This window comes from Papaver somniferum, chromosome 5, assembly GCF_003573695.1.
Source record: "Papaver somniferum cultivar HN1 chromosome 5, ASM357369v1, whole genome shotgun sequence".
In the NCBI taxonomy this organism is placed as follows: domain Eukaryota; kingdom Viridiplantae; phylum Streptophyta; class Magnoliopsida; order Ranunculales; family Papaveraceae; genus Papaver; species Papaver somniferum.
In genome coordinates, this window is record NC_039362.1 from 157,233,007 (window position 1) to 157,305,095 (window position 72,089).

At 35.3% G+C, this 72,089-nt stretch overlaps 2 protein-coding genes and 1 pseudogene across 2 annotated transcripts in view; 2 read left to right on the top strand and 1 right to left on the bottom strand.

Moving 5' to 3' along the window:
- LOC113283337 (pentatricopeptide repeat-containing protein At1g28690, mitochondrial) overlaps positions 1-462 on the top strand; it is a 2,230-nt gene extending 1,768 nt beyond the window's left edge. Inside the window, exon 1 of the mRNA XM_026532561.1 lies at positions 1-462. This exon is cut by the window's left edge and continues 1,768 nt beyond it. The gene's annotated coding sequence lies outside the window, so the exon portion shown is untranslated.
- A 28,420-nt stretch (positions 463-28,882) lies between these two features.
- LOC113283340 lies at positions 28,883-32,791 on the top strand (annotated as a pseudogene).
- A 456-nt stretch (positions 32,792-33,247) lies between these two features.
- On the bottom strand, positions 33,248-41,377 carry LOC113283339 (regulator of nonsense transcripts UPF3-like). The gene is made up of 12 exons (XM_026532564.1): positions 40,948-41,377; positions 40,357-40,463; positions 39,153-39,248; positions 38,938-39,036; positions 38,719-38,798; positions 38,501-38,611; positions 37,283-37,397; positions 36,129-36,220; positions 35,209-35,947; positions 34,980-35,104; positions 34,812-34,864; positions 33,248-33,994 (listed from the first exon to the last, which is right to left on the bottom strand). Exons 1-11 carry the CDS (start codon positions 41,085-41,087, stop codon positions 34,826-34,828), a joined length of 1,743 nt encoding a protein of 580 aa, XP_026388349.1. The 5' UTR covers positions 41,088-41,377; the 3' UTR covers positions 33,248-33,994; positions 34,812-34,825.
- Positions 41,378-72,089: the final 30,712 nt, after the last annotated feature.

Below are 72,089 nucleotides of genomic sequence, written 5' to 3' on the forward strand. Positions count from 1 at the left end.
GGTTGCTAGTTGGAGGCTTGGGTCGCTCAAACTAACTTAATCATCTAACTTAAATGGCTGGGAGACCCTGTCTATAGGGTGATAAAGAGCAGCAAAACAATTTCAACGGAGACTAATAGTTAAACTTGGGCTGAATCAGTTGATGATCATCAGGAGTTCACTGTTCACTCCTTTAAAACTCGAAAGCCAGCGAGTTTAGAGCGCTATCGTTGCTTGGAGAAACTGTGAACGGGGAAGGTGCAGCAGGGATTGCCTTCCTCGGAAAGAGCCAAAGAGGCATTCACTTCTCTAGTTAAAGAGCGTTCAAGCCAAGCCCATGAACAAGATTTTGGTATTTGGAGCTTCTATGACCAATTTTAGGATGGGAAACCACTCGGTCTTTGCATTGTATTCAACTTAACTTTAACATTAAATAAGTAGTTAGTGACACATGCATGATGCATGCTCATTAAACATTTGGTATTAAAATTCAACAAGCAACCCAAATTAAGAGTTATGGTCCTCTGAAGGAGTTTTCAGTTACAGGTGAGGTGCCATGATGAGTTGATGACCGATGAGACAAAGACCCTATTAGAACCCCTTTATATTCAACCGACAATATCCATGAATCATGATAATGATGATGATATCTTTAAAAGATTAGCTTAGGACTAGATAAACCTAACCTCTAATACTTTCTAACTGCAACTAAAAGGTTCATATTTTTATTTTAGTAATTGCTTAATTGCAACTAAAAGGAGAGCACATAAAGTTTTTAGAACTCTCCGTATGAACTTGCTTAGCACAAAGTGACTCAAGCATGGCGCCCCCATGCTGCTAGTAAGAGAAAACAAGCCTGCCTGCTTGCTCTCGGCTGTGGCGCATGCCTTTTTGCTGCTAGTTATCTTCTTTTTTTCTACTCAAATTAATGAGAATTTTTGTGCATGATTTATAAGGGCTGATACCAGTTCATATAGGACAAAAAGATCCTGACAATCCTGATTACTGGATCGATGCATTGGTATCAGCCCCTGGGTATCAGCCCATATAATTCATGTTTTTGCGGGCCAAAACGCAATAATCATGTCATTACAAGCTAATAACTTTTGTAAGGCCACTAGATCATGGATGGAGCCAGAAATTTCATATAAGGGGGGCAAATTTGAAATAAAATTTATTTAAAGGGGCTTATTAAGGAATTTTTTTTTAATTAGTAAGAATTATAAGAAATCACCCATGAATTAATCAAAAATAGGGGGGCGGGGACCACTCCTGAGCTCTACGTAGCTCCGTCCCTGCACTAGACTAGACTAGCTTTTCATCGAGTAATGATGAAAGAAGCTTTGAGAGATTCTTTAATACAAAATTTGCAGATTTGTGTGTGGAAAACCGTCGGGCTCACTACAATTTTATCCGTTTATAAAGTTCCATTTGCTTTTCGGTTTTAGCTTCATAATGAAATTTGCTGATGAAAGGATTATCGCAACTTCTTCTTTTCTTTTAAGTTTTAAATTATACTACATTTCTTTTTCGAAAAGGCGACAAATGGAACAAATACTTTTTTGATTCTGTATGTGCATGCAATTTGGCCCCTAGTTAGCAATTTGGTCCCTAATTAGCAATTCGGGGTACGGGTAGTAGTTCGGGACGGTTTACGTAAGAGAATTATATGGATTCGATCAGAAATTCGGTCAACGGTTCGTTGTTCGGACAGTAGTTCGGAACGACATACGTACGTGCATATTCGTTTTATAAATGTGAGTTCGCCACTTAAAATTCAGTTTACATATATGATAAATTGATAAGTATTATGATCTTATTACGAGACTAATTTTATTTGTATATGATTTATAAGATGGAAAAAAACATTTTAGCGTGATTACTTAACAAGAAGTAAACAATTTAATCGCATAAATGTATTAAAAAACTAGTTTATAGATTTTTAAACAAAAATCAACACATAAACACTGGTTAAACAACTACTGATATAAAATTTTAAATGATATTTCTAATTCGAAAAACATCATTCGAATTCGGTCAATTCGGATACGTTCACGAATCATTTATGGGATCCATATAATCCGGGAACCATATTAGGAGTTCAAACAGTTCGTTCGTAAGTATCATTCAGATACGTTCGCGAATCATTCCTAGGACTTGGCCCGCACACATATAAATCCAGTTATTGAGCTAAATTTACATAGACAGAGTTGCCTTACTAAAGTAATTAATGATCTACAATCTACACACTCACAATAATTGAGGTAATTATACTTTTGTGAGCGAATGAATGGACGAACGTTGCTGGTTGAATGAACATCACTCTTTTAGTTAAACAAATACTAAAGACATTAGACCAACACTTTCGATACAGGGAAATAATGGCAGTTTTAAATCTAATAAATTAAAAAGTTGATAAGAGACTGGACAATTTTGCGTCTCCTCCAAGTAAATATTACAGTTAAGTTATACTCTCCTGCGGGTTAATAATTTAGTATAACAAGCTCCCAATTAATTTTTAATTTCATTATTTTGGGTAAGTGATTCTCCTATTTGGTTGAAAACTCTCGTTCTGGGTTGCACGGACGCTGCATTTTTTGAATCGTGTTCGCGTCCGCGTCCGACACGGGACGTGCATTCGACACTGACACAACACGTGTCCGACACATAAATGTGTGCGTCCTACGCGCGTCTTGTTTGGACGCACTGATGACTCGAATTTGAAGCATTTTTTTTTCATTTTCATTTAAACTTCTTCCATTATTTTTATTATTATTAACTAAATGAAGAAAGACGAACACTTAGATCAATCATTTAGGTATTTATTAAGGCTTTGTAATATGACATCACGTATACCCTTAGTTAGGCATGTGTTGTTTTAAGAATGCATTTTGATTGTTCCATGTATTTAATAATGATTGATTGCTTGATCTTTGGTGTGTATAAACAAACAATCTCTTCTTTCTTTTTCGAAATTTATACACATATAGCATCATTTTCTAATTTTAAAGATGAAAACACTTAACTTTGCTGCATAAATACATGATTGTATATATAAATAGTATATAAATAAAATATGTATATACGTGTCCACGTCCTAGTTTTCCGAGAATTTTGTAGTGTCCGTGTTCGCGCCGTATCGTGTCCACGTCTGTCCAACCCAGCTCTCATTGGAGAGAAATTGTTTGTATCACAATTTTAAGTTTATTGAATTATCTTTTCCTATTAAAAAAATAATCTTTTAATCCTTCCACCAACGACCATCTACTCCTTTGAATATCAGCCGCTCAAAATTAACGATTGAAATTAAGATCGGTAGATGGTGTTTTTTTTCTGATCATAAATTCAACTCCGTGTAACTGTTTTCTTCCTTAAATGGTGAGGTTTGCTATCTCGAATTGCGTTCATTTTTTTTGTAGGAATGTGGAGTCGTATAATAGGAACATATCATCAAATTATTACACTTAAATTCATTATCGTTTGGGTTTTGCAGAGAAGATGGCGCAAATCATGTCTGACCTTGTCCATGTAAAAGTGTCCATGAATCCTCCCTCTTTTTCATGCATGATCTAATCGAAAAAGAAAATAACTAATATGCGGTCAAGATATTTGATAAATTTCCCAAACGAACACCATAAGCAAAAACAGTTTGTCAGTGTTATACCAAACACCTTCTTTAGTTTAAACGAAAAAGAAAACAAGATAAAAAGGGAAAGTTTTGAAAACTATTAAAATTGAATTTAGAAAATTGTTTTTGAAAACTATACCAAACACGACCGTAATGTTTATTTCTTTTTACCCATATCGAAAGCAAGGATAGAAAACAAAACTTCTCGTGTGGTAATTTGATATGTAACATGCATCTGGAAATAGCTTTACCAAAATTTGTTTTTCTTTTCTCACCGGTATTTTTCTTTCATCACCGCACTAATTTTTCTGGTGGTTTAAAACAAACAAATCATAGTTATTATATGAGTTAAATTTTCGTAGTTATCTACAATTAATTTTTAAAAAAAAGTCCTACTACAAGGAAACTAAATGTCATCATTATGGAAAACTAAAGACAATCTTCAACTAAATATTTTCAGTTTAATCTAAAGCTAATTCAAACGAGAAAATAACAAAAATTCATATCAAAACTTTATACAATGGAAGAGAAAAAATCTAATTAACAGAGCTTGATGAATCGTTTATTATTGTTGAAATTTTTTTCATGAACAAATAAAAGAGGGGGATGAAAAAAAATAATCCAACATTTAGCCACCAACTTAAATATTGTCTCGTCCATAGATATTCTGTAGCATAGAAGGCTAAAAATAATTTCTTCCCGAGAGAAAAATATAAAATAGGCTTATCAAAACTTTAGGCCCTAAAAGTTTGGTTAGTGTACATGAGAGGTTGATCCGGGATTACCTCAATTAGCCTTCACTAGATCCGTCACTAGTTGTGTATAGATGCAAAGCCTCAAAACTTCAAAACATCAAAATAAATTTCAAGATAATTAAAATTAAATAACTTCCTCTCATTGCATCAATACTTGAGATGCTGAGTAGTTTGTGAAGATCGTGGATGTTTCTTACAACGAGCCCTAAAGAAGAATTGAATCCTTAGTTGTGTCCAGAATTATCACTTCATTGGACCAGATATGAGCAAAAGAGTCTCAATTAATTCTATCAATTTCTTAATTTTTTTTATTTGCTTTGACCTTTATTGTTTTCTTTATACTTGGGTTTGATCTTCTAATTTCATCCTTAAGAGAAAAAATCAACAATAAGTTTAAGGAAACAGAACAAAAGTAAAATTGAATACTGATAGATTCAAACCCAAATCTAAACAAAAACGGTAAAACTCAAAGCAAATAAAGAAGATTAAGAAGAGAGTGGAATTGGGTTGGGATTCTTTTTCTCATATATATGCTCTAAAGCATAAAAAGGCTCAAGCAGCTAGGGATTCAGTGGGTTTCTAGGAAGAAAGTTTCTTAGAGATTTTTTTTTTCAGTTTGATTTTATTAACTTTGTTTTCAATTTCCGTTATTCTAGCACTGGGTTATTATTGTTGATCTTCACTCTATTGAGGAGTTGTGGAAGACAATGTTTATCTATGGAGAAAAATCACCATTAACAATATTAATAATAACAACTCAAGCTATGGAAGCAAAGACAACAACATCTCGATCAATATCATCGTCAAGTTTTGATCCAAACATTTCAAGACCGATTCAGATTACCACTGCTTCCATGGATACTTTCTTGTTATTGTTATTGTTATTATTACTGCTAGTTGCGTTGCTATTACCATAATTTCCTTAATCAATCTAAACTTAAAAACTCGTAATTTCCTTGAGTTGGATATGATTCAGTCATTCTTTTGTGAGATGAACAATACTGGTTTTGCTTCAAAACCAGTTTGCCCTTTTGATGATTGGTGCTCTTTCTTCACATGGAACAAAGGGAGAGAGATTCCTATGAAATTGTTATTAGGTATGAAGAGATAGTATTGTCAAAAAAGACTTGGTAGAAATGGCAATAGATTATGTAATTGTTAGGCAAGATTTCTTTGCAATTTATCAATTATGTTAAAGCCATACGACATTGTCTCAGTCGATATAATGGTAGAATTAATGAGTAAGTAGCTAGGATAGTCAGTCTTCACATACCTTTGTTAATGAAGTTCTCGCAGATGTGTTCATTGTCCTTAAGTCTTCAATCTTCAAGGGCTATTCGATGAATTCTGATACTCAACTACCATGCTCTAATTATAGTATGCGAGTGACTTTAGTAGACTATAAATCAAAATATATTTATGTTCATCTAACATTGAAAACAAGCTTGACATACCAAAACTTGTGAGTTTGACTGAGCGACGCTTCAACACATTATCAATTGTAGCAATACATTTTACTTTTCAAGATAGATCAGTAGCAGCTGATTCATTTCCTTGTTGATTTTTTTGTTTATATACAAAATAACACAACCAGATAAATCTTATAAAACACAACTATGTACAAATGATAGAAAAAACACTTCAAAAGTAGGAAACTACCAACATTACCTGCATTGTGCGGCTGAGGAGGTAGCAAATAATCAACAAAATGAGTATCCTTGAAGTAGTGCTTCATAAATTATATAATACTCAACTCTATTATCATTAACTTCATAGCATATTAGACTTTTGTCATCATCATGAGGATGGCACATATCTTCCTAATCATAGTCAAGTTGAATGTTTTCATATTATTTCTCAACAACAAATAAATTATACACATTCATCCAGATTTAATTGTGTGTCACCTTGACCAACTTCATAACCATCATCTAAATTTACAGACAACCTGTAGTTTCTTTTATTGTCCCTAGTTGAAAGGAAACTACAATGTGGAGATCAGTAACCTGTTTTCTGTAGATGAAAATGTTCTTGAGGGTTTCAGATCTGATATGGGGTATCTAATTCAGAGATCTGAATCTGATATGGAAGGATTCTCAAAGCATTGGTATGCTCCCTCACTCCCTGAAAGTCATATCAAGAATATTTCTCTGAATCTATACTTGAACGTCAAATTATCAGCTGCAGTTGATGAGATTTTTATCTGAAAAGGAATTTTCTCAAGTGATCACTTTAGTTAATCGTATTCAAAATCAGTATTATCTTCTTCGTCTTTTTAAAAGTAGTATTTATTCAACTAGCATCACAATAGTCCTCTTCATCATCTTTCATCATCACCATCATATCATCTTCTTCATCATCATCATCTCCATCATTCTCATCGCCATCATCAACACATGTTCTAAGTTGGGCAGAATCATAAAGTATCAAGTTGTCTCTCTGGAAATGTAACAAGGGTTTGATAGTACTACTTTTGTATTAATGGATTGTTAGGGCTTGTTTGGTTCTCTCGGCAGGAAGATCAATTGAGATCCAATCAAGATTATGAAACTGAGATTTAGTAGAAGTGGGAGGATGTGGTTAATTTACGGTTGTCTTTAATTGTGTTGGATGATTTCGGTTTTAATTTGGTCCAGTGGATGAATATGAATCAGTAATCGTCAAAATAAATAAATAATAATAATAATAATTTATTGTCCCTAGTTGAAGATCTGGTCCAAGTTTCTCCATCCCTAAATTTTATTATGGTGTTGCAGTGGACAGCTTCGGTTTGCAACTATAATCCAGTTGTTGTTCGATTACAAGGATCCCCTATTTGTTAGTCAGTATAGAGGATACATGAAAAGTATGTGGTTTGATGCGTTATATGGTAATAAGGAAGGTGTATGAACATATTAGTGGTGCAAGCATGAGAATTGTTCTAGTTTTCCGAAACCCTTGGAGTATTTTAAAAAAAAGATAACTTTTTGTCTATTCCGGAGAGAGAAAAGAACCGTTAAATAGTTATTCTACATGTGTAGGATTACATATGTTTCAAAGTTACATTTCTACCCTTATCATTTGAATGATAATACAACAGAACTTCATTAAATTAATAACTTCGCTAAAAAAAATATTTTTCACCATTCCCGGTTTGGGCCAGTGTGCTAAGTTAATAATCCCGTTAAATTTATAAGATAAAAAGAAATCAAATAGGGCCAACTAATATATAAATCGATAAACAGTGTGATATTATTATATTATGATGACTTATTAAATAGGAAAATAAACTTGTATATTTCTTGTTCATGTTTATATAATGTTGGTCTTCATCTCTAGTTGTTTTTTTTTCCTGTTGTTGTTGTTGTTGTAGTAGTATGTTGAGAAGTTATAGAGTGATCTTGTTGTTTTGTTCATGTTATTTTTAATTTTAACATCATACATAGTATTCACTATAATATGCCATAATGTATTTAAAAATAAAATCTCTAGATACTTGTTATTGTAGGAAAATGATCTATGCACTTATTTTCCAAACTAAAGTTTAAGTTTGGCATGTTTCGATATATTAATAACTTATTAATTCATCGATAAATTAATACTTTCCTAAATTGATAGAATTTAGCAGTTCCGAACTATTAGTTTACCGAAATTTTAGTGTCTCCCTGATTTGTGATTCAATAAACCTAGTTACGAGCATAAGACTTTTCCTGATCATGATGATTTTTTTAGAAGATTTACTAATCCTCTTGTTTATTTGCGTTGAAAACCAAGTGTACATGATATTGCTAGGATTAATGTGATTGACTTCTATACTCTTTCTCTTCGAAGGTGGTGACCTTGGGTCAGTAACACCCCACCTTTCATTAGTTTATGTCACTAAAATTCATGTATAGATGCATATATCCATTATCTTCAATATAACCATGCGCCACATCTCAAAAAAGGAAAATCATTACCATTAATTAGTAATATAAGTTAGATCTTGTCTTTCACTAAACCAAATGAACTCAAACCTTTCAGATGACTGATACTTAAATGTAAAATGAACTCTATCCGAAAATGATAACAACAAACCCCCACATTTAACATCAACATCAGTAAAATACTTAACCTTATTATTTTAGTTGAGTACAGTTTAAATCCAAAATCTCTAGATAGATTGTTAAGTGCTTGATCTACATGTTTTTAATGTCAATTTCATTCTTGTTTTAGCTACGTTTATTGCATATTACCTTCTATCAATCTTGTTTTTTTTTCTTTAGGTGAATCATCCAAAATCAATGGATATGGCGTCGGAAGGAGCTAAGAATGGGAATAAAGTTCAGTTCAACACGAAAAAGAGAGAACTGTGGATCAAACTTGTTCTTATTTCTATACTTTTATCTGTAATTGTGACATGAAAAAACTACCAACATGAAAACAAATATTGCCTAATAATTTTATCTCTTCTTTTGTGGCTTTAGGTATATAATGCCCCAAAGGTTAATGCTAAAATAGCCAATGGTTATGGGGTTGTCAACATGCTTTTTTTGTTCTAAAGATGTGAACATTTGTTTGATAAAACACACGGTATTATTGAATATCTTCTAGGAGTAAAAGTAAAAACAAAATCAATCGGGCATAAACAAAGGATTATCAAGTGTTCATCACCCATGGCGTGAAGAATATGGTGGGTTAAAAATTATATGGGAATTTTAAGAAAATGCCACACTTCCAATTTCCGGTTTAATAAAATGCCACCGATATTTTCAAAATATATAAAATGCCACACACGTTAACTATTCTGTCAGGGCCCATTAAATCAGTTATTTAGCATTGAAAAAGTCCAATGAATATGGTATCATTACCTAATTACCCCTCTAACAACTTATGCTTCCCAAGAAAAAAAATCTCGATCTCATCCCTGTCAATTTTCAAACCATTCTCTCTTTTTGTTCTTCTGTATACACAAGTTGTCTCTCTTTCTATCCTTGTGTATGCTCAAATACTCTTCTTATTTATTTGGAATTAGAGATCAGGTATAGATCAGGTAGATGATTTAATGAAATGATGGATTTAAAATACAGACGTATGAGGAGGAGAATAATGGTTCAATACAGACAAACATGACCATGGCAGCATCATAACTTTGAAACTATTATCTGTAAATCCTTTCGATTTGAGATTATGTTGCTGTTAATTTATGTATTTGATGTATTTCAATACCAATCGATCATTTAGGGTTCTGTCAATTTATGGAGAGCTATTATCGTTAGTTTTGTGAGATGAATGATATGGTTTGGTGATATTATTGAATTTGTGTATGTTCAGGTTGTTGGACATATATCCTATTTGTATTTTCAGGGTAAAATAAGTCTTAAAGCATGAACAAGAGTATATATCTTGCTCACCATTAAACATGAAGAAGATGAACTGAACTAGAGTTATGATTTTTTGTATTAAGTTCACAACCAATTAAATTTTGAGTTTAATTAGGGAAGAAGATAAATTGCACTAGAGTCATGATTTAGCTCAACACTTATTCGCAATCGGTAATGACTCACACTACTTAGCCGATTTGAATCAGTCCTTCATTGATGATTGGGGATTAAATGTATTTTTACTAGGGTGATTTACTTCCACGTGGGCACTAACGGCAGTTAACTGGTTTCTCAAAGAAATGAGATGGAAAGGGTCAAAAGTGTGGCATTTTATAAATATTTAAGAAAACGGTGGCACTTTTTGAAACATGAAATTCAAAGTGTGATACTTTATTAAAATTCCCAAATTTTATTCCTTTATTCAAGATCGCCTGTGGTATTATAACTATAAGTTTTTTTCTTCTGCTTAATTGTTTTGTTATTCGCGTTTTCTCGAAGATGGGGAGAAAATAGAATGACACTATGGAATTCAAGATCTTAGAGGCTAATAAGCTTGATATTTTCAGTTGGCTTATAAGTAAATAAAAACAGGTGATATAAGGGGGTTGTTGAAGCTGCTGGTTTCAAAAAGCCATTTCAAGTTGTAGATGATAAAGGTTTTACTGCTTAGTATTCCTTAATAGTAGTAGGAACTGCTGTCATAATAAGGGGATTATTTTGGTGGTTATTATGCTTCGAGTATAGGAAGATATAACTCTTTGATCGTCAAATAAACTGTAATAAAGAAAACAAAGGAGGTTAGTTTAATAAAGATAGAGATTTCTAAAAGAAAATTCAACAAAATGGAAATGAATAAGAATTAGAATGATAACAAGAAGGAAAAACCTTTATATTTTTTGTAGTGATTTTGGATGATTTCTAGTTACTAAAACTCTATCTGAAAAAGAGGGGTTCAATAACCGCACCCATTATTTCACTTAGAAATCTGTATGGACAAACTCCACTATAATTTCAAGAGAGTCTAATAACAGTCGGACTCAATCTTTAGAAAAGTATATCAAAGTGTTTTTTTTTTCAATTTCTCAATTCAATCTGCAATCAAACAAATAGGAATTTGCGAGCCAGATTGAATAAGAGAAATAACTTGGACGGTATCACAAACCAATATCCAAGTGTCAATCAACTCAATCAACAACCCAAAGGCCGGATTCAATAACTGATTGATCTTAACGCACAACCTGTGATATTTCAATTATATAAACAAATATAATGCGGAAAAGAAATAACACAGACACCAAAAAAATTGTTAACGAGGAAACCGCAAATACAGAAAAACCCCGGGACCTAGTCCAACTTTGAATACCACACTGTATTAAGCCGCTACAAACACTATCCTACTACCAATTAACTTCGGACTGGAATGTAGTTGAGCCCTAATCAATCTCACACTTATCAAGGTACAATTGCGTTCCTTATGTCTCTGAACCCCAGCAGGATTCTACGCACATGATTCCTTTAGCTGATCTCACCCACAACTAAGAGTTGCTACGACCCAAATTCGAAGACTTGATAAACAAATCTCTCTCACATAGAAAAGTCTATTGAGATAGATAAATCTGCTTCCCACAGAAATATATATAAGTTTTGTTCTGTATTTTGATAAATCAAGGTGAACATGAACCAATTGATAAACCGGGTTTATATTCCCGGAGAGTATCCTAGTATTATCATCACCTCACAATAATCTTAATCGTATGGAAGCGAAACAAGATATTGTGGAATCACAAACGATGAGACGAAGATGTTTGCGACTTATTTTTATCTTGCCTATCAGAGATTAAATCTCGAGCAAATATTATAAAAGATAGTACTCAATACGATAGAAACGGGCAAGATCAGAACACGCAACTACAGAGAAAATAGTTGGGTCTGGCTTCACAATCCCAATGAATTCTTCAAGTCGTTAACCTACAGGGTTTTGGAAAAAAACCCTAAGGTTAAAGCATAATCGACTCTAGTCGCAACTAGTATCACACAGGAGAGTGGGGATTAGGTTTCTCAGTTGCTAGAGTTCTCCCTTATATAGTTTTCAAATCAGGTTTGCAATCATGTTACCTTGGTAACAAAGCATTCAATATTCACCGTTAGATGAAAACCTTTCTAGTACCTCAATGAAACTTTTATCTTGGAATGTCCAAGGTATTGGGATTCCAACTACTCATGACCACTTTAACCATCTAAACCATTATTTCAAACCAGACATTGTGTTTTTAGCCGAGACTAAAGCTCCACTGTCTAGAATGGAGTTATTTTTCAAAAAATAAAATAAAATCACTGACTGGTTTATTGTTCCTTCCGTGGGAATTCCAAAAGGTTTACCGATTGCGTGGCATAATAATATATAAATAAATTTAATATCATCAAATTTCGATATGTGCCACTTTGATTCAAAGATTGAAGAGACATAAGTGATAATTACTTGTGTTTATGGTGCAGTTGAATCGGATGCCAAAGTAGAACAATGGTCTTATATTGATAACATTGCTCAACAGGTCAATAAACCATGGCTGCTAATTGGTGATCTAAATGTTATACTTGATCCGGACGAAAAACAAGGCGGAAACAAATCTAGCTCCAGCAGCAAGTCTTTCATAATACAGACAATTGACTTTATGAGCCTTCAATATGCTGGTTATGAGGAAGCACCATTCACGTGGTCAAATAACAAACAAGGTGATGCCAATATATGTGAAAGAATAGACAGAGCTCTAACGTCCTTTCAATGGACGCAGAACTTCCCCGACACAAAGGTAAGTCACCTATCTAGAGTTGGTTCAGATCATACTCCACTTCTCTTAGACTCACATCCAGAAAACAAATAATCAAAAAACCTTTTAGATGTTTAAGATCTTGGCTTTCTCATCCTACACTCTTGATAAACGCATTTATCTGTCAATTTTCTTCTCAATATTCTGTATTGTTAGACTCGATTAAGTACTTATTGTGTTATTTTGTGTTTTTGTAGATGTTTTTAAAGAAATAAGCCTTTGCAGCGAAATGAGCTCGAAAAGTAGTGTTTTACACCCCAGGATAATGTATCGGAGGCACCTCAGAAATGCATCGGAAGCGTCCCAGAAATGTACCGGAGGAACCCAGAAAAATTACTGTTTCCACCCCAAAAATTACTATTTCCACCCCAATTGCTAAAGGGACACCCATACAGGATTAGGGGGAGGACACTTTTCTTCTCATAATTCAAATTTTGGAAAAAGGCGGGAAATTTTTAAACAGTTCTGGCAGAATTTCGATCGTCAAAATGAAGGGGTTATGGGTCGATTCAATGGCTGAAATTTGGTATAGAGATGTGATATAGGTTAAGGAACATAGTATAGGTGACATGGTCGATCAAATTTGGCTGGAATTTTCGGTATGATTCACACACCCAAAACAGAGCACGTGTACTGTAACACGAGCAAAATTGAAGTTCTTGTGTGCATGGGGGAGTTCTGCTGGCGTTGGAAGAGTGTTGAGGCGTGAATAAGTCGAATTGGAGCGTGCTGGACCAGAGAAAACGCGTGAAAAGATAAAACAGAAAAGAAAATATCCGAAAATATTTTCTTTCACTGTCGAGGATTTGTGGAGTTATGGAGGAGATTCGATCCATGCTTCGGGTTTAAATAGAGTCCTTGGAGGTCAGAGAAAGGTTGTCGAGAGTTTGGGGTCGAGAGGAGGTCCAGAGAAGCAGAAATCAAGAGTTGATGAAACTCTGTTGCTGTTGCTGCTGATGATGAAGAACACCAAGAACACGAAGAACGGACCAGCTACATCAGTCGTTTTTCTACAGTAATAACGACTCACACATGTGGGTCGTACATCAGGCAGTCTTATTTTCCACAGCGTTTGCGACACAGCGGCAGTAGTCTAATTTTGTCACTGAGGGTCGTAGTTCTCTGGTTTTATTGTATTTCTCATATTCTCATCATTTGTAAACCATTTTTGAGCCATAATAAATTATTTTGAGAGCATTTTTACTATGATGAGTTAAACCCCAACACTGGGACGACGGAGGAGGCCGAGCTTCATACAATTATTAATTCTTTTTAAGACTTTTGCATTAAAAATTAATCGAAATATGATTTGATTAAATTGGGTGTTATTTGATTAGATGGGTCATGCTTAGCTTAGGTGATTTGATGTTCCATGCTTAACATTTACAATCAATGTTTTGAGAATCTACTTTGGCAAAATAAGAGTCCATATATGTTTTGAGCGATTATTGTTGAGAATAAATCATTGAGCCCTATGTTATGAAGATTGGTCGAATCATTAGTCCCAGTACCTCTCTACCAATTTGTCAATATTTTTGTATATAATTTTTATAAATCTAAAAATCCTTCACCTTCACAAGTCTTAGAGTTCGAACCATCCTTACCACTACTACAACCCCCATTAAATTATTAATCATTTTGGCGCCGCCGACGCGGAATTGTGTTTAGGTAGAATTTTTTTTTTTAGATTTATTTTTCTTTGTTCTTTTTTACGTTCTTTGGGTATTTGTCTATGTGATATAGGTTTTGAGGCTTGGAAAAGAAAAAGAAGAAGAAGAAGAAGTTTTCAAAGATTTTTGGCGATTTCATAAAGACTAGGAGCAAAGCTTAAAGCAAAAAGAACGGAAAGAAGACGAAGGATTTTTTTATTATTATTATTTTTTAGATATTTTTTTTTATTAATTTTTTTTTAGAGACTGTAATTAAAGTTTTTATTTTTTTAATCTTTTATTTTTGGACATTATTTTTTTTTCCGGACATTGAACATTGGACATTATTTTTAAAACCCTACGGAAGGGTTATAAATTAAAAAAAAAATTAAATACAAACTGTTTGCAGGGAAGGACGACGATTACTATATCGTCTCGGCCCCTCGGGTTCGTACATGACATAGGAGTCGTGGCCCGAGTCGACTTCAACGGTTCATCCCCCGTCTGGTACGTGAGGTAAGTCCATCGAAACACTCGCGAATCTCCTGTAAGCGAGTTATTGTATTCCTTAAGGTGATTCATTGATTGAGGACGAATATGGACTGTTTTTAAATTCCTAGTAAAGGGCAAGGCCTGGACAAATTAAGATAAGGACTCGGATTTCATCACCGTTTCCTTCTTGCCCGCTTTAGGAAAACGAAACCAAACGTGAACCTAAGCTTTAAAATTTGGAATAGAACGAGACCGATAGGATAACGAGCTTAATAGGAAATTCGTTCGAAAAATATTGGTTGCTCTTTAAGCACACTTCAAAGTTCATGATGGTTTTTGTGAGTTGAATGCGTACCTGCGCCGCCTTCTAATGCGGTGAGGCCTTGGGTATCAAAGCTCTACTAAGCTTCCCTCGCCTCTATTCAACTTACTTTGACTCGGATTGATTCCAGAGGGGTTTTCTCAAATTGCAACGAATTCCCTTTCGAAAGATAGAAACTGGTCTAGAAACAATCTAAGTGGAGCCATCATGCTTTTTGTTTGCTAGAATTTATAGGTTTGATTTGGTCGAGTCAGCCTTGTTTGTGATTGTGTAGAATTCCTCTGTAGTTTGTGTTTCCTCGGTGATGAATCCTTTTCAGGAGACGCCACCTGAGATGACGTTACGAGAATATATGTCTAGAAATTCTCGTTATCAAGAGACGTCTTTGGAAATGACTCTTGGTGAATATATGCGTGGGCAGCGATATATGGATACTCCAACTTTTATTGAGGAATCACCTCTAACGATCTATGAGAAATATTATAAACATAGACCATGTAGTTGGGAACAAAGCTTGAGAATTCGTGAATATCAAAAATTATATTGTGATAATGATGATGAGGAGCATGGTGATGATGATTATAATGATATTTCTAGTTCAAATCCAATTAATTTTAATAATTATTTACCTATTCAAAAGGACGAGGATTTGACTAGAAATGCCCCCGTTTTAGACGATGATTACGAAACCGATGATGGTTTAGAGGAACCAGTTTATCTTGAGAGTACTGTTTTCGAGTCAAACAATTTAGAAACAATAGTCTTAGATGAACTCGTAGAGATTAGCGGGGATGAACCTGACTTAGAAAAATCAATCGCCCACTTTCAGGAATATGATGACCTAGAAATTAGGGAGATTATGAGCAGTCTACCTAGAGACGCCGAAAAATCTAAGTTTGGGGGTGATTATCATTCTCCATGTTCTTTAACTCTTACAAAAATCCCTCACGTGGGACTTGACATCAATGCCTCAACCATCTTACAAGACTATCTTCGTACTCGTTTTCCCGAACTTAATAATATTCAACACGAGTCTCAACTGTTAGAAACCCATCCTCTGGTTGATGAGGTTAGCCCAGGCAATAATACCAAGATTGACTTTGTTTTCCCACCAAAAACTTTTCTACCAATTGTGGGAACATATAAATTTCATATGTGTCAATTATTAAGTTTTGAGACTAAACCTAATTACTTTAGGAGATTAGGGTCGACACATCTATTTAAGGAAGACCACTACTCTCATTGTGGTCAATTATGTAAGTCAAATCTTATTGACTTAGAGGATCCTCAGTTATTTAGGTTATTATTGTGCGCTTCTAAGATCATATTTGAGTTTTTCCAGACTCTAGGACCTAATGATTCGGATCCCACCTATGAAGAAACGCAGCCAATGAAAATTTTCTATTTAGACCCTTTCATAGAACCTGAACCTGAACCACAATTAGATATAAATTTCTTAATCAGGAAACTAGGTAAGGGGTTGCTAGTCTTGTTCAATTTCTTGGTTTATTGCAGTTTCCTTTGGTCAGCTCTATTTAGTTTTGAAGACCCACAGTTATTTCGACTGTTACTTTATGGTTCGAGTTGACTAATCCTTTCCTAAGTATGGCTGAAGACTTTAAACTTAGCACTTCTTGGGAGGTATCCCATGCTCATGCAACACGGTAATATCTTTCGTTAACTCTTTCGCTTCAAATGGTAACAGTTTCTCCTTATTCATGCTTTTAGTTTCATCTTTAGAACATTGAGGACAATGTTAGATTTAAGTTTGGGGGTATGGGATAAATTTTTTAGTTGCAATTAGTAAACTCCAGAGCCTAGAAATTTATGCCTATTAAGGTTTGCACTAACCAATCTAAGTGGATGGGAACATCTTGGTTGTAGGAGTTGAGGAACCAATCTGATTAGATGGAAACATCTATAGAGTCTATTCATAAAAGCACAGAGCTCAGGTGTTAGAAATAACATGATAGTTGCACCATATCTCGTTGAGTCCTTTTCATTTCTTTTTTTCATTTTATTTTTTCATTTTAAACTATGTTTCTCTAAGTGATTAGGTGGGGCACACGATTCAAGTTGTTACCACTGCTAGGGTGAATTAGAGTGACTGAGTTACTAAAAAAAAAAAGACCGGACCAGTTAGACCAATCGGAAGAAGTATTAACACTTAGATAGCAATATGCGTGTGTTCTCCCTGTTTCCGTCGCCTAAGCAAGCGTGGAATGCAGGACCCGTGGGAACTATCGTGTAATCTGCTGACAAGAAGCATGCGCTTGGATCAAAAAGATCTATTCATGCCGTTAAGTTAAAAAAAATAAAAAAAAAATGGTTATTGTTCTGTGTAGTCAACTGCTGGTTCCCATGTATTTGCCAGTTTGTTGATCTAGATTTAAGTTATTAACCACTGGTTCCCTTGTATATTCCAGTTGTGTTGATATTAGTCAGACCGGTATCTCAGTCCATTAGGATAGGTTCATTCTGGCAGTGGCCTTCAGACAGATATGTGAAACATCGATCATTTGGTTAACATCAAAACCATCTACATTTTTCTATTTCCATCTCCTTTTTCTATCCATATGATTAGTTTGACTCCGAATATGATGTCCATAGTGCAACTATCTGAGTAGAGCTCTGTCACTTTATGAATTTTAGTATGCTTGAGTGCAAACTCGTGTACAACAATTGGAATTTCGCATCGGGGTTCTTCCTCCTATAGTCAATGATTGTATGCCAACCAAGGAGATTTTTTAGTGCCTTCCAAGGTTCGTTGTAGATAGCTAGGGTCTGGAGTAATGGTTTTGTGGGCACACCTCTGGTAAACCCTCCCGAGATTAACTCGGTTTTATTTATTTTTTATTAGTTTTGCTCGAGGAATAGCAAATAATAAGTTTGGGGGTATTTGATAGACGCATTTATGTGTCTATTTTGTTCTCAATATTCTGTATTGTTAGACTCGATTAAGTACTTATTGTGTTATTTTGTGTTTTTGTAGATGTTTTTAGAGAAATAAGCCTTTGCGGAGAAATGAGCTCGAAAAGTAGTGTTTTACACCCCAGGATAATGTATCGGAGGCACCTCAGAAATGCACCGGAAGCGTCCCAGAAATGTACCGTAGGAACCCAGAAAAATTACTATTTCCACCCCAATTGCTAAAGGGACACCCGTACAGGATTAGGGGGAGGACACTTTTCTTCTCATAATTCATATTTTGGAAAAAGGCGGGAAATTTCTAAACAGTTCTGGCAGAATTTCGATCGTCAAAATGAAGGGATTATGGGTCGATTCAATGGCTGAAATTTGGTATAGAGATGTGATATAGGTTAAGGAACATAGTATGGGTGACATGACCGATCAAATTTGGCTGGAATTTTCGGTATGATTCACACACCCAAAACAGAGCACGTGTACTGTAACACGAGCAAAATTGAAGTTCTTGTGTGCATGGGGGAGTTCTGCTGGCGTTGGAAGAGTGTTGAGGCGTAAAATAAGTCGAATTGGAGCATGCTGGACTAGAGAAAACGCGTGAAAAGCTAAAACAGGAAAGAAAATATCCGAAAATATTTGCTTTCACTGCCGAGGATTTGTGGAGTTATGGAGGAGATTTGATGCATGCTTCTGGTTTAAATAGAGTCCTTGGAGGTCAGAGAAAGGTTTTCGAGAGTTTGGGGTCGAGAGGAGGTCCAGAGAAGCAGAAATCAAGAGTTGATGAAACTATGTTGTTGCTGCTGCTGATGATGAAGAACACCAAGAACACGAAGAACGGACCAGCTACAACAGTCGTTTTTCTACAGTAATAACGACTCACACCTGTGGGTCGTACATCAGGCAGTCTTATTTTCCACAGCGTTTGCGACACAGCGGCAGTAGTCTAATTTTGTCACTGAGGGTCGTAGTTCTCTGGTTTTATTGTATTTCTCATATTCTCATCATTTGTAAACCATTTTTGAGCCATAATAAATTATTTTGAGAGCATTTTTACTATGATGAGTTAAACCCCAACACTGGGACGACGGAGGAGGCCGAGCTTCATACAATTATTAATTCTTTTTAAGACTTTTGCATTAAAAATTAATCGAAATATGATTTGATTAAATTGGGTGTTATTTGATTAGATGGGTCATGCTTAGCTTAGGTGATTTGATGTTCCATGCTTAACATTTACAATCAATGTTTTGAGAATCTACTTTGGCAAAATAAGAGTCCATATATGTTTTGAGCGATTATTGTTGAGAATAAATCATTGAGCCCTATGTTATGAAGATTGGTCGAATCATTATTCCCAGTACCTCTCTACCAATTTGTCAATATTTTTGTATATAATTTTTATAAATCTAAAAATCCTTCACCTTCACAAGTCTTAGAGTTCGAACCATCCTTACCACTACTACTACAACCCCCATTAAATTATTAATCAACTCTCCCCAATTGTTGCCAATTATTGGAATCTCCACTCCAATAGTGACAATGATAGAAATTTCTATTCAAAGCTTCAACTTCTATCCGGTGAACTATCTCAGTGAAATTTTGATGTTTTAAAATATCCACAAAAATATAAAATATAGGATTGAAAATATCCAATAGATCTGGAAACTTCTCTGCCAATCTATATAAAATAAAAAACTTCAAGCAGAGTTAGGGGAATGGTAAGTAATCAAAAATGACTATTATCATCAAATTTCGAGGGATAAATTTTTCAAGGAATATGACCAAAACACCGAATATTTCCACGCCACTGCTTCAAATATGAAAAGAATTAATGCAATTCACTCGCTTAGAGAACCGTCAGGTCTTTGGATTTCAGATATAGATCAAATAAACACCCTTCTAGTAAACTATTTTACCCAGATAGGCACATCTCAGAATACCAACCATTTGGAAGACTTGTCCAGTATCATTGACCCATGTATTTCCCAGGAGGAAAACTTTTCTTTATCTGTTATCCCTTTAAAACAAGAGATTTGGTATACATTTTCTAATATGAATCAGTGGGGAGCTCCAAGACCAGATGGCTTTCAACCAGGTTTTTTTAAATCCAATTTGGATACATTGGGTCCGGATATAATTCAGACAGTGTAAGACTTCTTTAAATCGGGAACCCTAGATCCAAATTTAAACCATTCTTTCATAATCCTGATCCCGAAAATAACCACCCCACAAACCCCAGCAGATTCTAGACCCATCAGTTTAAGTAATACTATTTACAAGATCATGTGCAAAATATTAGCAAATTAAACCAATTCTAAATAAGATAGTCTCCCCTAACCAATCAACTTTTCTCCCTAGAAGACCAATCACCGATACCATTATCATTGCCCGTGAACTTATTCACTCAATGAAAAACTCAAAAGCCAAAAAATGACATTTTGCTTTAAAATTAGATCTTTCGAAAGCTTTTGACAGAGTGGGGGTGGAATTTCATTAAATTAGCTCTTATAGCGCTAGGTTTTGGAAATTCCTGGATAAATCTCATAATGCAATGCATCTCGACCACTTGATTTTCAATCCTCCTAAATGGTTCCCTGGGTCCGAGAATCAACACTTCAAGAGGGATAAGACATGGTGATCCCCTTTCCCCATATCTTTTCTTATTTTGCATGGAGGTTCTTTCCAGACTTCTAGAAAAGGCAGTTTTAGAAAAGAAAAACTCGGGGTTTAAAATAAACAAAAATTCCCTAAACATTTCCCACCTATTCTTTGAAGATGATTGATTCTTATTCACAAAAGCTGATCTGGGGGAAGCAAAGAACCTTCTGGATATCCTATCTAGATTCGGTGAGATCATGGGACAAATGGTCAATCTTCAAAAATCAGAAATTTATTTCAGCCCTAGAATTCACCTGAAACATGGGAAAATCATCGTTAGAATCCTAAAAGTCCCTTTAATGACAAAAAATGATAGATATCTTGGAACCCCACTCTTCTTCGATAAAAATAGGAAAGAGAATTTTGAACCTCTCCTACAAAAATACTATGCTACTCTTCAGGGATGGAAATCCAAATTGCTTTCACAAGCTGGAAAAACCGTGCTTATAAATCCATTTTTAAGGTTACCCAACTTATTAGATGCAAATTTTAAACCTTCCTAAAGAAACCCTAGATCAACTGGATATGATTTAAAGAGATTTTTGGTGGAATAAAGATAAACTCAAAAGTATATAAGGATATTTTAAGGCTTGGTTCAGCATTTGTAAACCAATTTCACAAGGAGGTCTTCGAATAAAAAATCCATATCAATTTAATATTTATCTCCTTACTAAACTAGCTAGCAAGCTTATTTCTGAGCACGACCAATTTTGGGCTCAAGTACTAAAAGCTAAATACTTCCCTAATAATCACCACATGGAATCTTCTAGGACTTCAAAGTTATCTTGCATTTGGACTAGTATCCAAAAAGGTTTAAACCTTATTAAAGGTAATTTTGTGTGGCAAGTCAAAAATTGAGCTTCTACAAAAATTTGGGAAGATAAATGGGTTCCTAATGCAGACATAATCCCAAAACCCATAAAATACTCTAGAGCCTCTTCCACAGCGGGTAAATGAACTGATTACTCCAGAAGATAGATGGGATCAAGACAAACTTGATAATCTCTTCACTCCAGATACAAAACAAAAAATTCTAACCATATCTCCAAATAGGCAAGAACAAGACATAATTAGATGGCAACACCACTCCTCGGAAATTTTTTAGTAAAAAATGTTTATAACTTCCTTGTAAATCAAGATCAAGAAGACAACAACTCAAGAGATTTCCCCTAGATAAAGAATTGGAAGATTAAAGTGATTTCGTTGATCAAATTATTTATTTGGAAATTAGCTCAAAAAGCTCTTCCAACTAATGCAAGACTAGGGGCGCATAATAAAGACATAAATACAGAGCGCCCAATGTGCAACTCCCAAGTTCAAGAAACGTAAAAACATCTAATTCAATCAATGCCCCTTTGCTAGAGCTATTTGGTTTGGTTTTTCTCTGGAAGAAGTAAACACAAGAATTAGAGTAGACTCTATAGTAAATTGGATTAAAGAGTGGATTACGGAACCAGACTTCATACAATTTTCGGACAAGATTGCAACCATTTCCTGGTTCATTTGGAAGTATAGATGCTCGGTGGTGTTTGACAAAATCAGTCCAAATCCAAATAACCTAATAGAGCAAATCAAGAAATTCCTACAACAATACCTTGAAGAGAAGATCCAAAAGAGTATGATGATAAAAAGAAGCACTGATTCCAAGGAGAAATGGTCAAAATTATCCTCAGACTAATATTTATTGATGCTGCTTACAAGAAATGAAATTCGTCAATGAGATATGCTTTCATTCTTTATTCAACGGATAATGAGACTTTCATACACATTTCAGCAGGGTCTGATTGGGCTTCCTCAAATTTTCATGCAGAATCAAAAGCTTCTACTTGGCTAAGTGAAAATATTTTTATCAAGTGTTACTGTAGTAACTGACTGCAAAATGTTGGCAGAGACAATCAACAAGACTTGCAAAGTACCTCCTTGGAGTGCAGAAAATACCATACATACGACTCTAGATAAACTCCTCCAAGCTCAGGTTCAGTATATAAATAGGAAATACAATTTTGCAGCAGATTATATTGCAAAGGAAGCTCGTCTAAAGAATCTGCGGCATATGTCAACCCAAATCCAACTAAGAATATCTAAATCAAGTGTTGATTCCAATATCTTGGATAAAAATTCCCTTGTAAATCTAATGTACTATATTTCTTGATTAATACTCCTTCGTTTCTGGAAAAGTGTTACTTTCACTTTTTTAATTTGGTCTATTTTTAGGCTAAAATGAAAAAAATGAAAGTAACACTTTTCCAGAAACGGAGGTATATTACTCTTTATATATATCATTTTTTCTTTTTTTTTTGAAAAATAATACTGTAATTTCCAAAATCCGTTCAATCAATATATTGCATTTCCTGTTCTTCTTTAATCGAAGAAAATATAAAAAATTGGTTACTTCATCAACTAACTTATTATGTCCAGCCGCGTGGGTTCTTTAAGTAAGACATCTTGTTTTACCTGGCTAAATTGGATTATACCCAAATTGGTTGGGGTATACCCAGTTTTAAGTGGACTCTTTTTAAGGGCTAATGGGGAATCCTAATGGGTAAAGTTACAAAACTACCCTTACCTTTTATAATTCTTATTACCCTAAATTAGTTTTCATTTTTTTCATTTCAACTTCTTCTCTTCTTCTTCTCCTCCACCTCTACTTTACCGGTTCTTCCTCCCCCACCATTGAAAACTCTTCGATTAATTTGTCGTAATCGTCGATTCGAAAATTCCGATTAATCTTCAAACATGGAGCCGCCGCGGCCTAGGGCTAGTCGTATGAAAGAAGCAAATAGAAAACGCAATGAATATAACCCTGGAATTACAAAATTAGTTCAACAAAAAGAGAAGAAAAAAGCGGTTGAAGAAGAAGAAATCGAAGCCGCTGAAAAAGGAGAAATGGCGCGATTGAGAAAGTAAGGGCATACTTAAACTCACTCTAGTACTTCGATTTCATGTTTGCATGTCAAATTAGGTCAGAAAAATCGAATGTGTGAATTTGCAATTATTTAGCCGGCAAGGTGTTTGTTTCACAATCTTGCTGACTTTTCATGTTTAGGGTTAGTCGACAAGCTCTTAGGTTGAAGATCTTGTCGGCCGGCTGTTTAGTATCTGTAACTGCTTTTACAGGGTCGGCAAGTTATTCAACCTAGGATCTTGCCGACGATTTTTTTTTTCGTCGGTGGGTTATAATTTTTTACTCTGCCGGCTATTTCAAATTTTTGTGTCTCCTGCTGCCTTAAAGTTATTTGAGTTGTTATAAGCCGGCGGGTTATTTGAGTAAGACCCTGCAGACTATAGTTTAGCCGGCATGTATTTTAGATATAGATCCTTCCGACTATTGTTCCACCGACTTGATTACATTTGTCGACCCTGCCGACTATTGAATTTTTTCTTAATTTTGTTGTTCAGGTTGGCAAAGGGAAAGAAGAAAAATGTTACTCCTCCTTCAAGACCTCCTCGCTTTTGTGACAAACTCTTGACTGCAACACATCGAAGGGCATTTGTTGATCCGGGAACGCTCAAGATCCGTGAACGGAATGATCAACTACCACCGGAACCAAATAATTCAGATGAAACTCCAGATAAGGACCAATCAATTACATCTGGTAGAAGAGATGATGATGATGTTGAAAGAACTCCGGCTGCTGGAGTAGGTAACATTGAAGAGGAAGAAGAAGAAGAATAAGGTGGAGAAGAAACAGGTAATAATCAACAAACCAAAGCTGCAACTACAACTGAAACCGAAAAGAAGAAGAGGGTTATAACTAAACCAACTGATTCCCACATGTCTCCCTCTCACTTGAAGGTTACACTGGAACCAGGTGAGCCTCCACGAGGGAATCCAGAAGATGGTGGAGATGTTCTTTTTGGATACAAAGACTCATGGACATGTAAAATCCAAAATATTGTCGTAAGTAATCTCAATCCGCCTTTGTTTTTTATTTGAGTGTACCTATCTTAAATTTGCTTCAAGTGTTTGTATTTCTTTTCATTTTGTATTTTTGGTATTTAGGATCACAAGCATGCCATCCAAATATTGAGGCGCCAAGCTTCATGTTCAGTGATTAAGAAATGGCCACTTAACAAGGAATGTGACAAGGTGCAAGCGATTGTCAAGAACTCCGGGTTGTGGCCTGCAGTGGAGAGTTCGATTGTTGAGTATGATAGAGTTACCGTATCTGCATTCTGTGAGAGGTTCTACGGAGAGACTGATACAATGTTATTCCCATTCGGTGAGATGGCGATAACTCCCGATGATGCTCATCAAATTCTAGGCCTCGAGGTTGAGGGAAAATAAATCAGTGATGGTTACGATGATGGCATTTCTTGGGACAAGATCTTCGAATTAACCAAAGATTTGTTTGTTTGGAACAAGTTTGAGACGGAGTCTATGCTTGTGATGAATGACGGTTACCTAAGCAAGAAGTTTAATCTGAAGAAGTTGAGGGACACATTCTCTGGAACCAAAGAAATCTATGATAAGGAAGGAAGGGTGGACTTGGTGCGAATCAATGCTACCGCGTCATCTTATTTGCTATGTGCCCTGGGCAAATGTATCTTCCCCGACAGTTCCGGAAGCTTGGTCGACTGCAAGTATATTCAACTATTGCATCCCTTAGATCAGATGCATCAGTATTCTTGGGGTACTGCGGTGGTCGCTTTCTTGAACAATGAGTTGACAAATGCTTCAAGGGCAGTCACTGCGTAAGTCAACGGAAATCTATATCTCTTTCAGGTAATTTTGTTGTCTAAATCATTTATATTTGTAAAATGCTCGTAATGTAAGATTTTTACTAAACTTTGTGTTTGCATAGGTTTGGATATATGAGGACTTCCCTACTTTAGTGAAAGCCAACCCCTACGTCAAAGTGAATGAGAAGCTTGCGATTGATAAGCCACGAGGACAAATATACAGTTTTAAGGGTGCTCTGGATAAGGATATGCTGCAACTGCTTATCAACGTTCGAATCGCCTTGGACAAATTGACTGCGGATGAGGTACTATTTCATCTGTATCTAGTTGCTAGAAAGGAAGGTTTAATCCAAAGGAGAGATGATGTTGCATTCTACTACGGTCCCTTGTTGTACCACCATGGATCTTCAATGTACATCCACATCGGTTAATGCGACAAGTGGGTTACGTCCAAGAAGAACCCCATCCCGGTTTAATCCAAAGTGGTAAGGGAATCGTGCACCACGTCCCAAAAAAGTATTGGCGTCCATTACGCTCCAGCACCAAGTACATCTCATTGGAAGGAAAGACAAAATCATAAAATCGATATGAGTCTTTTAGACGAGGTGACCAAAGGTCATGAAGATCATGAAAACTACATTACGTGGGACTTGGGTTTTGCTCGTCCAACTGTGATTAGGGAACAGACTGCTGAACAAGTGGCTCGTAAGATGAAGATTGCAGCGAAAGACCCGGAAACAAGTCTTAAGTACTTTATAAGTATTTTAGAGTTGTTCTTACTGTTTTAAGATTACATTATCGAATCATTCTATTAATTTTTTATTGTTTAATTGAAAATAGAAGGAGCATTTGAAGATCCTTGTGAAGGTGATCTGTTGCGCGAGAGAAAGTGGAGAGCCTTTGTCCATTGAAGAGCAAACCAAACACATTGACTATGCTAGCAACGTTGAAAATGAGGATGCCACTGAATTATTCCAGCAAGCTAATGCTGAAGTAAAGATGGAAGCACAAGCCAAGAGGGAAGCACATGCCAAGATGAATGCTGACAAAAAGAGGGCTCGTACCCGTGGTGGTGGTAGTGGTAGTGGTAGTTGTGGTGGTGGTGAAAATGCTAAACGGGGCCATGGTCGTGGTCGTGGTGGTGAATGAATGCATTCCTACTTTATTTCTTTATATTATGGTAGACAAATTTTAAGGTTAATGGTTGGACATATGTTTTTTTAAGGTTTATGGGACGTATGTTTTCGTATTTTGGACAAATGTTGGATTTCTAGTTGTTGAATGAATGGTGTTTTTAGCTATGTTAAGTTTCAATAATTCCGCCGGCATGCTTTTGTTAAGTTATATTGCCGACTAAACCAGGACCGGTAAGGTTGTGCCGGACTGCTGGCCCTGACAGCTTCAATGGTGTAGTTACCAGGGTCGGCAAAGTAAGCAAATTAATACCTAGCCGACTGTTGTATAGCCGACAAGGTATTAAATTATCGACCCTGCCGACTATGTGTTGCAGAAAAAACCTTCTCCTGATGCCCTAAAATAATAAGGTCGGCAGAGTTATAAAATTACGATCTTGCCGACTATATAAAAGCCGGCACGCTAATGACCGAATACCATACCGACTGTTATACAGAAGAATATGAACTCTTGATGCCTAAAATCATAAGGTCAGCAGGGTAAGAAAATTACAACTTTGCCGGCTAAACTTGATCGGCATATTGGGGAAACATTAACCTAGCCGGCGAGTTCAAAATTCAAATTTTTGCAAGTACAACTTCATTGATTGGCTACCATAATGGCCAAATTTGGGCACCATACACTAGTTCTCTCTACAAAACAACACATACCTATTTGCATATACTCTCCAAAGCTCATATCATCATATACTCCATCTAACTCTCCTAATACCTCTACATACAACAATGGCATCATTTGATTCAAATAAAGATTTGGCAATCGCCAAAGCTTGGTACTCGGAAACTCGAGTTAGAAGGCAGTCCTCTGTAAGGGTGGATGTCGTAACCTTTTGGGCTAGGGTATACACCAAATATAGGTAAGAGTTTGGGAATCATAATGGAAGAAGTGTTCAACAAATTCATGATATGCACATAGTCATCGAAAATGTGATACTTGCTTATTTAGCTATCCAAAACAGGTTTTCAACGCTACCCACTTTAACTTGTCCATTGAAAAATTTGTAAGTATTTTCGTGGTTTATTTTACGTGATCCATGTTGTTTGATTTTCCTTCTAAACACCACTAACAAATTAAGCCTGTGTTGCGTTATTGTAGGAGGAACTCGTAAAAGCGCACTACTTGAAGAAAAATGGGGAATCATTCACATTCGATGCAAGCTATCAATTCATGGTATCCAAAATCCCGGAGTATGCCCCGGAGATGATGGAGGGTGTATTGTCGTCGGATTCCTCGGACAAAGATTAATGGCTTTAGAAGTTTTTGTGTAGGTTTTGTGGATATATCTCTATGTAAACCCTCACGAGATTATAACTCGTTCACTAGGGTCGCCTAGGGGTTCAAAGGCTTGATGCACATGCTAAGTGCATTCGTTGTTCCGTCGACAAGGAGTTAGATTTTATGTTTCAATCAATGTAGTAACCAAAATTGCATGAATAAAGTGAATTACATCTTCCCATATTATGTTTTCTGTTGGGTATAACTAAAGGTCGACAAGGTTACATTGCCGACTTTTCAACAGCCGGCAATGTTAGAAATTATTTGCATGTCGACTATAAGTCAGCCGGCAATTTTAGAAATTATTTGCATGCTGACTATATGATAGGCGGCATTGTAGGAAATATTTATATGCCGACCATAAGATAGATGGCCCAAGATAGTCGGCATATTCTTCATTCATAGATCATTCGGCCAGAAATAGTCGGCGTCTTCTTCATCCGCAGACCATGCCGGCTATACTTAGTCGGCACCTTATTCAAACGTCGACCTTGTCGGCCAAAGTTAGTTGGCACCTTATTCAATCTTCGACCTTGCCTACTTTACACATTTTGAGAACCGAAATTTTTGATCGAAATCAAACTCATAAGACAGACAAAAGGTTTAATCTACTGAACTCTTATTTTCAAAATTTTAATCTAAACTTAATCAGTTAAAATAATCATAATTTTTAGTGTTAATTAAATAAGGATATATTAACCATTTAGAAAATACATAATTAAGGGGTGGTCTATTTTACTTCTAAATGATCCAGGTTTTGTCCCATTAAATATACCCCAATTAATAATCTGGATATATCCGAATTTGGCCAGGTTGTTTTACTACAACCACCGGCATCTTCTTTCACAAGAAATGGTTAAAAACAAAAAAATCAAATAGAAATGGTAGGATGATCGTGGATATCGTTTCGAAGAATCCTAGGGTTCGTAGCTTTTTTCATGACCTAGGTATGCCGATATTCCACTTGTTTGTCCTCGTGGGTATTGTACTTGGAAGTTGGATCCCTTTTCATCCTCTTTTCGTGCAACCTTTCTCATGCCACGTGTCACCAACCCAAGTCAATGAAATGCGAACTTGCGCAAGTTAGCAGAGTCCAGTATTTTTAGATTCTAGAAACAAACTAAACTAAACAGGATGAAGTGTAAAAAGACTGTGAAAAAATCCAATCCCAATAATTCCCACGAGAGAAGAACGACGAAATAATGGAATACTACTTGCTTCTGGAGTGACGTTTCGTAAGATCTTGTCTGCAGTGACAGAGAAGAAAGAATTAAAGAAAAATAAAAACAGTCAGAATTAGGTAAGAAGAAGTTAAAGATTCAGACTTTCAGAATTCGATTATTAGAAAGAAACAATTTTTATATTTTCTCGATTCATTTCCCGATTTTCTCCTTCATTCCTTCCTCACTTCTTGTTCAAACTTAAATCTATAAACAAAACAGAGGGTTTCAACAAGAATGCAAATTTACAGTTCCTGATTGGTTCTAACGAAATTTGGAGAAAATAAATCGTGGGTTTGAAATAATTTAGGTTTTTTAAGAATGGGTAATGGATTTTTTTGCATGACAAAGAAGGATATAAGAGAATTAGGAGGATCAAAGAATAGGAGTAGAAGTAATGTTGGAAGAACATCACAGAGAAAAATGCCAGCTGAAGAGGAATTGCTTCATAGAAGAGCACTTTCAATGGCTATTCAACAGCATCAGTTATCTCAAAGATTTGAAGGTGGTGCTTCAATGTCTAGAAGACATGGATCAGTTAGTTCCAGAAGGCTCAATCCTGGAGGGGATTCTCTTGCACATGATAAACAACAGGTGCCTGCTCATTTCTCTCACTTTTACAAGATCTCTAAGTTGCTAATTTCAATTGTTTTTGTTTTGTTTTTCGATATCTGGATTCGTATAGTTTCAATTTGTTCTTACTGAATAATGATACAAATTTTTGATTTTTGGAGACTAGAAATGAACTTTTTATGGTCCACTACATCTTTGGAGTTGGTACTGTAGAATACATGACTCAGAGCATAAGATTCCTGGGGTAGGAGTGTTTTCTTCTAAGTCTACTAGGGACTAAAATTAGCTTGTAAATTTTGATGCACAGGTTATTTTTAGATTTATATAGTGAACAAAAAGGAATTATAAGCCGGCTGCACATTATAGATAATTCTCAGACGGAAGGTTCCAATCCAATTACGGATTATAGATAATACTCGTACTCAAAGACCAAGGCCATCCAATCTAACTGCTGATTATAGATAACTCTCATAGGTGAAAAAAGTGACATCGAATTGTAGTAAAAATGATAATTGACTCAAAATCCAACCATTAAGGACTCACTTGGTGTACTTATCTTGGCTGCTTCTACTCAAACTTGTGCTAAGCTACTTCCTATTTTACTCCTTTTGTTACTTGGCGAAGTATATGCAGCTGGCATACATTCAATTACTGGTTTCATCTTTCAAAATCTAAGTATTTGGTCCAATCCTCAGTGGGTGAGATTAAGTTAAGTAACCTGTAATGTGCAGGCAGTAGATCTTGTGAATTTCAAAACAAAGAAATTTGTTCTTGTCCATGGAGAAGGATTTGGAGCATGGTGTTGGTACAAGACGATTGCCTCGTTGGAAGAAGTGGGTCTGCTTCCTATTGCCTTAGATCTTGTAGGATCTGGTATTGATCAAACAGATTCCAATAAAGTAGGAACATTAGCAGACTACTCAAAGCCTTTGATTAATTATCTACGTGATTTACCCGAGGATGAAAAGGTGAATGGCTGTATATATAATTTTCCACTGTTCCTGTGTTTTCCCAAAGACATTGTAATGCTCATGGAGATTGTTGTGCATATATATTGTTCCTTTGCAGGTTATTTTGGTTGGTCACGGTGTGGAGGTGCAAGTATCTCATATGCTTTGGAACATTATCCAATCAAGGTTTCTAAAGCAATTTTTCTCTGTGCTACTATGGTCTTGGATGGCCAAAGGCCTTTTGATGTGTTCGCTGAGCAGGTGAGTTGTCTATTTTTATCTTTTGACCAGGTCAGATAGTGTCGAACAGTTCGGTCATTGAAATACAATGAATGACAGCAAATCACGCACTTAAAGAGACAAAGAAAATTTATTACTAGTACTTATCAAACAGGATAATCATTTATCTGTCAGTTGGTCGACTTTAAAAATAAAAAAAAAAATTATGTAATAGAGCTGGATGTTAATTTTGGTTTCCGTAGCAAGGGCTTGGAATGTTGGGATTGTGTGTTGCATTTTCGATGCGTAACGTTCCTGCTCTGTGGTTCTGATGCAATTAAAACGTGCAGCTCGGTTCGGTTGAAATATTTCTGAAGGAATCACAGTCGGTGGTGCATGCTAACGGTAAAGACTAGCCTCCTACTAGTCTCATGTTTGAGAAACAGCAAATGAAGGCGTTATATTTCAACCAGACTCCTACAAAGGTATTGATATAAACATATAGTCCATATCTGCCTTTTGCTATGTCTGCTTTCAATGAAGAGTCTCTTTTGTTGACTGTTCATATTAAAGAATGTGTTTATGGTAGCACTAATTTTATAGGACAGCACTCTTTCTTTTTTTTACACCTTTACCAGTATAACACTATTTCTTCATCACTCGGTGCTTGGTAGCTCTGATGCTTCAGGGTCTTCTACAGTAATCTCTACTAGTCTGTGGAATAATATTGCACTGTGTTTAAATTAAGTTAATCTTGTGACATTGTGGTTTGGGTACCCAATTATTAGTGTGTTGAAAACCTAATAAGGATATCAGCTTATAGTCCAGAAATCAAATGTGTCTAGTGAAATTACTGATCCAGGTATTGCTTCAGCATCAGCAAAGCAGAGACCTGAGCATCAGCAAAGCATTATGTCGTTTGAGCTGATCAGAATAATATGTTGGCCGTTTAGTCAAACATCCGAATACCCAATGATTACAGGGTCATCGACCTTGTTAAGTATCGGACTGTAAAGTTGATCAACTGCTTAAGACATAATTAGTGATGGATGTTTCCTCGCTGGAGATTCTCCTGTTTCCTCACAGATAGATCCGTAATATCAAGTTATAGCTGCTTTAATGTACATAAATCTGGCAGCTTGAGCTCACTTCATAATAGTAGATATTGAGAGGACTGGGCTTTGTTAGTGTGGACATCATTATATTCCAAATTATCATGAATGGTATCATCCCGTTTGCGGATGTTTCAATTAAGACAAAGCAGTTTCTGGTTTTCGGATTTTTAATATTTCGGATTTTTTAAGTCTAGGACAACTAGTTCACATTCAGGTGTAAAAACATGTGAAATGTGGTAGTATTTGGCTTAGCTAGTTTCTCTTTTCTCTCTTTTAATTATGCTCAGGGTATAATAAGAGGTTCTCCGCATTCTGCAGAATGGGATTTTTTCTTCTTCTTTTTGTTTATTGTTAGTATGCAACGTGTTTGACTAATCCCCCTATCTATTTCAGGATGTTGCTTTGGCTGCAGTTTCCATGAGACCGATTCCTCTTGGACCACTCATGGAGAAGCTCTCTCTATCCCCTGAGAATTATGGCACTGCAAGGAAGTTCTTCGTTCAAACACTTGATGATAATGCACTCTCAGCAGATGTCCAAGAGAAGCTAGTAAGAGAAAATCCCCCTGAGGGAATTTTCAAGATTAAAGGCAGTGACCACTGTCCGTTCTTCTCAAAGCCACAGTCCTTGCACAAAATTTTACTCGAAATTGCCCAGATCCCATAGTTCAAGAAATCCTTAGATATCAATCACACATTTCTGGCTTCTTGCGCGAACAGAGCAGGGAATGTCAGGCTCCACAGCTACCAAGGCGGTGTACAATAGAGAATGGTGAAAAGTTTAATCGAACTTTGAATGTCGTCAGTTGTGGGAATTGAAAAAGAGGTGTCCTAGTTTTTTTCTTCAAGTAGAAATAATACTTTAGTTTCATAGTGATGGAAAGGGAAGGGAAGAACAATTATCCGTAAGGAAGGAAAGGGGACAGCATATGGTTTGGAATTCATGTTAATGTTTTACTCAATAGAGAATTAAAAGTTTGTTGCATTTTCATAGTTCCATGAAATGTTTCTTTTTTTTTTTTTTGATCGGATCAGATCCATGAAATGTTTATACTGTCACCGCGGGTGCCTGTTTTTATTCACATGAATCAAGACCGGAATAGGAGTCTCTCACAAGACCTTCCGAGAAGACATCCAATCATTTAAAACTGTTGTGCTTTCAATGGCAGTATATGGTGGTATCTTGAAGAATAAACCCCTTGTGAAACCCACTCACATTCTCACGAAAAAGAGACTAGCTAACTGGCCAGGAAACAGCTCAAGATTCTATGACCAGATCATGATATCATAACAGGGCTAACTCTTGTATCTCCAACTGTAACTGGGTACCATGCATTTGCGACAGTGAATAGAATACTCTGCTTAATTGGCGTCATCAGAGATTGCAACACTTCCACGGTAAACCGAAAAAGAAAAAGAAGAGCAGAAAGGAGAACAGCACGACAATGCAAACTGAGATCAAGCTGGAAAAATAACACATCCCATACAACTTTCAAAACCCAAGATGTATAAAGCCACTCTTATTCACCATCAACAACTACAAACCCACGTATCTAGTGTTGGCTTCGCAATGAAACATAATATATATTATATCCACAAATTATATATATAACTACGTGCCATGGGTGAGAGAAGTAAAGAGCAGTACTACTACTCCCTGTTGTAAAAGGTTATATTCACAGATTTAAAGCGAAAAGGACAACAAAATAGTCCACCAGGAATTGCCCTTCGCCAAACCCCATCGTGGATGTGCCGAGTTTTCTCCCAACTAGTTTAACATATCATCCAACAACTGAGGCTCCACCAAGTCTCTGTCCCAAGGAGAAGTCACTGAAAATATACCTTGTTATATATATATGGTTATAACTAATTTTCTTTCTTATGTTTGTCTTCATCTTTGGTAGAGCTAAGCATAGAACCTCTAATCCACCAAATGGGCAACAGTCTCGTGATCTCTGATCCTCAACTGATAGTTCCGTCTCTATAGCTCACCACCGGAATCGACCTATAGTAGTCACGGAGATTTTACCTTCCCAAGCAAAACCAATTCCAGATCTTGAAAGACTAGAACATACGGTAACAGGGTCCACTCCAAAATGAGGGAAGACCCAGCGATGATTTATGGAAAAATAGCAGAAGAGACAACACTTCAGCACCCAAAATCGAAGTCCCAACTTCGTGTCAAAAGCTGAAGCAATTATATTAGTTAGAAACAATAGCAAGGGTTTTTTTCGCAATTAATTTAGAAAAACATACAATCTAAACCAAGCAAAACCTCCAGTAGTGCACACATGAGAAATGGCATGATTTATGAACCAGCATATTCGGTTGAACCAAACATGTTTGTTTAATTATGTTCTCAATACCAGCAATTACCTGGATTGAAGGTCCAGAATTGCAGCTCAAAGCAGTGAGAATGTGAGATGTTTGATTTGAAACAGAAACTCGAGCAGAATCACTAACCTAATAGGAATCAATGAAGACTCTGGACACCATAAACATCTAGTTTCCAGTGACATAACTTCTAAAAGCAATTAAAAATCACTAAACAGCTTAATAGCATCCTTCTTTACGTATATATACTAGTGTTGGATAGAAGGGAGATCACTAAGTTGAAAAACCAATTAAAAAAAAAATCACTAAACAGCTTGTTATCATTTAAAAAAGCACGTGAAAAAAAAACAAGGATGCCAGATTAATGACTCTGTTAGGGAACCATACCCCAAACAAATATATAAATATCAGTAACACTCTGCATAACAAATGAAATCGCAAACCTAACAGAATTGCGGTGTAATCGGTCTGTAAGGAAGACATGGAAGGTGGATGATCTAAAAAATAATTAGTCATCTTCAAGATCCTCGAAAAAAGGCAAAAGACATGACTACATGCACGCATTTATGAACACGAAAAACTCAAAAGCCTAATCATGGAATTACCTATGATCAGATAAAAGGCAAAAGAAAAAAAGAAAAAAAAAAGGTTCTGGATGATAGTCGACATACCAGTTTTTGTAGTACTAAGAACCTGAGCCTGACTTCTGAACCCATACTCGCTTCTGTGCATACATAAAAATGATCATAAGACTAATAAATAGATAAGGAAGTGTGTACGTCGTGCTACTAGTACATCAATAACTCACAAGTCAAAACTAAAAGTACTAGTTACTGCACCTCATGAGAACCATAGTTAGCGGCGACTACTCTTTTGGATGGCTTCCCATCACTTGGACTCGGGTATCCATCAACATCCTTCACCGCATGTGCTGATCCTCGGCGACCAGAATGTCTATGGGAGCCTGAACAGAGTAACTAAGGTGAGCTGCAAACATCAAACCAAAGAAACGGCAGAGCTAAAATAAGAAATAAGTGATCAACTTTAGTTTCTATAGCACATCTATACCATTTTCTATAGTAGAGTAACCACTGCGACCACCTCCGAAAGTTTTAACTTCACTTCGGCTAGTACTAGGCATGTCCACTTTCATTTCTCCATGATTTGGTGGGTGGTCGTGGGCAGATGATGAATTAACACCCTGAAAATTGTCAACGGCTGCCTCCAGGTTTCGAGGTTTGCTACTGAGCTTGTTACTGAACCCAATGTCCACTCCATCCCCAGGATTGGTAATTCCATGAACAGGTACATGTTGAGTGATTGTTATCCCTTCCACAGATTCCGACAGCAACTGTGATGAGGAAGATGACAAGGATTCATCACTTGCATGTGAACCTTCTGAACGACGAAGAGTCCATACTCCACGATCAGGTCGATCCTTATTTCTAGTGCGTTTTTCTTGCTTCTCGTTACCTGAGACGAAACCATGGTTATCATTCAAAATAACCTTCTCATCTGTAACCCTTCTTGAATCGAAATCTGAACCAGATGCAGCCTGTGAACCACCAGAAAGAGTGTCCTTCAAAACTGAACGCATGTTGTTTGGCCGAGGTGGTCGCTTATCCTTCTCGTAAGTTAAGGACTGGAGTTGCTGCTCAGAATGTGCGTCCTTATTGGATAGTATGGTTCTAATTCTCACACTTGCCTCACGTGAGTCACGTCGCTGGTTCTGTTTGAAATTGGATGCACCAGGCGAAGTTTTCAGTGGAGAAGTTACAAATAGTGGTTGAGAACCACTTCCAGAAGCCTGTCAATTGCATCATAATGTGTTCAGTTAGGAAACCACTGATTGTCGCAATCGTAAGACATTCAATGACTAAGGAAATTGGAAGTGAGAGTCTACTATAAGCGTAAGAAAGAACAGAGATAAAAGAAACAATCAACTCTGGCGTGACCGTAGAAGCAAACAATACAATTTCAAAGCTCACATGAGTAATTTCTCGCTCTTTCCCTTTCAAAAGCACGACTTTCTTCTTTAGTGGAACAACAGTCCCAGGAGCTCCATCTGCAGTGCTTGGGACTGCAATTTCATTGAATAGATACACCATAAATTTTACATCGCAAGAACGCGGAAAAGATGATATCGTATAAAAAGATTATTTTAGAGACCATATGGTTGCATGAATATAAAGCACACATAATACTAATGTTAACAATACGAAAATGTTGGCAACAACATTAACAATAATTATAGTAATTAATAACAATGTCAATAATATATAGCGGTGCTAATAATTAACAGTGACAACAGTACTAACAATTATATTTAGTATAGCACAATACTACGTTCAAGAAGCAAGCACACCCCTCCATCTTTTACAAGCCAACAGGCTTACCATGCATGCAGTTAACCACGAGAAATATAGCAATAACCAAGCTCTGATCATATTAGCAGGCACTATCAAGAAAACGACAAAAAAGATATTTGTCAAAGAGAAAAATGAAAGATTTTATTCTTTTCCAGCTCTGGTAAGATTTCAAGAAAGAGCTCAGCGAAATCAGCTGCTACCTTTCATTTTAGATTGTAATAGACAAGACATACTCCTAGCGTCTTGAAATTATAATTGCCATTACAAGCAACAACGAATCCAACATCTCTATGAAAAAAACTTAAAAGTTCCTATTCAGATAAGATTTGTAGAGACATCCTGAGCAGTTTATGTTGTTGATTAATTAGTCAGCGCACCTCTAATCCTAGGTGTTACTGTTTCAGTAAGCAACCTTTCCACCTTGATATTACTTTAAGTCAACCTTAATATGGTGGTACGAAGCACCCATTTAAAGAGATCACAAGCACAAGAAACAAGTGCAGTATACCAGTCTCATAATGTGTATCAATACTTGAGAAATTACTCCATGCAACCTTCAATTAGCTACTTAACTACTTTCAACTACAATATTACTCGTATCAATTGCATTCATAAAAACTGCCACTAACTTATAGGGTAATTGATTCCCAAGAGGCTGAATTTAGCAGAACCACTAAACTGTTCAGTTACGAGAAATATCTAACTACCCAAAGTAATATTGTTAGGTTTTAGTTATGTTGATTGACAACAGAGGAAAATGTTTGTACACCTACCATTTTCTACAGAAGTTGACTTGTCTGAACGATGCTGGTTGTCTCGCCTTGGCACCAGGATGTAATTTGGTTTCTCCTTAACACTCGTATTCTTCGGACTGTCCCTCAAAACATACTGTGAAACAAAAAAGGAAAATGGGTATGAACTGACATCTAATAATAGAGGAATAGAAAAACAAATGATATCAGAAGATCAGAAATGACAAGAAGTTAATAACAGGAAAACACAACGAGGCATCAGTAACTTGTCTCAACTGGTATACACACATATATCTATTTATATATATATTGAATTACCTCAGTGCCAATATTAACCAAAAAAGTGATCTCTCTACTTCCCCCATGATTCTAAAGTCAAGCATCGTAGTTTAGCTAGTGCTAGTGGCATAGTAAGTTTAATCATTACAGTTTCATTCCTCTTAATTATCCCTCCCTTAGTTCATGGTTCATCACATACGGACAATATATTCCATATACACCTATATTATTTGGGGCAAGGCGACACGTTGTAGCTGCGGTGCCATGTAATAGCACATACCCCAAGTATATATTATGTAAAATTGTAACTAATATTCAGTAACTACAAATTACAAGTCTAAAAAGTAACCAAAAAAAGAGTCTTAAATATAACTAATAACACTTGACCACAATTAGTTTGCCCCATAAATAGTAGCCTTAATAACAGTATCTAGTTGACACTTAGCGGCATATACAGTTTAAAGTGGTGTTCTTTTTTCGGGGCAAGGCAGTTCAGAAACTACCAAGCTACCACTTTTGCACCTACCTCTACAACATTAATTAGAATTAACCTATATTTGTTATTACCGTAGATATATGGCACTGTCACGAAGTTTTATTAGTTAAAGACTTCCAGTTTATAAGTACATGGACATCCAATAAGTTCATCCAAATAGCCTAACAGATCAATGCATGTTTGAAATTATCAGTATCCCTTGTTACTTTATTCCATGCATCACGAAACCTTGCTTCCTAAGCAGGTGATCTATTTAAATCCTTATATCCAAGCTATTTTCAGTGTCAAACCAGCAGAAACGACATGCCAGCATTACCTTTACAACCCTTGAAAAATGAAGTCATGGAACTAATCCATCAATAAATAGAATCAAATTTTATTATTGGCGCAACTAGCTATAGAGTAAAAATAAAAACAGAGAATGAAAAACAAAAGCAGTATCAGGAAGGAAGGAAGATATGTACCATCGAGGATGCCTTCTTCTTTTCAGCCCTTTGCTTGCTGGAAGATGATCTTGAATTACTGGGTGATGGTCCACCAGATCTTCTACTAGGCTTCCCATTAGATAATGGCCCCTGCCAAATATATACAACCTTAAGTAATGCTGTCTAGAGTAACAGTGGCAAAATGGTGTCTCTGCGAAAAAGAACACCGCAATAAGATGAATAAGACTCTGTATCACCTGAGATCCATTCTTCGCAGCTCTTTTCTGGCGAATAAATTCCATTAAAGGGGTAACAAAGGGAGCCTCCTTCACAGCACCTAGAGATCCGATAAGACGATAAAGAATATTTCCGTACAAAAATATGTATTAGTAATCATACTATATTTGCATGTTTCTGTAATGATAATGTTAGCATCGAACAATTATCTGGAACAGAAATTTGGTACTGAAACTAACCAGCTCGTTCGGCTTCTCTTCTTTCCAATTGTATCTCTGCACTGGGAAGATTCTCAACAGGTTTTGCCAGAAGTTCGAGAAACTCCAAATATTCAGCATCTAGTCAATCATAAGATAACTTTGTTAAAATACAAAAACCATATGACATGTGCGAGCCAACCATCACAGTAGAGGTATTACTTCCAAATGATATATGAATGAACTCAAATTGATACCTTTCAATATTGTCCCGTCACGACCATCTTTTTTGGACCATTGCTTTGGAACCCGTTGTGAAGGGGCATATTCTACGATAGCTTTGAATTGAGCACCTGCAATAATATTACCATTATAAATAGAAGAAGTTTGAACTGAATAACAATAACAGTTAGTAAATAATATCTTAATCAGTGTTATACAACCAAGTGCAGCCAGAACCTTGCTTCAAAGAGGAGTAAACTATGGAGCATGAAATCCCTGAGGCATTTACATAGACGAAGGTCTAGGAAAATTAATCCACAACTGTTTTCAAACTTGTGCTGAAGATGATCGCCTTGCGACCATGGGGATGATAGAAATACACAATGGTACACACAACTAATATAAGAATGCATTTATTAGTCAGAGTCGGATTATTCACTTTGCATTTTAACAAAACCCTAGCGACTTAGGCTGTAAGCATTAATACCTTTACAACATAACCCCGCTCTTACAGAAAAGGAAGAATAAAGGAGAATAAACATGGTCCTGCATATGAAACCAATGTCATATTCCTTTGATCCCTATTTTGTTCTCATTTCAAATAACTCATGTTAACTACTATGTTGAAAAGTTTACCCCCAGTGTCATGAGGTTTAAGCCTCACGCATTCCGTCACAGGAAAACTCCACCCATATCTCCACAGTAGTGTTGGCTTAAGTCAGCGATTTTTCAAGAGCATTAATAGTTTTGTTAATGAAAAGTATTAAACTGCGTCGAATTTAAAACAACGTTTTAGAATGATGGCTATAACCACAGTACAATACCCTTCCGTCAAAACGCAGGTACAATACTTCCTAGAATGATGACAGTTTGTTATGGTAACAGTTCATAGTTGTTGATAATTATTCCTGCTTTTCGAAAAGCTAAAGTAGAATATTACAGAACATTTACTATTTAATATCTCTTGTCGTCTATCGAAATAAATCAGACGGTCAAGAAGAAAAATGTACTTTTGATATAAAAAAATACTCAAAACACTATCTATAAACCAACTGTTTTGCAATATAAATGCTTGGCATTCATATCAAGTTATTTGTATGATCAACTTAACCCCCTAAATCACATCCACGGTAGCGTAAAACAAGAGTACATACCATGAAGGAGTAGTGAAACACATTCCACATGCTGCCAACAAACAACTACTGCTAAAGAAACAAAAAAAAAGGATTAGCTTATTACCTTTCTCATTGACAAACACATGGCCATCAAAGAACTCCGCAAACTCAACAACGTCATCCGGCTTCTTAAAATCGATATAAGCTCGAGAATATATTTGATGTTTATGGCTGCAGAAATTCATTCAAAACATAAGCTGCTGGCATATCTCCTTAATAACAGATGATGTTTACTAAACCAAATGTCAGCTCCATCAGATGATGCATGCATGTAATTCTTATGCTAAAACTAGAAACTGGATATTACAGAGAAAGAACAGACAGCTAAATATGTAAATAATCTCATCAAACTACACGGCCAAAATTTGTACATCTCAAAACTAAAGTCTCAATACACATTACTCACAAATCACTCTTCTTAAGTTGCTAAAACCCTAGAATAACTCCAATTACTTCAATAAGTAACTACAAAAGTGATAATTCAATTAAAGTTTTCACTATATTCATCTACAATCCCTAAACACAATCTTACTACAATAATAGACAAACTCCAGAAGTAAATTACTCCACAAAAATTAAAACAAATTAAAAAATAATATATTAAACTGAAAAAAATTAACAAAAAAAAAAAGACGGAGAAGAAGAAGATAAGAACCTGGTTTTTCCAGGACGAAAAGTAATCCAGTTGTATCTCGCAGCAAAGCGGCCATCGATTTGTTCCATTAGGGCAGACTGTGTTAACGCAGGAGGCAAGTGCCGAAGCACAACTTTTGTTCGATCCGAAGGATCCTTCATCTCAAAATTATCCAAAATAATAGAATATAAAAACCCTAAAAAACAAATTAAATTGATAAAAGACAGAAAAAAAAACTCCTTCCTCCTAACGAAATTACATCTTCAGTTTACCAAAAATCTTGGGGATTACTGAGAAAACTATAGCCCTAATTTTGGGGTTCTTTAGGTTTGATCTTTGAACAGGAAAAATTATGAGTATTTTTTTTCTTTTCGGTCTCTCTAATAAGAGTCTGTCTGTCTACACACAGAAACAGAAGACGCTTTTTGGTGAGATTTTGAGTTTTTCTTTGTCTTCTTTTCTTCCTGTGTGTGAGCACGTATAATGAGTACGTATGTACCAGATAACTACAGGTTTCTTATCTACATGGGCAGTACAGATGTATATGCAGTTGGTAATGAGGTTTCGGTGTACACGTGGATAAATTATGCTGACATGTCAGTGACTATGTTTTTAGCCACCCAGTTAGGCCGGTTTCAGTTTTCGAGTGCACTTGTGAAAAACACAAATTTGAAAAGCCAGATGGAAAGAAAAAATAGATTGTCTTCCATTGGGATAGATTAATTAGTGTTTGTGCTACGCATCAGGTATTTCCTTTTTCTTTTAGATTTGGTGTGTGCGGGTTTCGTACCGCCTCGTGGCGATGTATTTTTAATTTGGCGTCACCTTGTCTCGTCTCAATGATTAATACGTGGAGAAAATATTTAAAATATGTGCAGATTTTATTTATTTTTCCTTTTATTTTCGCGGGAAATATGTGAGTTTTTTCCCTTTACTATTAATTTGGAAAAAAGAATACTAATATGATAGGTATTCGTTTTCCAAAATGAATTTGGACTTCCATAAAATTCAAACATGGTAAGTTAAGTTTTCCTTTTGAGTTTATAATTTTTAAACCAGTAATACGTTGCCAAGTGTCCTCACCAAAAAGCTCATTTTACAAAACTCAAAAAAAATTATTTCGGCCAATAGGAAGCGAGGGTTTCCTCACCGTTCAACGTATGAGCTTTATTTGACAGAAACCACAGCTATAACTAGTACTACTACAACTCATTAATAGTGGATCGTATTAAGTCATCTTCTGTTTAGCTAAAGCTTGTAATTGCTTTGGTAATTCAATAATTTCTCTTTTTGTTTAGGCCTTTAAGTCTTTAGATATCCAAGAGAAGAGTAAGAGATCCATTTTATCCAGCATATATCTCAATGATGTAACCCGATGATAGTACATTTGTTCAAATTATCATTGCATATCTTCCTTTGGGATAAATCTCGGGGGAGAACAACGTAGAATTATTGTTTTTATAATAGTCGTAGATAGAGAAAACAAATATAAAGAGTAACCGCTCAAGTCATTTTGTGGATGCCGACAGCTATATCCATCAACTGCCCTGTATAAACAAGACTTATAAATCAGTCAGTGGGTTGTAGTTTATGGGCAGGTATTTTAAACTCTAAGACCATTTCTAATGATGGAAGAGTGAATTCCGCTAAAATCTAATATGGCATTGAATAAAATCGACGGGAAAAGCATTAAGGGAAGACCATGTCTTATGGTGTTCGACTCAATCAGTTTACCTATCACAATTTTATTGAGCGATCGTGTAACATGTTCACGATTGGGGAATATCTTTGAAAAATAAAAGATAAGAATTATGTTCATGTTCAAATTATGTCGACATCTGGAACTTTCCTATTTGGCAAACCCTAATTCCGAACTCACACAAAAACGTATAGTAATATGTGAATGTAGAGGATTGATTTTGCTCTTGGGACCGTTTCTACCATGACTCCTAATATAGGTTAAGATCGGTTCAACCAAGTTTCCAAGTCTAGGTACGGATTGGTTCTACCATGACTCCCAACAATAGCTACGGTCGGTTATACTATCTATCCCAATATAGGTAAGGATCGGTTCCACCATGACTCCCAACAAAGGTAGGATCGGTTCTGCCAACTATCCCAATATAGGTAAGGATCGGTTCTACCAAGATTCTCAACATAAGTCGAGATCGGTTCTACCGTATATCCCAAACTAGGTAAAGATCGGTTCCATCATAACTCTCAACATAAGTCAAGATCGGTTCTACCAGAGTTCTTACCTAGGTTCGAATTTGTCATCCAATAGATCTTCAATGAAAACCATACCAAAACGTGTATTGATTTTCTTTCGATTACGAAATAAGTTTTGTATATGTACTTCCTTTAAACATATGTAACAAAACATAGTTTCCTAGGATGAAATGACCTATATCCAATACACAATCAAGTAACGAGTTACATAGGTTATATTGGTGTCGCATTTATGGAGTTCAAAAGATAAACGTTATACTTCGTAATCAAATATTCTTCCTTGACAATTTGATCATAATAGAATGATCAAGTCTAATATTAAAGTTTTAAATATAACCTTGCATGTTATGTTTTCAATCTTAAAATACTTGAATGCAACGATAGGAATGGAAACAAGTCAAGTCAACCAACCTCAAGGGGAAGGATGTTGTCTTCATTGTAGTCGATACGTCTTCACGATCTTCGGATCTTCAAGGTAATACATGTATTTCTGTACATTCATAGACTTTCCTAAACGAAGTTGACTCTAGTATGTTTAATCAAGCGAAGCTAATTGAGTTTTGATAATAAAATATGGCAATCAAACTTGACATACCAACGCATGGTGGGTTTAACTGAGCAATGCTCTAACACTTGTTGTGTCATTTACTTTACCTCCGCATTATAATTGTTTTAATAAAGTAAATAACACGTGTATGTTAAATCCTAATCATTTGACATTGATATTATAGTCAATCGGTCTTGTATCGTAACTACTGTCAAGTGAATACCTTGATTTACACTCGATTTTGTCCACAGACGATCATACTTGGTATCAGACTTATAATTTGAAATGAAAAGATTGTGGTGTACTTGGGTCCCCTTCAGACTCAATTTTTTCAATACAAGAAATACCTATATATTGGAACAAATAGATGAAGAGTGGTATGAAGAAAGAGCGGAGATTACTAGAGCCGATAGAAGTACACACGAGAAAATTTATGAGTCCATGTCGAGAATATTACTACGAGAAGATGATGCAAAATTATTATATCCCAGGATGTGGTTACTTTGATCAAGATTTTCAACGTCGTTAAGGGAGCAACTTGATAACTAGAATTATTTGAGAGCTTTATCGGGTATAACTGAGATGTAATTATCAGTATGATGCACAAAGTATATGTGGGCCTAGTTACGAATAGTTGTTCACTGTATGCTCTGCATCCCTTAGGATCTTATGTTATGGGATGCCGGTTAACTCCACAATGAGAATATTTATATGCTCAAAAAAGTACCATATTTAAGAATCTCAAAATATTTTGTGAATCATCAGTCAATCATTTTGATCCAAGTTTTTATAAAACCAAGTTATAAATATATTGACCGACTACTCCTGCAAAACAAGTAAATGGTTTTTCTAATTTATTAGGCAATCTTGCTTGCATTTATGCATGTGTACAAAGAGAGTGTCGTGTTTCCTTGCAAGGTCAATATAAGGGTCATTACAAAACTAATTGTTATTGTGGAATCTTCGCTACTTATGTTGGATATGACATCTAAAAATATATAAAAATAATTCGGATCTCATAGGGCATAAATATTTGCATAAATCTCCTTTGTTTGAATATCTAAAGTATAATTGTTCCAAGTGAAAATTGTACCATTAATGGTAATAACTACATGATGGGGTGTAATCGTGTGGACTAAATCTATTCACAATATTCAACTTTAGTTCAAGCCTACCCTTAAATCAGTAACTCTCGTGATATAAAGAAATTTTAGTGGCGAAGTTCGCCATTAATTATGGGTTATATTATTATTTTACTTCAATATAAGAAGTGATGTTGTACTTGTTGTTGTGTTGCACTTGTACTTTCTTACTCGCATACTTAATGATTGAAACCTGGGTTTTCTTCTACGTTTCAAAATTAAAAAGAAGCATGACATAATAGAACAAAAGTTTCATATTGAATAAGGAAGGTTATAGCCTGTAATCTTACAAATTTGGTCGAATATATGACCTGGTATATATGAATGTAGATTTTATGTACAATATACATATATATTGCAAATGGCTATAACATTCACTGCAAACAACACAAGTAGAAATTAGTCTTCATCGCACGGTAACAACAATTTCTTGTTTGCAATATAATAAATTTTTATTTTTATTAAACCTCAACGGGTTTTTGAGTTTATCCCCCTAAACGAATTAGTAATCTAGATTTCCCCCCTTAATTGTTAATACTAGTAACTTACCCTCCTAAACTTAATGTCTATCAAAAAAAAATGTTTAGACCAGGTGTGTGGATCATTCGTGTTGGCGTTTTAAACCTTAAAAAACCAATTTTATCCTCATCCTTACTATCTTCCTAATCTCTTTAACCTAAAAACAAAAAAAGTCAAACCAATATCTACCAACCAAATTAACAACCGAGAGAGATAGATCATAGAAAGGTGAAATATGAAAAACTGAAGGATTGATCAAATCCAATTATTGTCGCGATTTCTTATTGCTTTTTCCAATTTTGGAATACCTGATTAAGTTCTCCATTTATCCAATTCAAATTGAATTAACGAGTAGTTATTATATGTCACAAAATTATTCAAGCCACTTGAAAAGGCGAGGGTACCCAAATATACCTCAAGCTAAAACTTTTCCTACCTACAAATCCTTTATCCGAAAGTGATTGTCTATGGAATGAGTCGAGACAATACAATTAATCGGTTCACACTTCTTGTGATCGTCTATGGATGCGAGATCGAGACAATACAACAACGAAGTATGTTACTTGGTAAAAAGGTTCGGACTTAACCAAACACAATAGGATTCACTTATCAAGTAAATAGTAATTAACATTTGTGCGATTTACTTTAATTATAATAAAACAATTATAATACGAAAATATAAAGTAAATGACACGGCGAGATTTTGTTAACGAGGAAACCGCAAATGCAGAAAAATCCCGGGACCTTGTCCAGAACTGAATACTCTCAGGATTAATCCGCTACACAAAATTACACCTAACTTCGTATAGTTGAGACCAAGCAACTAAACCTATAGTTCACCTAGTTCCGTCTGTATTCCCACGCCTTCGACCTATGAATAAGTCTCGTACTTGGAACAATTCCTTTGGTTCATATTCCAAACAGTAAAGGAACAACAAATCTGTTTGGTATCAACTCTATTCAACCAAGTGATATGAGTCGGACAAAGGCTCTTCTGTTTATCTTAACATAAACTCCTTCGTCGGGTCCTTAGATCTATCTTATGTTCAATTACTTAAGTAATCGTTTGAGATTAAGCCAACAACACTATTAATCCAAAGAATTGTGTTGATGACGATCTACTCAATTAATCAATCCAATTTATCACAAGGATAAAACGATTATTAATTGGATCCTCTTTTATCGAAACAAGTATTGTGCACACCAAAGATTATGAACCCACAAATCAGAAATCTTCAATATTTTCTTCGTCTTAAAATCTTCTTAGATCTTCAATAATAACCTGCACACAATCACTTGAATCTCTTGTGATTAATCATGCAGAGAACGGAGTCTGTTAACAATGGATTATCACAAGATCGTCTTTAGAACTAACAACAGTCTAAAGATCTATGTCAAAACTTTGAACTAGTTTGAGTGAATCTTATATCAGAAGAGAATATTATCAAGCATAAACAAACTAGGTGCAATCAAAGTTCAAGCACTGTTAGTCAATCAAATCAATGAAAACAAAAGATAAACCGCAATTATCTAGTTTCCTACCAAATGTACACGCTAGAGCTTCTCAATCCCAAAGAAGACTTTAAACTGAGAGGTCGTAAGAGATTTCGCCTAATTAGGTTACTCTCCTCTCCGAATAGGCGGCTATACTTGTAACAACACAACAAAGAGGAAGTTTGTTGTTACGAAGGATTAGTTTGCTAAAAAGGCAAATTTCAAGTATTTATAGACAAGGAAGTTTGGACACCAAGGAATTTGCAAAACCGAAAATATTCTCAAGATATTCATTAAAGCACAAATTCGGTTTCCATAATTCCTGGAAATGCTCTGTCAAAAAATAATGATCGAAATCTCTCAGAAAAACTCTAATTAGTAAATGCACATTACTAATTCTTATTTTGCCAAAAATGAAGTTAATTACCTTAATTTAAAGATTCTTAACTTATTTATGTTTCGATCCTTGGATTCTCTTCCCTTAGTTGTTAAGGAATAACTTTGAACAATTAAAGATATAAACATTCACAACACATGTTCAAAGTGTGTCGACATCCTTACTTTGTAAGTTCTCTTTCACACTTACAACCTTGAAACCGATTTGCCACACTTCCAAATAAGTTCAGAATTGGTTCATCTGACTTTCAAGAACTATGTGATTGATCAAATAACATTCAATCACAATCATGGGTTTAACGGTTCTACCTTCCATGTGAATATTGTGCATAGTCACACTAGCTTTCCAAAATTCGGTTGACTAGGTACTAGGATCGGTTCCCCACATATATATGGTATCTAACTTATATGTGTTGCACATGTCCATAGGATCGGTTCCCCTTTTCCTAAAAACGTGTTGCACATGTTCATAGGATCGGTTCCCCTTTCTGATATAAACCTTGATGCACCTCGTACAAGGATCGGTTCCCCTTTCCCAAATTTGGTCAGACAAAACACAAACCCGATCATACCATCTCAGGTGATTACTTAAGATCGGTTTCACCAATAAAAGTCATACCAATACATAAGTCAGGCCTTTGTTAATACTTCTACCAAGAACACAAACAAGTCGTGAACGGTTATACTCAATCACACATATTGATTGTTCATAAGATATGCAATGAATAACAAAACCAATAACGCCTGGCGATTTACTTTTAGATTCACAAACAAGTTTATGAACTTACTTCCTTATAACACATGTAAAACATTGTTCCCTAGGATGAAATCCTCACCTCATACCCATACATAATCACAATACTATTCAAATGATTATGGTGATGTCTTATCTACAAAGTTTAATGGTTAAGCAATAAACCTCGTATTGTATTCCTTAATACTATGTCTATCTAGAGTTCAAATATGTTTCGCAGTGTTGTTTTCAATATGCACGACTTAAAAGATGCGTTAGGGAATGAAACAGTTCAAGTCAGATATCACTAACCTCAAGTGGAAGGATGATTGTTATCGTTGTAGCTCCTTGCTTCTTCACATCTTCAAGTCTTCGCGATACTTGTAATGTCTCATTATCCTAATACTTTCAAGCTAACTTATACGAAGTTGACTCTAGTACATAATCAAGCGACTCTTAACATGAGTTTTGATTCACTAAAATATGAAAACCAAACTTGACATACCAACGCTTGGTGGGTTCAACCGAGCTATGCTCTAACACCACTGTTTTTGTTTGAAACTTGAGCCTTGTAGTACTTGATTAAGGTTTTAAATCCACCAATTTTTCTTCTATCACAAATACAATTTGCAAGTGTTCATTATCTATCAGTATACGATGGAAAAAGAACAATGAAAGTTAATTAAGAATAACTTGGACGAAGGTTAACAATTTGACAAATCAGTATTAGTAAATATGGGCCATAATCTGTTGAGTGTTGACTGTAAATGAAGGACCGGATGATATGATACGTGAGGGTAAAATAAGAATTTCTATATGAATTACATACGGATGGATTGGACACACATAGTTTAAGGACATTTTTGGAAAAAAAATCAAAATTTAGGGGGATAAGTTACTGGTATTAACAATTAAGGGGGGGAAACTACATTACTAATTCGTTTAGGGGGTAAACTCAAAAGCCACAAACCTCAAAACCATGCATTATTAAATGAGAATGATACAAAATAAGTCGTGAACAACTATCAGAAAAATTATGACCATATTCAACTTAGCAACCATGTATTCAGTTATCACAAACAATGTATGTCAATGAGAATATTTGTGTGCACGTGTTGCGACATTGAATGTTACTATATTCATTGATAAAAAAGAATTTGATAGATGATTAATAACTCAAAGGTGATTTATAAAGTGTATGGACCTAGATTTGAAAATTTGTTCGATTGCACCTGTTAGAGCATTGCTCGGTCGAACTCGCATGCGTTCTTATCTCAAGCATATTTGTCAATGTTAGTGATAAAAATTATAAGTCTTGATTTCTAGCCTATTTAGATGTCTCGTACTAGGATATAGATTGTGTAGTTGAGCTTTAGATCTCACGACGTTCATTATTTGAAGACGAAGAACTACCAAGGGGAGCTTGTGGAACTTCATAAACAAAAGGTATGTGAAGACTAAAACTCATCTATCACTTGGAAAGTCTATTTCTACTCTATCTCCTATATTGAGACATAAGTCGTGTTACGATATAGTTTTCTATTTTACACATTTGAGATTTCAAGTTGAGTTTAACTCGCTTACATATTTCTCGGAATATGTGTTGGCAAGCTTTCGCTTCGACCAAGTTTATCTTACATTCTTGACGAAAGTCAGAATATGATCATATGAAAATTTCCGAGTAACATCTTACATGGTTTGTGTGATACAATCATTTCGGTGAAGACTTGGAATGTTTCATTATGATAATTTCAATAACTTGAAAATCGCTTTGATGCTAATAGTATTGTGAAAACGACTATTGTCATCCTCTAAGAAAGTTTCAATGACCGAAATAAAGAGTTTAGAATCAAGTAATCATGTTTGGATATAAACATAGTGTGTTAATCACATTAGTGTGCAAGTCCAAAACCGGGAGCCTGAAGTATGCGTACTCGTATGCGTACTGTCGGTTGCTGATACCTGGGCAAGTATGCGTACCCGTACGCATACTGGCGGAAAGTTCACCTCCGTGAAATTCTGTTGGAGTTTGGAAGAGTGTTGAAAGTATGCACACCCATACGCGTACTGGCGTAACCAAACTCAGTTCGGCTACTTAAGTATGCGTACCCGTTTGCATACTTGAGTGGGTTACTTTCTAAAATCGGTTGTGCACATGAACTTAAACATTTATAAAATAAAGAATACAATCTTTGCAAACCGTGGCTATAATGTTCATGAATTGATTCGAGTGAATCAAACCGATCTTGCTTTAATTGTGTTCTTGCATACTTCTATGAGAATATAGCAATTGAACAGCTCTTTAACTAGTTTCATTTGAACTAGTTATGGTTAAGATGAATATGGTTGATATGAGAGTTAATCATATGGCTAACTTCGGTTAACTATTGATAAGCCAACATGGTGTACATGTTTTGGTACGATTACATAAACCTAAATGAGGGTACATTTCATTTGTGTGTAACAAGCTAAGTTCGATCTAACGGTTGAAAGATATTAACTTGGTTGAATCGGGTTTTTCATCTAACGGTGAATAATGAATGCTTTGTTACCAATTCAACTTATATTGCAAACCTGATTTGAAAATTATATAAAGGAGAACTATAGCAGCTGGGAAACCTAATCCCCACACCTCCTGTGTGTTACTGGTCGCATCAACTAGAGTCGATTCTCCTTTAACCTTAGGTTTCTATCGAGAGCCTGTAGGTTGACGACTTGAAAGATTTCATTGGGATTGTGAAGCCCAGACCCAACTATTTTTCTTGTAGTTGTGTGTTCTGATCTTGCCTGATTCTATCGTTTGAGTACTATCTTCTCTAAGATTTGATCGAGATTAATTTCTCCGATAGGAAAGATAAAACGTGATCACAAACAACTTCGTATCATCGTTTGTGATTCCATAATATCTAGTTTCGCCATCATACGATTTAGATTACTATGAGGTGATTGATGATACTAGGCTGTTCTTCAGGAATATAAGTCAGGTTTATCAATTGGTTCATATTCACCTTGATTTATCAAAAGACGGAACAAAAACTCTTGGGTATTTCTGTGGGAGACATATTTATTCGATCTATAGACTTTTCCGTGTGAGACAGATTTGTTTATCAAGTCTTCAACTTTGGGTCGTAGCAACTCTTAGTTGTGGGTGAGATCAGCTAAGGGAATCGAGTGCATAGTATCATGCTGGCATCAGAGACGTAAGGAGCACAACTTTATCTTGAATCATTGTGAGATTGATTAGGGTTCAACTACAGTCCAGTCCGAAGTTCATTGATAGTAGGCTAGTGTTTGTAGCGGCTTAATACAATGTGATGTTCAATCTGGACTAGGTCCCGAGATTTTTCTGCTTTGCGGTTTCCTTGTTAACAAAATTATGGTGTCTGTGTTATTTATTTTCCGCATTATATTTTTTTATATAATTGAAATATCACAGGTTGTGCGTTGAATCGATCAATTGGGAAATCCAATATTTGGTTATTGATTGATCCTTGAACATTGGTCTTTGGTACCGTTCAAGTTTACTCCTCTTATATTCAATCAGGCTCGCAGATTTCTATTTGTTGATTGTGGATTGAATTAAGAGTTAGAGCTATAAAACTCTTTGATATACTTTTCTCTAGATTGAGTATGACTGTCTGGTTGATTATCTAGAAAGTATATTGGAGTAAGTCCTCTCAGATTTACAAACGAATTGTTGGGTGTGGTTGTTAGACCCCCGCATTTTCAGCACCTTTTAGGTTTGCAAATTCACATAGTAGGTTCGCGAACTCGAATGAGTTTCTGTGTTTAGAAACTTCAAAACCTTATTAGGTTCATAAACTCACAAAAGTATTTTCGCTGACTCAAAGTGGTATTGGATTTCAAGAACTTTCAAAATAAATATAGATTTCCAAACTCAAAAAACCGCTTCAAGTTCGCGACATCAAATGAAGTTTGTAGTTCGGAAGATCCGGATTTAGTAGATTCGCGAGCTCGGAATTAGGTTCGTGAACTCAAATGCACAAGGTCTCACGAATTTTACTCAATTTGTTCGTTGTTTTAAAAAGCTTCAAGTCAAGACACGAAATCAAAATCTTACTACATTTTTACCAATTACTTATATGTGATATGGCCTTCTTTATAAATGATCATCAACTACAATCCTTGATTGTGCTACGATAGATAAATCGATATGATCATCTTCAAATTGATGTTTTCGTGTAATCTCCAATTCTTCGATCTTCAAGAGTAAGTAACTTGGAAGTTCCTAAGACTCTAGTACCTATACTAATCCAAACAGATGTTGACTTTAGTAGTCTAAATAAAGAAAAGAATTGGTATTTTAATTTGACAGTAGACTTGATATAAAATATGTGTGGGTTCAACCGAGATTTCTCTAGCAATTAGTTAATTGCACTTAGTTACAAGACATGTGATATCACGATATCACATATATATATTCTCAACTACGAGCTATGTAACTGGTGTGAATAAAGACCTGTAACAATTTTTTCTTGATATATATATGATGACCTTTGATTACGATGTAGTTTGTTTATATGATATATTTTAATAAATAAATTTAACTCTTTTTTTACTGGTCGGATTGGGTATGCCCATATTAATTGGGGTATACAAATTTTGTTCCCAACCGAGAAGGTAGAAAAGGGGTGTCTAAAAAGTGTAGAGTTACCTTATTGCTCCTCTTCCTTAGATTGTGCTACGTGTCCCTCAATTAATTTTTAAATTTAATTTTTATTTTTTGGAAATCTCTTTTTTTTTTTTTTTTGCAACAGTCGCCATGGTATATGTATTAACCAGGACGATTCGTCATGGTCTAATAACATTACCTTAACGAGACAACATTAATTGTCATGATCGATATCTTAGGACCATGCCGACCATTTTTATATTTCAACCAAAATTAATCAAATTTTTACCTTATGAGTCGTCAAGGTTTAACTTTTATAATTTGACAACACTTAATCATTCGGTATGGTCCCATGGCGACTCTTGTAAATGTTTGGGCTAGAGGGAGTTTTCCCATTAATTTTACAGTCGTTGTAGTCTTAGATTTTAACCATGACGAATTTTATAAATTTTTCTAGAAATATTTGATGCGTTAAAAGTCGTCACGGTCTATTATTTTAACAATGATGACTTTTCATAATGCTTGAAAAATCGTTATTGTTTGGTATTTGAACTATGACGACTTTCAAGAATTTTCCAGAATCGTCATGGTTGTAAATCATTGACCGTAACGACTCCGGGGAAAAAAGATAAAAAAAACAAAAAACAAAAAAAGTTAAAAACAAAAATCGTCTGGTAGGATAGCACGACAACCTGTTCAACTAATATAGTGGTACGCTGTTGGAAACTTAGCTTGTTAAGCTTCTAACTAGTTTCTTGTAATAATACTCTTTATTTAATAATGAAAGTTAAAAAATAAAATAAAATAAAAAGGTAAAAAAATTATATATAACAAATAATTATAAAAATCAAAATCTAGTTTATCTCTAATTGAATCGGATTAATCTTAATTAAATTAGATTAGTAATGATTAAGTAAGGATAGTTTAGCAATTTTTGAAAATATTTGGCCAAGGGGCTTTAGGTTTTACTTCCCAATGACCCTATTTTGTTTTATTTGGTATACCCCAACTAATCTGGGTATAACCCGGTCTCGCGAGTTTTCTTTTTGTATATATCGGAGATAAATTTTCAAGAGATGAAAACTCTAGCTAGTAAATTTTTCTCTAGACATGGGTTTTTAAGATCGTTATATAAGACACTAGTATTATTAGGTAGACTTACCAAGATAAAACCAAATTGAGGTTTTATAAACATTTTTTATGTTTTCTGTGAGTTTAATATCCAAACTAAAGTAGAATTTTCACAAAACGTGTTGAATTGAGAATTCACCGAAGTAAGGCATTGTTTGTGGATTGAATTCGTAGACTTCCAAAATTACAAACAACATATTTCGAAATTTATTTGACTTATCAAATATTGTTCATGAAAAAGACCATAACAAAAACAGGTGGATATGGCAAAAATGATTGGATTAATCTATTGTATACCTTTTTTCAGATAAACGCAAGCCTTGTATTTGCATCACTAATAGAGGCAACATTGACAGTTGGACTAAAATATAATGTGGAGGGGGAAAAAGCTTGTAATATTGGAGTAAGCAACGTTAGAAATATAGTCACATAACATGGCTCGTTTGGATTATTTTCAATAATTTAGTATTTTTAATCCTTTCGACCAATGTATTTATTGGGAGAATCTAAAGAAAACAAAATAAAACTAGCAAAGATATTTGATCCATAATATAGGGTTTTTTAGTATCATTTATAGTTAGTGGGGTAGGATTTCTCTACGTATCTGTACGCCTGGACTATTTATTCCAAGTACATATAGCCATTGGGTCATATGGTGTCCCTAGGGTAACCACTATGAGCGGGATATTACGGTGTTTAAGAACTAGGGGTATGATGTGGCATCTTTACCGTAGCCGATTTCTAAGCTTTTTAAAGAGCCTAGGAAGATTAAATTAAAACTAATTTGTATTTGTCTGGGACTTTAATATTTGACAAGCTCTTTGATTTTGAATGAAATTACATTATTAAGATTTCCTTCAGTTGATGTTTCTATATTCAAAGTATTAATTATTTTTCCAACAATTGATAGTGCACTTTTCTAACCGATAATACAACATAAAAGCTGCAATATATCATAAACGATCATCAACAACGTTCCATGAAAATAATCAACTTTCGAGATGTAGAATATTAATATTTTACATATATATCGATGTGTCATGAAAGTATTTCCATAGGGGATTGTGTGTATTGAGCTTCAAATCCTATTTAACATTATCTTTTAGGTCCAAACATATTTGTATTAATATCTTAGATATTGTTAGAGTACTGCTCGGTCGAACTCGCAAGCGTTGCTATCTCAAGCTTGTTTGTCAAGTTTAATTGTCAAAACTATAAGTCTTTATTTCTAATCTACTTATAGCTATGTCTCGGATTAGGATAGAATGTGTAGTTGAGCTTTAGACTTCACGTCGTTCATCGATTGAAGACGAAGAACTACTAAGGGGAGCTTCTGGAACTTCATCAACAAAAGGTATGCGGAGACTTGAACTCATCTATCACTCAGAAGTTTATTCTATTCTATCTCCTATTGAGGCAAAAGTCGTATAGCTATATATAGACTTTACATTATACACATTTGATATTTCGAGCCGAGTTTAACTCGCTTATATCTTTCTCTAAATATGTGTTGGAAAGCTTTTCGCTTTAACCACGTTCATCATTATTCTTGACGAAAGTCAAAAGATGATCATGTGAAAATCACCTGGTAACATCTTGCATGATTTTTGTGAGACAGTCATTTAGTCAGAATATTTGATTTGGTGAATATCTTCCACAGATAACTAGTGAAGATAGAGATCTTATTTATACTCAAAGTTGTTACAAAGATGAGATATTCAAAACGATATAATAGCTAAATAAAGAGAACGGGTTACACGCCTTCATAACTGTGTTGTTAGCTAGTCTTATGGAGGACTGAGTTAGCTCCCTAGTCTTGTGGATGACTTGCGACTGTATGCTTAACACCTTCCCTCAAGTTGAACTGGAGTTGACGAATGTGCAACTTGTGTCTGATGAACTGAAACCTTGGTGAGGGCAAACCTTTGGTGAAGATATCAGCTAGTTGATCACGACTGTTGACAAACTTAACATGTAACTGTTTGCGTGCAACCCTTTCTCGTACAAAGTGATAGTCAATCTCAATGTGCTTTGTACGAGCATGGAAAATAGGATTAGCAGTAAGATATGTGGCACCAATGTTGTCACACCACAGAGAGGGTGTAGAAGTCGCAACACCTAACTCAACGAGCAAAGACTGAATCCAAATGAGTTCAGAGGTAGCAATGGCAACACCACGATATTCAGCTTCAGTGGATGATTTTGAAACTGTTTTTTGTTTTCGTGCATTCCAAGATACCAGATTGCCTCCAAAGTAGATACAATATCCACTGGTTGATCTTCTGTCATCCAGACTACCTGCCCAGTCAGCATCGGTGTATGCATTTAGCGTATAATCACCTCCAGGTGTAAAGAATAACCCATAGTCTATTGTGTGCTTCAGATATCGCATGATTCGTTTAACCAGCTTCTAATGTTCTATATATGGCTCGTGCATATACTGACAGGTTTTATTGACAGCTACTGAGATGTCAGGTCGTGTAATGTGAAGATACTGCAGTGCACCAACAACACTGCGATAGAGTGTTGGATCAGTAAACTTTTCAGAACCAAGCTTCTGAATTTTAGCGTTTGCTGCCAGTGGAATGCTCACAGGTTTGATGCCATCTAGCTTTGTGCGTCGCAGCAGATCAGATACAGACTTCTTCTGGGACAAGACTAAGGACTGCCCCTGGTGTAATACTTCAACACCTAGAAAATATGATAAATTTCCCATATCCTTTACTGCAAACTCAGAGCCCAAATCTGAAATCAAATTATCCACCATGTCTGAGTCTGACCCTGTCACAATGATATCATCTACATAGATCAACACATAGGCAACAGAAACTCCAGATTTTTTTATAAACAGAGAGGAGTCTGCAATAGATGCAGTAAACCCCAGTTTGAGAAGATGATTGCTGAGACGTGAGAACCACGCACATGGAGCCTGCTTAAGCCCATACAAGGACTTATGCAACTTACAGACGTGTTTAAGATAGTTTGGATCAACATATCCAGATGGCTGCTTCATATATACCTCTTCTTCTAGAATTCCATGAACAAACGCATTCTCCACATCTAACTGACGTAGTTGCCACTGGTTCATAACCGCAATAGAGAGGACTATCCTTATGGTGCATGGTTTTATGACAGGTGAGAAGGTTTCCCCCTAATCTAAACCTTCTTGCTGGTTGAAACCTTTAGCCACCAGACGAGCCTTATAACGATGTACTGTGCCATCAAGATTACTTTTAATACGATACACCCACTTTGAGCCAACTACATTCATACCATCTTCATATGGTACCAGAGAGTATGTGACATTCTTGATCAATGCATTAATCTGATTGTCCATGGCTTCCCTCCATTCTGGAATTGTACAAGCCTTGGAGTAACACGTTGGTTCCATGAATTCCTCATCCTGCAGCGGGTGTTTTGTAGCAGTGAGACATAGTCTCTGGATTGGTTTAGTGATGCCAGCCTTGGCTCGAGTAACCATTATATGACCTTGCTGCAGCGTGTGATCTTGTAACTGCACTTCAGGTGATGCAGTAGTCGGAGACGTTGGCATATTAGCTGAAAGATCTGAAGGAAGTTGAGGCACAATACTGTGATGATGAGATGCTGCTGCTGGAGATGTAGACGATTGTAATAAAGGCTCCAACGTTTGTTGCTGCTGCAATGTAACTGCTGGGGATGACTGAAACACAGAAGAACTCAAAAAATTTGTGCTTGTAAATTGAGTTGGGGAACTTACCTCTGGAGATTGCTGTGGAGGAGGAGAGAATGGGAATGTCGATTCTTCAAACCTAACATGTCTGGAAATATACACCCTATTTGTAGGAATGTGAAGACAGGTATAACCTTTATGAGATGGGCTGTACCCCAAGAAAATACATGGTAAAGACCTAGGTTATAGCTTATTTGGATTGTAAGGTCGAAGACACGGGTATGCTAAACAACCAAAGACTCGGAGGAAAGAATAATCTGGCTTTTTGTTGTAGAGAAGCTCAAGAGGAGTTTTTGCTTCTGCAGAGGACTTAGGTAATTGATTAATCAGATAACAAGCAGTGGTGAAAGCATCAGACCAAAATTCTGTAGGAAGTTTAGTATGAAATAATAAGGCTAGACCACTTTCTGTAACATGTCTAATTCTACGCTCAGCAAGACTATTTTGAGGTGAAGTGTGAGGACAAGAAAAGCGATGCTGTATACCAGTGTTGTTTAGATATGAAGTGAGTTTCTTGTATTCAAGAGCATTATCAGACTGGAAAACTTTGATTTTATGACCAGTTAAATTCTCTACTTGTTTATGAAACTGAGGAAAAATATGGAATACATCTGATCTTTTTATCATTGGAAAAACCCAGGTATAATGAGAGAAAGCATCCATAATTAACAAATAATAATGATAACCAGTTCTTGAAATTTCTGGAGAGACCCATATGTCTGAAACAATAAGACTTAGTGGTGCATATGTTGTAGCACTACGAGAAAAAGGTAAACGCTTACTCTTGCTAATGTGACAGGAGTGGCAGAAACCAAAATTCTTATTCAAAACAGGAAGGGAAAATTTATTAACTATCTTAGAAACTGTGCTCAGCATAGGATGGCCAAGCCGCTGATGCCAGATAGGTATGCTTGCAGAGAAAAATGACTTTGGAGGAATATGTTTGTTTAAGTCCTCCCACCCCATAAAACACGTACAGTCCATTCTCATTCCTCCCCTTTAGCAGCAAAGCTCCCGTGGTTTTGTCCTTCACAACAAAGAAATCTGTGTGAAACTCAAAGCAAACATGATTATCCTTACAAAATTGATGAACAGATAGTAGATTCGATTTGATCTTTGGCACATGGTATACATTATTTAGGCAGAATTTTCTATTGTTAGAAGTAAAGACAGCGTTGCCAATATGAGCAATCTGCAAAGTATTACCATTACCAACTTTAACTGTATCAGTGCCATCGTATTCATGTGGAATGCATAAGTTCTTGACATCAGCAGTCAAGTGGTGAGTAGCACCAGAATCTGTGACCCATTGAGCACCAGATGAATCACCAGGAAAAGCAAGGTATGCTGTTGGAGGCTTGTGCTGAGAAAACTTTTGTTGGTCATAACGAAACCAGCAACGATCTGCTGTGTGGTTCCGCTTCTTACAGATCTGACAGTAAATTTCTCCATTAGCTGGACTTCTGTTGTGCGACATTTGGCGACGATTGTTGTTTGGAGGAGGTGGTCCACGATTTTGGTTATTGGACCGTCGTGGTTCATTCTTAGAAGTTGCACTGGAACTAGAGGCAACAAAGTTGGAAACAGGAGCTTGTATTTGTGCAAGTTGTTGTTCAACTCTCATCTCAAAGGAGAGCAGGTGTGAAGTAAAGGTCTGGATATCCATCCCTTCAACAGTGCTTAGAGCAGTGACAATTGGATCATAAGTTTGATTCAATCCATTGCTGATGCACTGTTTCTTTTCTTCAGGTGTGACAATATAACCAGAAGCAGCTAGCTGGTCAAACAAATGTTTAGCATCATTGAGATAAGATTTCAAGGATTTGTTACCTTTGTTCATGCAGTGGAGTTGCTTCTTGAGGCAACTCTGGTGAACAAATGTTTTTGGTGCATGCTCAACTTCCAGTTTATCCCAGATTTCCTTGGCAGTAGTTAGTTCTGAGACAGTGCTAAGAACTTCTGGTGTGAGGGTTGAATTCAGCCAACCAACGATCAATGAATCTTGAGATTCATAAGCTGTGAATGCTGGATTTACATCTTCGGATTCAGGAAGATTATGTGGAGGTTTTGGTTTTGTGCCATCAACAAAACCTGACATATCATATCCTTTAAGGATGGGTCTAAACTGTGCCTTCCACAGATGGTGATTCGTCTCTGTGTGCTTCAAGGTTACAAGATGATGTATCTGAACATTTCTCAAAGTTGTTGTTGTATCTGCCATTAGGAATTTTTGTTGCATATTTGCTCTGCTGTTTTTTTTTTTTTTTTTTTGCTTTGTGTTTTTGATAGGGGTTTGATATGCGCGGAAGCGACTGGATCGAAGGCTGATACCAAGTCAGAATATTTGATTTGGTGAATATCTTCCACAGATAACTAGTGGAGATAGAGATCTTATTTATACTCAAAGTTGTTACAAAGATGAGATATTCGAAACGATATAATAGTTAAATAAAGATAACGGGTTACACGCCTTCATAACTGTGTTGTTAGCTAGTCTTATGGAGGACTGAGTTAGATCCCTAGTCTTGTGGATGACTTGCGACTGTATGCTTAACACATTTGATGTAGGCTTGAAATGTTTCGTATTGATCGTTCGATCACTTGAAAAATGCTTATAAGCTAATAGTTTATGTGAGACAACTATTGTCGTCTTCTAAGAATGCAATGATTGAAATGGGAGTTAAGAGCTAAAACCCATGTCTGGATACATTACGGTTGTGTACTTAGTGTACGAACTGTTTTGACGGAATTCAGGACCGAAAGTTTGCATACCTGTCCGCAAACTTATTCAACTATTTAAGTCAGGGTACTTAAGTTTGCATACCCGTTCGCATACTGATTTAACTGTTGAAGTCCGGGAACCAAGTTTGCATACCCGTTCTGCAAACGGTTTCAACTGAGTTTGGTCCGGAGCTAAAGTTTCCGTACCCGTTTGCAAACTGTCGGCTTGTGATCAATGTACAAAACTTAAGTTCGCGTACCCATTTGTAAACTTAAGTGGTTCAAGTTCTTAAATCGGTTAAATATGATTTCATACCCATGAACAAATACATTTATAAAATATGGAATGCAATCTTCGCAAACCGTGGCTAAAATGTTCATGAACTGATTCTTTTGAATCAATCCGATTTTGCTTCAATTGTATCATGTATACTTCTATAAGAATATAAACAATTGAAAAACTCTATGAGTAACACAATTAGATTCATTTGACTATCAATTGATCTAGAAGTGTTAAGATGAATAAGGTTAAGAGAAAAGTGTTCATATGGATAACTTCGGTTAACTGTTATTGAGCAAACTCAATATACACGTTTAGGTACCGCTACCCAAATCTAAATGAAGGTATATTTCATTTGTGCGTAACAAGATGAAGACCATCTAACGGTGGAAAAATATTATCTTGAATCTTAAATCAGGTTTCATCTAATGGTGAATATTGAATGCTTTTTTACCAAGGTAACATTGATTGCAAACCCTGATTTGAAGATTATATGGAGAACTCTAGCAACTGGAAAACTTAATCCCCACACCTCATGTGTGATACTAGTTGCAACTAGACTCTATTATCCTTTAACCTAGGTTTTTCCTAAAGCCATTATAGGTTAACGACTTAAAGACTTCATTGGGATTCTGAAGCCAGACCCAACTATTTTCTTTTGTAGTTGCGTGATCTGATCTTACTTTGTTATATCGCATTGGGTACTATCTTCTCTCAGATTTTCTCGAGATTTATCTCCTATATGTAAGATATACAAAGTAATCACAAATCTCTTCGTCTCATTCTTTTTTATTCCACAATAACTTGTTATACTACTATATAGTTAAGTTATTGTGAAGTGATTGATATTTCTAGGCTGCTCTTCGGGAATATAAGTCTGGTATATCAATTGGTACCTGTTCACCTTGATTTATCAAAAGACGGAATAAAAAATTCGTAGGTATTTCTGTGGGAGACAGATTTACCTATTCAAACAGACTTTTATGTGTGAGACAGATTTGTTTATCAAGTCTTCGACTTTGGGTCGTAGCAACTCTTAGTTATGGGTGAGATCAGCTAAAGGAATCAAGTGCCTAGAGTCCTATTGGGATTCAGAGGCGTAAGGAACGCGACTGTACCTTAATCAGTGTGAGATTGGTTAGGGTCAACTATATTCCAGTCCGAAGTTAACTCGTAGTAGGCTAGAGTCCGTAGAGGATTAATACAGTGTGGTGTTCAAATCTGGACTAGGTCCCGAGATTTTTCTGCATTTGCGATTTCCTCGTTAACAAAATTCTGGTGTCTGTGTTATTTCTTTTCCGCATTATATTTTTTTATATAATTGAAATATCACAGGTTGTGCGTTGAATCGATCAATTGGGAAATCCAACCTTTGGTTATTGATTGATCCTTGAACATTGGTTTTTGGTACCGTTCAAGTTTACTCCTCTTATATTCAATCAGGCTCGCAGATTTCTATTTGCTGATTGCGGATTGAATTAAGAGTTAGAGCTATAAAACTATTTGATATACTTTTCTCTAGATTGAGTCTGACTGTCTAGTTGATTATCTAGAAAGTATATTGGAGTAAGTCCTCTCAGATTTACAAACGAATTGTTGGGTGTGGTTGTTAGACCCACGCATTTTCAGCACCTTTTAGGTTTGCGAATTCACATAGTAGGTTCGCGAACTCGAATGAGTTTCTGTGTTTAGAAACTTCAAAACCTTATTAGGTTCATAAACTCACAAAAGTATTTTCGCTGACTCAAAGTGGTATTGGATTTCAAGAACTTTCAAAATCAATATAGGTTTCCAAACTCAAAAAACCGCTTCAAGTTCGCGACATCAAATGAAGTTTGTAGTTCGGAAGATCCGAATTTAGTAGATTCGCGAGCTCGGAATTAGGTTCGTGAACTCAAATGCACAAGGTCTCACGAATTTTACTCAATTTGTTCGTTGTTTTAAAAAGATTCAAGTCAAGACACGAAATCAAAATCTTACTAGATTTTTACCAATTACTTATATGTGATATGACCTTCTTTATAAATGATCATCAACTACAATCCTTGACTGTGCTACGATAGATAAATCGATATGATCATCTTCAAATTGATGTTTTCGTGTAATCTTCAATTCTTCAATCTTCAAGAGTAAGTAACTTGGAAGTTCCTAAGACTCTAGTACCTATACTAATCCAAACAGATGTTGACTTTAGTAGTCTAAATAAAGAAAAGAATTGGTATTTTAATTTGACAGTAGACTTGATATAAAATATGTGTGGGTTCAACCGAGATTTCTCTAGCAATTAGTTAATTGCACTTAGTTACAAGACATGTGATATCACGATATCACATATATATATTCTCAACTACGAGCTATGTAACTGGTGTGAATAAAGACCTGTAACAATTTTTTCTTGATATATATATGATGACCTTTGATTACGATGTAGTTTGTTTATATGATATATTTTAATAAATAAATTTAACTCTTTTTTTACTGGTCGGATTGGGTATGCCCATATTAATTGGGATATACAAATTTTGTTCCCAACCGAGAAGGTAGAAAAGGGGTGTCTAAAAAGTGTAGAGTTACCTTATTACTCCTCTTCCTTAGGTCGTGCTACGTGTCCCTCAATTAATTTTTAAATTTAATTTTTATTTTTTTGAAATCTTTTTTTTTTTGTTTTGTTTTTGAAACAGTCGCCATGGTATATGTATTAACCAGGACGATTCGTCATGGTCTAATAACATTACCTTAACGAGACAACATTAATTGTCATGATCGATATCTTAGGACCATGCCGACCATTTTTATATTTCAACCAAAATTAATCAAATTTTTACCTTATGAGTCGTCAAGGTTTAACTTTTATAATTTGACAACACTTAATCAGTCGGTATGGTCCCACGACGACTCTAGTAAATGTTTGGGCCAGAGGGAGTTTTCCCATTAATTTTACAGTCGTTGTAGTCTTAAATTTTAACCATGATGAATTTTATAAATTTTTCTAGAAATATATGATGCTTTAAAAGTCGTTACGGTCTATTGTTTTAACAATGATGACTTTTCATAATGCTTGATAAATCGTTATTGTTTGGTATTTAAACTATGACGACTTTCAAGAATTTTCCAGAATCGTCATGGTTGTAAATCATTGACCGTAACGACTCCGGGGAAAAAAGATAAAAAAAACAAAAAGAGTTAAAAACAAAAATCGTCTGGTAAGCTAGCACGACAACCTGTTCAACTAATATAGTGGTACGCTGTTGGAAACTTAGCTTGTTAAGCTTCTAACTAGTTTCTTGTAATAATACTCTTTATTTAATAATGAAAGTTAAAAAATAAAATAAAATAAAAAGGTAAAAAAATTATATATAACAAATAATTATAAAAATCAAAATCTAGTTTATCTCTAATTGAATCGGATTAATCTTAATTAAATTAGATTAGTACTGATTAAGTAAGGATAGTTTAGCAATTTTTGAAAATATTTGGCCAAGGGGCTTTAGGTTTTACTTCCCAATGACCCTATTTTGTATTATTTGGTACACCCCAATTAATCTGGGTATAACCCGGTCTCGCGAGTTTTCTTTTTGTATATATCAGAGATAAATTTTCAAGAGATGAAAACTCTAGCTAGTAAATTTTTCTCTAGACATGGGTTTTTAAGCTCGTTATATAAGACACTAGTATTATTAGGTAGACTTACCAAGATAAAACCAAATCGAGGTTTTATAAGCATTTTTATGTTTTCTGTGAGTTTAATATCCAAACTAAAGTAGAATTTTCACAAAACGTGTTGAATTGAGAATTCACCGAAGTAAGGCATTGTTTGTGGATTGAATTCGTAGACTTCCAAAATTACAAACAACATATTTCGAAATTTACTTGACTTATCAAATATTGTTCATGAAAAAGACCATAACCAAAACAGGTGGACATGGCAAAAATGATTGGATTAATCTATTGTATACCTTTTTTCAGATAAACGCAAGCCTTGTATATGCATCACTAATAGAGGCAACATTGACAGTTGGACTAAAATATAATGTGGAGGGGGAAAAAGCTTGTAATATTGGAGTAAGCAATGTTAGAAATATAGTCACATAACATGGCTCGTTTGGATTATTTTCAATAATTTAGTATTTTTAATCCTTTCGACCAATGTATTTACTTGGAGAATCTAAAGAAAACAAAATAAAACTAGCAAAGAGATTTGATCCATAAGATAGGGTTTTTTAGTATCATTTATAGTTAGTGGGGTAGGATTTCTCTACGTATCTGTACGCCTGGACTACTTATTCCAAGTCCATATAGCCATTGGGCCATATGGTGTCCCTAGGGTAACCACTATGAGCGGGATATTATGGTGTTTAAGAGCTAGGGGTATGATGTGGCATCTTCACCGTAGCCGATTTCTAAGCTTTTTAAAGAGCCTAGGAAGATTAAATTAAAACTAATTTGTACTTGTCTGGGACTTTAATATTTGACAAGCTCTTTGATTTTGAATGAAATTACATTATTAAGATTTCCTTCAGGTGATGTTTCTATATTCAAAGTATTAATTATTTTTCCAACAATTGATAGTGCACTTTTCTAAACGATAATACAACATAAAAGCTGCAATATATCATAAACGATCATCAACAACGTTCCATGAAAATAATCAACTTTCGAGATGTAGAATATTAATATTTTACATATATATCGATGTGTCATGAAAGTATTTCCATGGGGGATTGTGTGTATTGAGCTTCAAATCCTATTTAACATTATGTTTTAGGTCCAAACATATTTGCATTAGTATCTTAGATATTGTTAGAGTACTGCTCGGTCGAACTCGCAAGCGTTGCTATCTCAAGCTTGTTTGTCAAGTTTAATTGTCAAAACTATAAGTCTTGATTTCTAATCTACTTATAGCTATGTCTCGGATTAGGATAGAATGTGTAGTTGATCTTTAGACTTCACGTCGTTCATCGATTGAAGACGAAGAACTACTAAGGGGAGCTTGTGGAACTTCATCAACGAAAGGTATGCGGAAACTTGAACTCATCTATCACTCAGAAGTCTATTCTATTCTATCTCCTATTGAGGCAAAAGTCGTATAGCTATATATAGACTTTACATTATACACATTTGATATTTCGAGACGAGTTTAACTCGCTTATATATTTCTCTAAATATGTGTTGGAAAGCTTTTCGCTTTAACCACGTTCATCATTATTCTTGACGAAAGTCAAAAGATGATCATGTGAAAATCACCTGGTAACATCTTGCATGATTTTTGTGAGACAATTAATTGATGTAGGCTTGAAATGTTTCGTATTGATCATTCAATCACTTGAAAATTTCTTATAAGCTAATAGTTTGTGTGAGACAACTATTTTCGTCTTCTAAGAAAGCAATGATTGAAATGGGAGTTAAGAGCTAAAACCCATGTCTGGATACATTACGGTTGTGTACTTAGTGTACGAACTGTTTTGACGGAATTCAGGACCGAAAGTTTGCATACCTGTCCACAAACTTATTCAACTATTTTAGTCGGGGTACTTAAGTTTGCATACCCGTTCGTATACTGATTTAACTGTTGAAGTCCGGGAACCAAGTTTGCATACCCGTTCTGCAAACGGTTTCAACTGAGTTTGGTCCGGAGCTAAAGTTTACGTACCCGTTTGCAAACTGTCGGCTTGTGATCAATGTACAAAACTTAAGTTCGCGTACCCATTTGTAAACTTAAGTGGTTCAAGTTCTTAAATCGGTTAAGTATGATTTCATACCCATGAACAAATACATTTATAAAATACGGAATGCAATCTTCGCAAACCGTGGATAAAATATTCATGAAATGATTCTTTTGAATCAATCCGATTTTGCTTCAATTGTATCATGTATACTTCTATAAGAATATAAACAATTGAAAAACTCTATGAGTAACACAATTAGATTCATTTGACTATCAATTGATCTAGAATTGTTAAGATGAATAAGGTTAAGAGAAAAGTGTTCATATGGATAACTTCAGTTAACTGTTATTGAGCAAACTCAATATACACGTTTAGGTACCGCTACCCAAATCTAAATGAAGGTATATTTCATTTGTGCGTAACAAGATGAAGACCATCTAATGGTGGAAAAATATTATCTTGAATCTTAAATCAGGTTTCATCTAATGGTGAATATTGAATGATTTGTTACCAAGGTAACATTGATTGCAAACCCGGATTTGAAGATTATATGGAGAACTCTAACAACTGGGAAACTTAATCCCCACACCTCATGTGTGATACTAGTTGCAACTAGAGTCTATTCTACTTTAACCTAGGTTTTTCCTAAATCCATTATAGGTTAACGACTTAAAGACTTCATTGGGATTCTGAAGCCAGACCCAACTATTTTCTTTGTAGTTGCGTGATCTGATCTTACTTTGTTATATCGCATTGAGTACTATCTTCTCTAAGATTTGCTCGAGATTTATCTCCGATATGTAAGATATAGAAAGTAATCACAAATCTCTTCGTCTCATTCTTTGTGATTCCACAATAACTTGTTATACTACTATATAGTTAAGTTATTGTGAAGTGATTGATATTTCTAGGCTGCTCTTCGGGAATATAAGTCTGGTATATCAATTGGTACCTGTTCACCTTGATTTATCAAAAGACGTAATAAAAACTTCGTAGGTATTTCTGTGGGAGACAGATTTACCTATTCAAACAGACTTTTCTGTGTGAGACAGATTTGTTTATCAAGTCTTCGACTTTGGGTCATAGCAACTCTTAGTTATGGGTGAGATCAGCTAAAGGAATCAAGTGCCTAGAGTCCTATTGGGATTCAGAGGCGTAAGGAACGCGAATGTACCTTAATCAGTGTGAGATTGGTTAGGGTCAACTATATTGCAGTCCGAAGTTAACTCGTAGTAGGCTAGAGTCTGTAGCTGATTAATACAGTGTGGTGTTCAAATCTGGACTAGGTCCCGAGATTTTTCTGCATTTGCGGTTTCCTCGTTAACAAAATTCTGGTGTCTGTGTTATTTCTTTTCCGAATTATATTTTGTTATATAATTGAAATATCACAGGTTGTGCGTTGAATCGATCAATTGGGAAATCCAACCTTTGGTTATTGATTGATCCTTGAACATTGGTCTTTGGTAACGTTCAAGTTTACTCCTCTTATCTTCAATCAGGCTCGCAGATTTCTATTTGCTGATTGTGGATTGAATTAAGAGTTATAGCTATAAAACTCTTTGATATACTTTTCTCTAGATTGAGTCTGTCTGTCTAGTTGATTATCTAGAAAGTATATTGGAGTAAGTCCTCTCAGATTTCCAAACGAATTGTTGGGTGTGGTTGTTAGACCCCTGCATTTTAAGCACCTTTTAGGTTTGCAAATTCACATAGTAGATTCGCGAACTCGAATGAGTTTCTGTGTTTAGAAACTTCAAAACCTTATTAGGTTCATAAACTCACAAAAGTATTTTCGATGACTCAAAGTGGTATTGGATTTCAAGAACTTTCAAAATCAATATAGGTTTCCAAACTCAAAAAACCGCTTCAAGTTCGCGACATCAAATGAAGTTTGTAGTTCGGAAGATCCAGATTTAGTAGATTCGCGAGCTCGGAATTAGGTTCGTGAACTCAAATGCACAAGGTCTCACGAATTTTACTCAATTTGTTCGTTGTTTTAAAAAGCTTCAAGTCAAGACACGAAATAAAAATCTTACTAGATTTTTACCAATTACTTATATGTGATATGACCTTCTTTATAAATGATCATCAACTACAATCCTTGACTGTGCTACGATAGATAAATCGATATGATCATCTTCAAATTGATGTTTTCGTGTAATCTTCAATTCTTCAATCTTAAAGAGTAAGTAACTTGGAAGTTCCTAAGACTCTAGTACCTATACTAATCCAAACAGATGTTGACTTTAGTAGTCTAAATAAAGAAAAGAATTGGTATTTTAATTTGACAGTAGACTTGATATAAAATATGTGTGGGTTCAACCGAGATTTCTCTAGCAATTAGTTAATTGCACTTAGTTACAAGACATGTGATATCACGATATCACATATATATTCTCAACTACGAGCTATGTAACTGGTGTGAATAAAGACCTGTAACAATTTTTTCTTGATATATATATGATGACCTTTGATTACGATGTAGTTTGTTTATATGATATATTTTAATAAATAAATTTAACTCTTTTTTTACTGGTCGGATTGGGTATGCCCATATTAATTGGGGTATACAAATTTTGTTCCCAACCGAGAAGGTATAAAAGGGGTGTCTAAAAAGTGTAGAGTTACCTTATTGCTCCTCTTCCTTAGATTGTGCTACGTGTCCCTCAATTAATTTTTAAATTTAATTTTTATTTTTTGGAAATCTCTTTTTTTTTTTTTTTTTGCAACAGTCGCCATGGTATATGTATTAACCAGGACGATTCGTCATGGTCTAATAACATTACCTTAACGAGACAACATTAATTGTCATGATCGATATCTTAGGACCATGCCGACCATTTTTATATTTCAACCAAAATTAATCAAATTTTTACCTTATGAGTCGTCAAGGTTTAACTTTTATAATTTGAGAACACTTAATCAGTCGGTATGGTCCCACGACGACTCTAGTAAATGTTTGGGCCAGAGGGAGTTTTCCCATTAATTTTACAGTCGTTGTAGTCTTAAATTTTAACCATGACGAATTTTATAAATTTTTCTAGAAATATTTGATGCTTTAAAAGTCGTCACGGTCTATTATTTTAACAATGATGACTTTTCATAATGCTTAAAAAATCGTTATTGTTTGGTATTTGAACTATGACGACTTTCAAGAATTTTCCAGAATCGTCATGGTTGTAAATCATTGACCGTAACGACTCCGGGGAAAAAAGATAAAAAAAAAAAAAAAAGTTAAGAAAAAAAATCATCCGGTAGGCTAGCACGACAACCTGTTCAATTAATATAGTTGTACGCTGTTGGAAACTTAGCTTGTTAAGCTTCTAACTAGTTTCTTGTAATAATACTCTTTATTTAATAATGAAAGTTAAAAAATAAAATAAAAAGGTAAAAAAAATATCTATAACAAATAATTATAAAAATGAAAATCTAGTTTATCTCTAATTGAATCGGATTAATCTTAATTAAATTAGATTAGTACTGATTAAGTAAGGATAGTTTAGCAATTTTTGAAAATATTTGGCCAAGGGGCTTTAGGTTTTACTTCCCAATGAGCCTATTTTGTTTTATTTGGTATACCCCAATTAATCTGGGTATAACCCGGTCTCGCGAGTTTTCTTTTTGTATATATCGGAGATAAATTTTCAAGAGATGAAAACTCTAGCTAGTAAATTTTTCTCTAGACATGGGTTTTTAAGCTCGTTATATAAGACACTAGTATTATTAGGTTGACTTACCAAGATAAAACCAAATCGAGGTTTTATAAGCATTTTTATGTTTTCTGTGGGTTTAATATCCAAACTAAAGTAGAATTTTCACAAAACGTGTTGAATTGAGAATTCACCGAAGTAAGGCATTGTTTGTGGATTCAATTCGTAGACTTCCAAAATTACAAACAACATATTTCGAAATTTACTTGACTTATCAAATATTGTTCATGAAAAAGACCATAACAAAAACAGGTGGATATGGCAAAAATGATTGGATTAATCTATTGTATACCTTTTTTCAGATAAACGCAAGCCTTGTATTTGCATCACTAATAGAGGAAACATTAACAGTTGGACTAAAATATAATGTGGAGGGGAAAAAGCTTGTAATATTGGAGTAAGCAATGTTAGAAATATAGTCACATAACATGGCTCGTTTGTATTATTTTCAATAATTTAGTATTTTTAATCCTTTCGACCAATGTATTTACTGGGAGAATCTAAAGAAAACAAAATAAAACTAGCAAAGATATTTGATCCATAAGATAGGGTTTTTTAGTATCATTTATAATTAGTGGGGTAGGATTTCTCTACGTATCTGTACGCCTGGACTACTTATTCCAAGTCCATATAGCCATTGGGCCATATGGTGTCCCTAGGGTAACCACTATGAGCGGGATATTATGGTGTTTAAGAGCTAGGGGTATGATGTGGCATCTTCACGGTAGCCAATTTCTAAGCTTTTTAAAGAGCCTAGTAAGATTAAATTAAAACTAATTTGTATTTGTCTGGGACTTTAATATTTGACAAGCTCTTGATTTTGAATGAAATTACATTATTAAGATTTCCTTCAGTTGATGTTTCTATATTCAAAGTATTAATTATTTTTCCAACAATTGATAGTGTACTTTTCTAACCGATAATACAACATAAAAGCTGCAATATATCATAAACGATCATCAACAACGTTCCATGAAAATAATCAACTTTCGAGATGTAGAATATTAATATTTTACATATATATATCGATGTGTCATGAAATTATTTCCATGGGGGATTATGTGTATTGAGCTTCAAATCCTATTTAACATTATGTTTTAGGTCCAAACATATTTGCCTTAGTATCTTAGATATTGTTAGAGTACTGCTCGGTCGAACTCGCAAGCGTTGCTATCTCAAGCTTGTTTGTCAAGTTTAATTGTCAAAACTATAAGTCTTGATTTCCAATCTACTTATAGCTATGTCTCGGATTAGGATAGAATGTGTAGTTGAGCTTTAGACTTCACGTCGTTCATCGATTGAAGACGAAGAACTACTAAGGGGAGCTTGTGGAACTTCATCAACAAAAGGTATGCGGAGACTTGAACTCATCTATCACTCAGAAGTTTATTCTATTCTATCTCCTATTGAGGCAAAAGTTGTATACCTATATATAGACTTTACATTATACACATTTGATATTTCGAGACGAGTTTAACTCGCTTATATCTTTCTCGAAATATGTGTTGGAAAGATTTTCGCTTTAACCACGTTCATCATTATTCTTGAGGAAAGTCAAAAAATGATCATGTGAAAATCACCTGGTAACATATTGCATGATTTTTGTGAGACAGTCATTTGATGTAGGCTTGAAATTTTTCGTATTGATCATTCGATCACTTGAAAATTGCTTATAAGCTAATAGTTTGTGTGAGACAACTATTGCCGTCTTCTAAGAATGCAATGATTGAAATGGGAGTTAAGAGCTAAAACCCATGTCTGGATACATTACGGTTGTGTACTTAGTGTACGAACTGTTTTGACGGAATTCAGGACCGAAAGTTTGCATACCTGTCCGCAAACTTATTCAACTATTTAAGTCAGGGTACTTAAGTTTGCATACCCGTTCGCATACTGATTTAACTGTTGAAGTCCGGGAACCAAGTTTGCATACCCGTTCTGCAAACGGTTTCAACTGAGTTTGGTCCGGAGCTAAAGTTTACGTACCCGTTTGCAAACTGTCGGCTTGTGATCAATGTACAAAACTTAAGTTCGCGTACCCATTTGTAAACTTAAGTGGTTCAAGTTCTTAAATCGGTTAAGTATGATTTCATACCCATGAACAAATACATTTATAAAATACGGAATGCAATCTTCGCAAACCGTGGCTAAAATGTTCATGAACTGATTCTTTTGAATCAATCCGATTTTGCTTCAATTGTATCATGTATACTTCTATAAGAATATAAACAATTGAAAAACTCTATGAGT

Coding starts and splice junctions, on each gene's coding strand:
- LOC113283339 (XM_026532564.1), bottom strand. CDS start 41,087: ATGAAGGATCCTTCGGATCGAACAAAAGTTGTGCTTCGGCACTTGCCT. Junction 38,799..38,937: donor AAGAGAAGCCGAACGAGCTG/GTTAGTTTCAGT, acceptor TCGGATCTCTAG/GTGCTGTGAAGGAGGCTCCC. Junction 34,865..34,979: donor CTAACTATGGTTCTCATGAG/GTGCAGTAACTA, acceptor ATGTATGCACAG/AAGCGAGTATGGGTTCAGAA.